Source organism: Stegostoma tigrinum, chromosome 44 (assembly GCF_030684315.1).
Source record: "Stegostoma tigrinum isolate sSteTig4 chromosome 44, sSteTig4.hap1, whole genome shotgun sequence".
Classification (NCBI taxonomy): Eukaryota; Metazoa; Chordata; class Chondrichthyes; order Orectolobiformes; family Stegostomatidae; genus Stegostoma; species Stegostoma tigrinum.
The window spans coordinates 8,863,442-8,935,136 of record NC_081397.1 but is presented as its reverse complement, the minus strand read 5'-3'; the positions used below and the strand labels follow the sequence as shown (position 1 = coordinate 8,935,136).

The window sequence follows — 71,695 nt, the reverse complement described above, 5'->3', positions numbered from 1 at the left end:
ATTTCTGTGACCATATGCATGTCCAGCAGTCTCTTAAATGACCCCAATGACCTTGCTTCCACAACTGCTGCTGGCAACGCATTCCATGCTCTCACAACTCTCTGCGTAAAGAACCTGCCTCTGACATCCCCTCTATACTTTCCACCAACCAGCTTAAAACTATGACCCCTCGTGCTAGCCATTTCTGCCCTGGGAAATAGTCTCTGGCTATCGACTCTATCTATGCCTCTCATTATCTTGTATACCTCAATTAGGTCCCCTCTCCTCCTCCTTTTCTCCAATGAAAAGAGACCGAGCTCAGTCAACCTCTCTTCATAAGATAAGCCCTCCAGTCCAGGCAGCATCCTGGTAAACCTCCTCTGAACCCTCTCCAAAGCATCCACATCTTTCCTATAATAGGGCGCCCAGAACTGGACGCGGTATTCCAAGTGCGGTCTAACCAAAGTTTTATAGAGCTGCAACAAGATCTCACGACTCTTAAACTCAATCCCCCTGTTAATGAAAGCCAAAACACCATATGCTTTCTTAACAACCCTGTCCACTTGGGTGGCCATTTTAAGGGATCTATGTATCTGCACACCAAGATCCCTCTGTTCCTCCACGCTGCCAAGAATCCTATCCTTAATCCTGTACTCAGCTTTCAAATTCGACCTTCCAAAATGCATCACCTCGCATTTATCCAGGTTGAACTCCATCTGCCACCTCTCAGCCCATCTCTGCATCCTGTCAATGTCCCGCTGCAGCCTACAACAGCCCTCTACACTGTCAACGACACCTCCGACCTTTGTGTCGTCTGCAAACTTGCTGACCCATCCTTCAATTCCCTCGTCCAAGTCATTAATAAAAATTACAAACAGTAGAGGCCCAAGGACAGAGCCCTGTGGAACCCCACTCACCACTGACTTCCAGGCAGAATATTTTCCTTCTACTACCACTCGCTGTCTTCTGTTGGCCAGCCAATTCTGTATCCAAGCAGCTAAGTTCCCCTGTATCCCATTCCTCCTGACCTTCTGAATGAGCCTTCCATGGGGAACCTTATCAAATGCCTTACTGAAGTCCATATACACCACATCCACAGCTTGACCCTCATCAACCTTACTAGTCACATCCTCAAAAAACTCGATAAGGTTTGTAAGGCATGACCTACCCCTCACAAAGCCGTGTTGACTGTATTTGATCAAGCCATGCTCTTCCAGATGGTCATAAATCTTATCCCTCAGAATCCTTTCTAACACCTTGCAGACGACAGACGTGAGACTTACCGGTCTATAATTGCCGGGGATTTCCCTATTTCCTTTCTTGAAGAGAGGAATTACATTTGCCTCTCTCCAGTCCTCAGGTACGACTCCAGTGGAGAGCGAGGATGCAAAGATCTTCGCAAGTGGCGAAGCAATTGCATTTCTCGCTTCCCAAAGCAGCCGAGGACAAATCTGATCCGGGCCTGGCGACTTGTCAATCTTAATGTTTGACAAAATTTTCAGTACATCAGCTTCCTCTATCTCTATCCATTCCAGCATGCACACCTGCTCTTCAAAGGTTTCATTCACTACACAGGTCGTTTCTTTCGTAAAGACAGAAGCAAAAAACTCATTTAGGGCTTCCCCTACCTCCTCAGGCTCCACACACAAGTTCCCTATGCTATCCCTGATCGGCCCTACTCTTTCTTTGACCATTCTCTTATTCCTCACGTAAGTGTAAAATGCCTTTGTGTTTTCCCGGATTCCTTCTGCCAAGCCTTTCTCGTGCCCCCTCCTGGCTCTCCTCAGACCATTTTTGAGCTCCTTCCTTGCCTGCATGTAATCCTCTCTAGCTGAACTTGACCCTAGCTTCCTCCACCTTATGTAAGCTACCTTCTTCCTTTTCACTAGAAGCTCCACCGCTCTCGTCATCCAAGGTTCCTTTATCTTACCCCGTCTTGCCTGTCTCAGAGGGACATATTTACTCATCACTCCCAACAACTGTTCCTTAAACCATCTCCACATGTCTATAGTTCCCTTACCATGGAACAACTGCTCCCAGTCCATGCTTCCTAACTCGTGTCTAATCGCATCATAGTTTCCTCTTCCCCAATTAAATATCCTCCCATTCTGCCTAATCCTCTCCTTCTCCATAGCTATGTAGAATGAGAGAGTGTTATGGTCACTATCACCAAAATGCTCTCCCACCACAAGATCTGATACCTGCCCCGGCTCGTTTCCGAGCACCAAGTCTAGAATGGCCTCTCCCCTCGTCGGCCTGTCAACGTACTGCGTTAGGAAACCCTCCTGAACACACCTTACAAAAACAGCTCCATTCAAATCTTCTGCTCGAAGGAGGTTCCAATCAATATTAGGAAAGTTAAAGTCACCCATTACAACAACCCTACTGCGTCCACACTTTTCCAAAATCTGTCGACCTATGCTTTCTACAATCTCCCTGCTGCTATTGGGGGGCCTGTAGTAAACCCCTAACGAGGTGACTACTCCCTTGCTGTTCCTAATTTCCACCCATACTGACTCAGTAGGCAGATCTTCCTCGACAATGGAAGCTTCTGTAGCTGTGATACCCTCTCTGATTAGTAGTGCTACACCCCCCCCTCTTTTTGCCCCCTCCCTATTCTTTTTAAATGTTCTAAACCCTGGAATATCCAGCAACCATTCCAGCCCATGAGAAACCCATGTCTCTGTTATGGCCACAACATCATAGCACCAGGTACTGATCCATGCTCTAAGTTCATCACTTTTATTCCTGATACTCCTTGCATTAAAGCAAACACACTTTAACCGATCCCTTGGTTCCTTCCCAGGAAAATCCTTCCCACTAGCTGGTCTACCTCTTGCTACTGCCTCACCTGCATCAACGCTCACCTCTGGTATACAGCTCAGGTTCCCACCCCCCTGCCATACTAGTTTAAACCCTCTCGAACTACTCGAGCAAACCTTCCACCCAGGACATTGGTCTCCTTCCAGTTCAGATGCAACCCGTCCTTCTTGTACAGGTCCCACCTTCCCCAGAAGGCATCCCAATTATCAACATATCTGAAACCCTCCCTCCTACACCAGCTGCGTAGCCACGTGTTCAGCTGCGCCCGCTCCCTGTTCCTCACCTCGCTATCTCGTGGCACCGGTAGTAAACCAGAGAACACTACTCTGTTCGTCCTGCTCTGCAGCTTCCATCCTAACTCCCTGAAATCACTTTTTATATCCTCAAACCTATTTCTGGCTATATCATTTGTGCCAATATGTAACACGATTTCTGGCTGTTCACCCTCCCCTTTCAGAACTTTATACACCCGATCGGAGACGTCCCGGACCCTGGCACCAGGGAGGCAACATACCTTCCGGGAATCCCGATCTTGCCCACAAAATCTCCTGTCGATTCCCCTAACTATCGAGTCCCCTACCACGAGTACTTTTCTATTCTGCCCCCTTCCCTTCTTTGCCACAGTGTCAGGCTCAGTGCCAGAGAACTGACTACTATGGCTTTCCTCTGGTAGGTCAACCCCCCCAGCAGTATCCAAAACGGTATACTTATTGCTGAGGGGAATGCCCACAGGGGATCTCTGCACTGTCTGTCTGTCCCCTTTCCTCCCCCTAACTGTAACCCATCTATCCTCGTCCTGAGCCTTAGGAGTGACCAACTCCCGATAACTCCTCTCAATTACCCCCTCTGCCTCCCGAATGATCCGTAGTTCATCCAGCTCCAGCTCCATTTCCCTAACACGGTTTTCAAGGAGCTGTAGCTGGGTGCACTTCCCGCAGATGTAGCCAGCGGAGACGTGTGCCACATCTCCCAACTGCCACATTTTGCAGGAGGAGCAAGCAACTGCCCTAGCATCCATACCCCACTTATCTGAACACCCACTCAATACTAAAGCAGAAAGCTCACTTCAAGTAATAATAACAAATTAATAACAAACTTATGTTCAATAGAGAAAGTTTAGAATGAACCTTACCTTATTAACTAGGTTAGAGGAGGAGGGCGGGTGGGAGACACTACAGTTGTAGAGTCTCGGGTTAAGCCGCCTTGCTGATATATATGGTCACTGCTTTCCTTCCCGGCTGCCCCTCTGGTCCTCGTCACTTCCTCTGATGCTCCCGCTCCTTCTCTGAAAGAGGAAAAAAAAACACCGCTGCCCGCTACCGGTAAGTAATTTTAAAAATAAACTGCTTTACCTTAGCTGCAGTCTTCCGGGTCCGTCTTGCCTCCGCTGCTGCTCGCACTCAAAAAGGCCGTTGGCGTCGAAGGGTGAGTATTTATACTCACTGCTTTCCTTCCCGGCTGCCCCTCTGGTCCTCGTCACTTCCTCTGATGCTCCCGCTCCTTCTCTGAAAGAGGAAAAAAAAACACCGCTGCCCGCTACCGGTAAGTAATTTTAAAAATAAACTGCTTTACCTTAGCTGCAGTCTTCCGGGTCCGTCTTGCCTCCGCTGCTGCTCGCACTCAAAAAGGCCGTTGGCGTCGAAGGGTGAGTATTTATACTCACTGCTTTCCTTCCCGGCTGCCCCTCTGGTCCTCGTCACTTCCTCTGATGCTCCCGCTCCTTCTCTGAAAGAGGAAAAAAAAACACCGCTGCCCGCTACCGGTAAGTAATTTTAAAAATAAACTGCTTTACCTTAGCTGCAGTCTTCCGGGTCCGTCTTGCCTCCGCTGCTGCTCGCACTCAAAAAGGCCGTTGGCGTCGAAGGGTGAGTATTTATACTCACTGCTTTCCTTCCCGGCTGCCCCTCTGGTCCTCGTCACTTCCTCTGATGCTCCCGCTCCTTCTCTGAAAGAGGAAAAAAAAACACCGCTGCCCGCTACCGGTAAGTAATTTTAAAAATAAACTGCTTTACCTTAGCTGCAGTCTTCCGGGTCCGTCTTGCCTCCGCTGCTGCTCGCACTCAAAAAGGCCGTTGGCGTCGAAGGGTGAGTATTTATACTCACTGCTTTCCTTCCCGGCTGCCCCTCTGGTCCTCGTCACTTCCTCTGATGCTCCCGCTCCTTCTCTGAAAGAGGAAAAAAAAAACACCGCTGCCCGCTACCGGTAAGTAATTTTAAAAATAAACTGCTTTACCTTAGCTGCAGTCTTCCGGGTCCGTCTTGCCTCCGCTGCTGCTCGCACTCCACGTTGCGAGCATTAATGTGCGCAGCGTCAAGTCCACCGCAAGATGTGTGTCCATGTTGGCCTACCTGACTACAGTCAAGGCGGACCTCCTGTTTCTGCAGGACTGTGGGATACTGCACCTCAGCAGGCACAGGGAAAAGGTCCAGCGCCTGGACCTGTGGGCCTTTGATCTGGTCGGGTGGTAACGACTGTCGCTCCTTGGGCCTGGCTATTCTGCTGCAGGGGCGCAACTTCGCCATCTCTCAAGTTCAGGAGGTGGTGGGGGGTCGCCACCTAGTGGTTGATGTCACCTACAGGAACGCTCTCCGGAGGCTGATCAATGTGTACGCCCCAGCGGTACGGAGTGAGCGGTTGGCCGTCCTGCAGCGGCTTCCACCCCTGCTGGCTACATCCAGGCCGGTCATCCTAGGCGGAGACTTCAACTGCATCATTGATGCAGATGGAAGATCCGGCGTGGGGATAGCGGGTGGAGGGAGTCAACTGGTCGTCATGTCCAGATTCCTGATGGGCACGATGAATGACGCCAATCTGCTCGACGTCTTCTGCACCCCTGCTGACGGAGCCCAGCGGAGATGCACCTGGTCACGGCCAGACGGCTCTATCCGCTCAAGGATAGACTTCCTGTTTGTGTCACGGGCGTTCTCGCTCAGGTCCACCGGCGTCGAGCCGGTGTTCTTCTCTGACCACTGCCTCCTGCTGGCCGACTGTCACTTACAGGATGACCAGCAGGCCGGCAAGGGAACGTGGAAGCTCAACACGACTCTGTTGACCCCAGAGAATGTCAAGGAGCTTAGGAGGGAGTACGCCAGTTGGAGAACCGTGAAACCCCTCTTTGAGACTCCGGGCAACTGGTGGGAGACAGTGAAGGAGAACATCAAGAGGTTCTTTGTCCTCAAGGGTGTTCGGAAGGCGAGAGAGAGGCGGGGAAAGCTGTCGCTACTCCAGAAAAGGGTGCAGAACTTGCTCCTTCTGCAGTCGATGGCAGTCGAAGTCACGGAGGACCTCCGAGGTGAGGGGCCAGCAAGTCTCGCTCTTCGCCGCGGAGGCCTCCAGGATAATCTTCCGGTCCAGGGTCTGCTCCGTGGAGCAGGACGAGACGTGCTCGCATTTCTTCTTTCAGAAGGTGCACCAGGAAAGCTCTGTGCTCAGCCGGCTGAAGGAGGATGATGGCTCGGTGACGTCGTTCTCGGCCCGACATTTTGAGGATCAGCAGATCCTTCTATGCCGGACTGCACGACGTGAAGCCGACAGACAGCACGGCCTCCAAGTCGTTCCTGTGATCTATCGCAGAGGCCTTAGACAACGGCACGACGGAGTGGCTGGACCAGCCGATATCCCTGGATGAGCTGACTAGAGTCCTCAATTCCTTGTTGTGGAATAAGACTCCTGGGAGCAACGGCTTACCGATCGAGCTGTATTCCGCTCTGTGGGACCTGGTCGGCCAGGACCTGCTGGAGGTGTACGATAGTGCGCTTCGGGCAGGGGAAATGTGCCAGTCCATGATGAAGGGCATCATCACCCTCATTTACAAGAGGAAGGGGGAGAGGGAAGAAATTAAGAATTGGCGTCCCATTTCATTATTGAACGTGGACTACAAAATCCTGGCCAAGGTCATAGCCAACCGGGTTAGGTCTGTCCTGGAGTCGGCGATTCACCCTGACCAAACCTGTGCTGTGCCGGGCAGGAAGATCGCTGAAAGCGTCGCGCTGATCAGGGATATGATCGCCTATGTGCAGGACAGGAGGGTGGACACCTGCCTTGTCAGCCTGGACCAGGAGAAGGCCTTCGACAGGGTCTCTCATGCTTACATGAGGGACATGCTCTCCAAATTGAGGTTCGGGGAGGGCATCCGCAATTGGATCCGGCTGCTCTACACCAACATCTTTAGCCTAGTCTTGATCAATGGGTGGGAATCAGACAGTTTTCCCGTCAGATCTGGAGTCAGGCAGGGCTGCCCGCTCTCTCCTGCCTTTTTTGTGCGCAGTATTGGGCCCTTGGCCACATCAGGGAGGACGTGAGCCTGAAGGGCGTGACTATCCCAGGCAGCGGAGGCCTTCAGGTCAAAACCTCCCTGTACATGGACGATGTCGCCGTCTTCTGCACCGATCTTCGGTCGGTGAGTACGCTGTTGGACATCAGCGACCAGTTTGAACTGGCCTCGGGTGCCAAAGTCAATAGGGGTAAGAGCGTGGCCATGTTCTTCCGGAACTGGGACGACTGCTCCTTCGTCCCCTTCACCGTCAGGACAGACTACTTGAAGGTGCTGGGTGTTTGGTTCGGTGGAGGTGAGGTGTGCACTAAGACTTGGGAGGAGCATATCACCAAACTGAAGCAGAAGCTGGACAGGTGGACGCTCCGGTCCCCCTCCATCACGGGTAAGAACCTGTTTGTCAGGTGAGAGGGGCTTTGGGTACTGTTCTATGTGGCGCAGGCCTGGCCTATTCTCTGGACCTGCGCCGCTGCAGTCACCCGGGCCATCTTCCACTTCATTTGGGGGTCGAGGCTGGATGGACCAGGTCCGCAGGGACACCATGTACAAAGACCTGGAAAACAGGGGAAAGGGTGTACCGAACGCCACCCTCGCCCTGATGGCTACCTTTGTGTGTAGCTGCATCAAGCTGTGCGTAGATCCTCAGTACGCAAACACCAAGTGTCACTGCATACCAAGGTTCTACCTGTCCCCTGTGTTGCGATGGATGGGCCTGGCTTCGTTGCCGCAGAACGCTCTGCGTAGTTGGACCGTCCCGTACCACCTGTCCTTCGTGGAGAAATTTTTGAAACACCTTTGACCACAAGGCCGCCAGGCAGTGGTCAGCACGTAATATCCTCGAGACCCTTCGGGAAAAGGAGAATGTGGATCCCGTCGTGTCGTTGCCCACGCAGACTGCCAAAGTCGTTCAGCAGAATGCGTCATCACCAGAATTTTAAAAACAAGCACAAGGACATTGCTTGGCTGGCGGTGAGAGGGGCTCTGCCGTGCAGGACCTTGTCAAAGGCCTTACTAAAGTCCATACAGAGTACATCCACTGCCCTCCACTTGGTTCCCTCTTTGAAAAGCTCAAAAATTTGTCAGATGTACCTTCCCGCACACAAATCCGTGATGACTATCCATAATCATGCCTTGACTGTGTTCATTGATCCTGTCAATCGGTATCCTCTCCAATAACTTGCTTACTGCTGATGTTAGGCTCACTGGCTGGAAGTTCCCTGGCTTGTCTTAGCTCCATCTCTTAAACAATGGAAAACATTAGCCACCCTCCAGTATCCAGAACTTCAGCAGTGGCTAAAAATGAGGCTAAAATCTCAGCAAGGGAAGGGCCTCTGCAATTTCTTTCTGAGCTTCCCACAAAATCTGAGGATGGACTTTATCAGGCCTTGGGAATTCATCCATCTTAAATATGATCTAAGGCTGCAAACACTCACTCTCTGGTCATATATGTGCGGTACAAAATATCTCCACTTCCTTCCCTTATTTCCTCAGTATCCATGATTCTCTCCTCAGCAAACACTGAGGAGAAATATTCGTTAAAAATCCTCCCCTTCTGCTGTGGCTTCACACATGGACTACCAACCTGATCTTTAAGGGGACCTCCTTTCCCCAGCCAAGCTTTTAGTCTTAATATAGCCATGGAGCCTCTATAACCTTTTCTGCCAGATCCATTTCATGCCATCTTTTGCTCTTCTGATTTCCCTCTGATGTGTGCTTCTCCACTCTTTATAGTTATCTAGAGATTCACTTGAGCCTGATAGTTTAAACCCAATGTATGCCTTCTTCCCTTTCCTGACCAGATCCTCAATGTCCCTTGATATTTCAGCTCATCTGCCTCTATCATTTCTGTTGTCTGAAAGTGTGACATTATTAGTCTGTTCCTTTCAATCTGTGCTCTGTGAAAGTGTGGGTGTAGTTCTCAATCCATGCCTGACAGTTTCTCCAAGAAAATGCATGAGTGTTGTTACTCGTACCTAAATGTCCATTCGGTGGTATCAATGTAAGAGTGCAGGCAGTACTCTGGACCTGCCAATTTCTGCTCTGTCAATACGTGAGTTTAGTTTCCGTTCGGCAGATGTGAGAATGTAGTTATCACACTGTACCTGGGAGACTTTGTTCTGTGACTATTTGAGTTCAGGTGTCACGCAGTACCTGCCAGTTTTTGTAGTTTGTGAAAACGAGAGTGTGGTTTTAAATCTGTGACTGTCAGTTTCTCCTAAGTCAGTTTGTTTGTACAATTATCAGCACATTCCTGAAAGATTCTGCTGCATGAACGTGTAATTGTAGTTATCATTCTGTCCATATCTGTCTTTGCCTCGTGAATGTATGAGTGTATGTACTAATTTTTCCCCATCAGTCTCCTGTCACGTGAAAATGGGTGTTTAGTTATCAATTTGTTTATTTTCATATGTGCTCTGCGAATGTTTGGCAGCAGTCATCACTCTGTATCTGTCAGGTTCTGCTTGATGAATAAATTTTAAGTCTATCCATGAGTTTCTGTTATAAGAATGTGAGAGTTTAGTTGTCACTCTATTTCTGCCAGGGTCTGCGATGTGAATGTCTGAATGCTTTTATCAGTTCTTTCCCTGTCAGTTTCTGTGACTGTGGATGCGAGAGTGTGGTTGTCAATTTGTACCTGCCATTTTCTGGTATGTGATTATGAGAGTTTGGATATTAAACAGTGCTGGTCAGCTTCTGATGTGTCAACATTTGAGTGCAGTTATCAATCTGTTCCTGACAGTTTCTGCTATGCAATAGGTGGGATTGAAGCTATCTGTTTGTCATTGTCAGTATTTACAGTGTGAATGTATGAGTGTAGTTATCTATCTGTACATGTTAGATGCAGCTGACAAGATAATGTGAATGCAGTTTCCAATCTATGCCAGTCAGTTTCTGCTATGTTAAAATATGAGTTTAGTTATCAATCTGTGCCTGTGAGTTCCTGTTCTGTGAATGTATGACTGTAATTATCAGTCTCTTGCTCAAAGATTTCTCAATGTGAAGATGTGAGTTTAGTTATCGATCTGTACACTGGACCTGAAATGTTAACTATATTTTCTCCCTCACAGATGCTGCCAGACCTGCTGAGCTTTTCCAGCAGCTTGGTTTTTGTTCCCGATTTACAGCATCCGCAAATAACAAGGTGTGGGGCTGGATGAACACAGCAGGCCAAGCAGCATCTTAGGAGCATGAAAGCTGACATCTCGGGCCTAGACCCTTCATCAGAAAAAGGGGGAGAGGGAGAAGGATTCTGAAAGAGATAGGGAGACAGAGGGGGAGGTGGACTGAAGATGGACAGAGGAGAAGATAGGTGGAGAGGAGAGTATGGGTGGGGAGGTAGGGAGGGGATAGGTCAGTCTGAGGAGGACGGACATGTCAAGGGGGTGGGATGAGGTTAGGAGGTAGGAAATGGAGGTTCGGCATGAGGTAGGAGGAGGGAATAGGTGAGAGGAAGAACAGGTTCGGCAGGCGGGGATGAGCTGGGCTGGTTTCGGATATAGTGGGGGGGAGGGGAGATTTTGCAGCTGGTGAAATCCACATTGATACCATTAGGCTGCAGGGTTCCCAAGCGGAGTATGAGTTGCTGTTCCTGCAACCTACGCATCGTTATGGCACTGCAGGATGCCCAGGATGGACGTGTTGTCTAAGGATTGGGATGGGGAGTTGAAATGGTTTGCGACTGGGAGGTCCAGTTGTTATTGGCAAACCGAGTGTAGGTGTTCTGCAAAGCGGCCACCAAGCCTCCGCTTGGTTTCCCCAATGTGGAGGTAGCCACAACGGGTACAGCGGATGCAGTATACCACATTGACGGATGGGCAGGTGAACATCTGCTTGATGCGGAAGGTCATCTTGGGGCCTGTGATGCGGGTGAGGGAGGATGTGTGGGGGCAAGTGTAGCACTTCCTGCTGTTGCAGGGGAAAGCGCCAGGTCTGGTGGGGTTGGAGGAGAGTGTGGAGCAGACAAGGGAGTCGCGCAGAGTGGTCTCTCCGGATGGCAGACAAGGGTGGGGAAGGAAAAATGTCTTTGGTGGTGGGGTCGAATCGTAGATGGTGCAAGTGTCAGTGGATGATGTATTGTATCCAGACATTGGTGGGGTGGTAAGTGAGGACGAAGGGGGATTCTCTTTTGGCAGTTATTGCGGGGGCAGGGTGAGGCTATGAGGTCATTCTCGACCACTGCGGGGGGAGCATCCGTAGTTCTTTCCATTTTTATTTTGTCCATTTAAGCTGTGTGAAACGGAGAGTGAGGGTATCTAAATGGGCCTTTCAGTTTCTGCTTTGTGAATGTCTGAGAGCAGATTTACTTTGCAGCTGTCAGTTTCTGCTCTGTGAATGTGAGAGTGTATGTTGTCAACCTCGTCCTCACAATTTGTGCTGCGTGAATGAATGCAGTTATCTGTCTGTCTCTGCCACTTTCTGTTGCGTGAATGTGAGAGTGCAGGAATCAATCTGTACCACTCAGTTAATGCAATTGGAATGAGAGAGTGTAGGGATCACCCTATACATGTCAGTGTTATCATCAACCTGTTCCTGTCAGTTTCTGCTCTCTGGGTACCTGAGTATAGATGTCATTCTCTTTCAGTCAGTTTCTACTCAGTGAATATGTGTCTGAAATTATCAGTCTATCCACGACACTGTTTTGCTGTGTGAATGTTTAGACAATAGACGATAGGTGCAGGAGTAGGCCATTCGGCCCTTCAAGCTAATACCACCATTCATTATGATCATGGCTGATCATCCACAATCAGTATGCTGTTCCTGCCTTATCCCCATAATCCTTAATTCCACTATCTTTAAGAGCTCTATCTGTCCCTTTCATGAAACTATCCAGAGACTTGGCCTCCACTGCCTTCTGGGGCAGAGCATTCCATACATCCACCACTTTCTGGGTGAAGACATTTCTCCTCAACTCTGTTCTAAATGGCCTACCTCTTATTTTTAAACTGTGTCCTCTGGTTCTGGACTCCCCCATCAACGGAAACATGTTTCCTGCCTCCAGAGTGTCCAAACCCTTAATAATTTTATACATCTCACTCAGATTCCCTCTCATCCTCCTCAACTCAAGTGTACACAAGCCCAGTCACTCCAATCTTTCAACATATGATAGTCCTGCCATTCTGGGAATTAACCTTGTGAACCTACGCTGCACTCCCTCAATAGCCAGAATGTCCTTCCTCAAATTTGGAGACCAAAACGGCACACAATACTCCAGGTGCGGTCTCACCAGGGCCCTGTACAGCTGCAGAAGGACCTCTTTGCTTCTATACTCAATTCCTCTTGTTATGAAGGCCAGCATGCTATTAGCTTTCTTCACTGCCTGCTGCACCTGCATGCTTGCTTTCATTGACTGATGTACAAGAACACCCAGATCTCGTTGAACTTCCCCTTTACCTAACTTGACTCCATTTAGATCGTAATCTGCCTTTCTGTTCTTGCCACCAAAGTGGATAACCACACATTTATCCACATAAAACTGCATCTGCCATGCATCCGTCCACTCACCTAGCCTGTCCAAGTCACCTGTATTCTCATAACATCTTCCTCACATTTCATCCTGCCACCCAGCTTTGTGTCATCAGCAAATTTGCTAATATTACTTTTAATGCCTTCATCTGTATCATTAATGTATATTGTAAACCGCTGCGGTCCCAGCACCGAACCTTGTGGAACGCCGCTGGTCACTGCCTGTCATTCTGAAAGGGACACGTTTATCACTACTCTTTGCTTCCTGTCAGCCAGCCAATTTTCAATCCAAGCCAGTATTTTGCCCCCAATACCATGTGCCCGAATTCTGCTCATTAATCTCCTATGTGGGACTTTATCAAAGGCCTTCTGAAAGTCCAGGTACACTACATCCACTGGCTCTCCCTTGTCCATCTTCATAGTTACATCCTCAAAAAAGTCCAGAAGATTAGTCAAGCACGATTTCCCCCTTTGTAAATCCATGCTGACTCTGCCCTATCCTGTTACTGCTATCCATATAGTTCGTAATTTCTTCCTTAATGATTGACGTCAGCATCTTTCCCACCACTGACTTCAGGCTAACGGTCTATAATTCCCTATTTTCTCTTTCCCTCCTTTCTTGAAAAGTGGGACAACATTAGCCACCCTCCAATCCGCAGGAACTGATCCTGAATCTATAGAATATTAGAAAATAATTACCAATGCGTCCACGATTTGTGGAGCCACCACCTTAAGTACCCTGGGACGCAGACCATCAGGTCTCAGGGACATATCAGCCTTCAGACCGAACAATAAATCCAACACCATTTCCTGCCTAATATAAATTCCCTTCAGTTCATCCATTACCTTAGGTCCTTCAGCCACTATAACATCTGGGAGATTCGATCTGTCTTCACGAGGGAAGACACAAGGAAAGTACCTACTCAACTTCTGCCGTTTCCTTGTTCCCCATAATAAATACACCCGTTTCTGACTTCAAGGGCCCAATTTTAGTCTGAACCATTTTTTTTCTTTTCACATTCCTAAAAAAACATTTACTATCCTCTGTATTAAGATAATAAAATGTGAGGCTGGGTAAACACAGCAGGCCAAGCAGCATCTCAGGAGCACAAAAGCTGACGTTTCGGGCCTCGACCCTTCATCAGAGAGGGGGATGGGGTGAGGGTTCTGGAATAAATAGGGAGAGAGGGGGAGGCGGACCGAAGATGGAGAGAAAAGAAGATAGGTGGAGAGAGTATAGGTGGGGAGGTAGGGAGGGGAGAGGTCAGTCCAGGGAAGATGGACAGGTCAAGGAGGTGGGATGAGGTTAGTAGATGGGGGTGCGGCTTGGGGTGGGAGGAAGGGATGGGTGAGAGGAAGAACAGGTTAGGGAGGCAGAGACTGGTTGGACTGGTTTTGGGATGCAGTGGGTGGAGGGGAAGAGCTGGGCTGGTTGTGTGGTGCAGTGGGGGGAGGGGACGAACTGGGCTGGTTTAGGGATGTGGTGGGGGAAGGGGAGATTTTGAAACTAGTGAAGTCCACAATGATACCGTTAGGCTGCAGGGTTCCCAGGCGGAATATGAGTTGCTGTTCCTGCAACCTTTGGGTGGCATCATTGTGGCTCTGCAGGAGGCCCATGATGGACATGTCATCGAAAGAATGGGAGGGGGAGTGGAAATGGTTTGCGACTGGGAGGTGCAGTTGTTTGTTGCGAACTGAGCGGAGGTGTTCTGCAAAGCGGTCCCCAAGCCTCCGCTTGGTTTCCCCAATGTAGAGGGAGCCACACCGGGTACAGTGGATGCAGTATACCACATTGGCAGATGTCCTTTACTATCCTCTTATATTTTTGGCCAGTGTGCCTTCGTACCTCATTTTTTTCTCCATGTATTGCCTTTTTTGTTACCCTCTGTTGGTGTTTAAAACTGTCCCAGTCCTCCGGCTTCCCGCTCATCTTTGCTATGTTATACTACTTCTTTTTTATCTTCATACAGTCCTTAACTTCCCTTGTCAGCCACGGCCGGCCCTGCCTCCCCATAGGATCTTTCTTCCTCTTTGGAATGAATGGATCCTGCACCTTCTGCATTATATCCAGAAATACCTGCCATTGTTGTTCCACTGCCATCCCTGCGAGGGTATTGAACCATTGAACTTTGGCCAGCTCCTCCCTCATAGCTCCATAGTTCCCTTTGTTCAACGCCAATACTGACACTTCCGATTCTCCCTTCTCCCTCTCAAATTGCAGATTAAAACTTATCATATTATGGTCACTACTTCCTCATGGCTCCTCTACTTTGAAGTCCCTCATCAAATCTGGTTCATTGCACAACACCAGACCCAGAATTGCCTTCTCCCTGGTAGGTTCCAGTACCAGCTGTTCCAAGAATCCATCTCCGAGGCACTCCACATCAATCTGTATCTGTCAGTTTCAGTTACAAGAGTCTTGACAGTGCAGTTATTACAGTTTTTAATACATACTGATCAGGTACTCAACTACAACAGCAATCACCCCAATCCCCACTAATGGAGCTGCATCAAAACACTGTTCAAGTGAGCCATAACACACTGCAGCATCCAGAGCTGCGTAAAGCCGAGGAAGCACATTGGCACCAACGACATAGGTAGGAAGAGAGATGGGGATTTAAGGCAGAAATTCAGGGAGCTAGGATGGAAGCTGAGAGCTAGGACGAACAGAGTTGTCGTCTCTGGTTTGTTGCCCGTGCCATGTGCTAGTGAGGCGAGGAATAGGGAGAGAGAGGAGTTGAACACGTGGCTACAGGGATGGTGCAGGAGGGTGGGTTTTGGATTCTTGGATAATTGGGGCTCTTTCTGGGGTAGGTGGGACCTCTACAAGGAAGATGGTCTTCACCTGAACCAGAGGGGTACCAATCTCCTGGGGGCAAAATTTGCTCAGCCTATTCGGGTGGGTTTAAGCTAATTCAGCAGGGGGATGGGAACCAAAATTGTAGGTTGAGGATAGAAAAGGTTGAGAGTAGGGAGGTCAGAAATAAAGTTTCAGGGATGCAAGATGGCACCGGCAAGCAAGAAGTTGCTTTGAAGTGTGTCTACTTCAACGCCAGGAGCGTCCGGAATAAGGTGGGTGAACTTGCAGCATAGGTTAGTACCTGGGACTTCAATGTTGTGGCCATTTCAGAGACATGGATAGAGCAGGGACAGGAATGGTTGTTGCAGGTTCCGGGATTTAGATGTTTCAGTAAGAACAGAGAAGATGGTAAAATGAGGGAGGTGTGGCATTGTTGGTCAAGGATTACAGTTGCAGAAAGCATGTTTGGGGACTCATCAACTGAGGTACTATGGGCTGAGGTTAGAAACAGGAAAGGAGAGGTCACCCTGTTGGGAGTTTCCTATAGGCCTCCGAATAGTTCCAGAGATGTAGAGGAAAGGATAGCAAAGATGATTCTCGATAGGAGTGAGAGAGACTGGGTCATTGTCATGGGGGACTTCAACTTTCCAAATATTGACTGGGAACACTATAGTTCAAGTACTATAGATGGGTCAGTTTTTGTCCAGTGTGTGCAGGAGGGCTTCCTGACACAGTATGTAGATAGGCCAACAAGGGGCGAAGCCACATTAGATTTGGTACTGGGCAAGAGCCCGACCAGGTGTTGGATTTGGAAGTAGGTGAGCACTTCAGTGATAGCGATCACAATTCTGTTATGTTTACTTTAGTGATGGAAAAGGATATGTGTATACCACTGGGCAAGAGTTATAGCTGGGGGAAAGGCAATTACGATGAGATAAGGCAAGATTTAGGGAGCATAGGATGGGGAAGGAAACTGCAGGGGATGGGCACATTAGAAATGTGGAGTTTATTCAAGGAAAACCTCCTGTGTGTCCTACATAAGGATGTACCTGTCAGTCAGGGAGGAAGCTGTACGGCGCGGGAGCCGTGGTTTATGAAGGAGGTGGAATCTCTGGTAAAGAGGAAGAAGAAGACTTATGTTAGGATAAGATGTGAAGGCTCAGTTAGAGTGCTTGAGGGCTACGGGGTAGCCAGGAAAGACTTAAAGAGAGAGCTCAGAAGAGCCAGGAGGAGACATGAGAAGTTGTTGGCGGATAGGATCAGGGTAAACCCTAAGGCTTTCTATAGGTATTTAAGGAATAAAAGAATGACAAAAGTAAGATGAGGGCCAATCAAGGATAGTAGCGGTAGATTGTGTGGGGAGTCAGAGGAGATAGGGGAAGCACTCAATGCATATTTTTCAACAGTATTCACTCCTGAAAACAGCAATGTTGTCGAGGAGAATACTGAGATACAGGCTATTAGACTGGGTGGGATTGAGGTTCACAAGGAAGAGGTATTAGAAATCCTACAGAGGGTGACAATAGATAAGTCCTCTGGGCCGGATGGCATTTATCTGAGGATCCTCTGGGAAGCCAGGGAGGAGATTGCCGAGCCTTTAACGTTGATCTTTAACTCGTCATTGTCTGCAGGAATAGGGCCAGATGACTGGAGGATAGCAAATGTGGTTCCCCTGTTCAAGAAGGGGAGTAGAGACAACCCTGATAATTATAGATCAGTGAGCCTTACCTCAGGTATTGGCAACGTGTTAGAAAGATTATAAGGGATAGGATTTATAATCATCTAGAAAAGAATAAATTGATTAGGGATAGTCAGCACGGTTTTGTGAAGGGAAAGGCGTGCCTCACAAATCTTATTGAGTTCTTTGAGAAGGTGACCAAACAGGTAGATGAGAGTAAACCTGTTGATGTGTTGGATTTCAGCAAGGCATTCGATAAGGTTCCCCACAGTAGGCTATTGTACAAAATGCGGAGGAATGGAATTGTGGGAGATATAGCAGTTTGGATCGGAAATTGGCCTGCTGAAAGAAGACAGAGGGTGGTAGTTGATGGGAAATGTTCATCCTGGAGAGCAGTTACTAGAGGTGTACCGCAAGGGTCGGTGTTGGGTCCACTGCTGTTTGTCATTTTTATAAATGACCTGGATGACGGCGTAGAAGGATGTGTTAGTAAATTTGCGGACGACACCAAGGTCGGCGGAGTTGAAGATAGTGACGAAGGATGCTGTAGGTTGCAGAGAGACATAGATAAGCTGCAGAGCTGGGCTGAGAGGTGGCAAATGGAGTTTAATGCAGACAAGTGTGAGGTGATGCACTTTGGTAGGAGTAACCAGAAGGCAAAGTACTGGGGTAAGATTCTTGTTAGTGGCGATGAGCAGAACGATCTCGGTGTCCACGTACACAGATCCTTGAAAGTTGCCACCCAGGTTGACAGGGCTGTTAAGAAGGCATACAGTGTTTTAGCTTTTATTAATAGAGGGATCGAGTTCTGGAACGAAGAGGTTATGCTGCAGCTGCACAAAACTCTGGTGCAGCCGCACTTGGAGTACTGCGTACAGTTCTGGTCACCGCATTATAAGAAGGATGTGGAAGGTTTGGAAAGGGTGCAGAGCAGATTTACTGGGATGTTGCCTGGTATGGAGGGAAGGTCTTACGAGGAAAGGCTGAGAGACCTGAGGCTGTTTTCATTGGAGAGAAGAAGGTTGAGAGGTGACTTAATTGAAACACATAAAATAATCAGAGGGTTAGATAGAGTGGATAGGGACAGCCGTTTTCCTAGGATGGTGACAGCGAGCATGAGGGGGCATAGTTTTAAATTGAGGGGTGAAAGATACAGGACAGATGTCAGAGGTAGTTTCTTTACTCAGAGAGTGGTAAGGGAATGGAACGCTTTGCCTGCAACGGTAGTAGATTCGCCAACTTTAGGTACATTTAAGTCATCATTGGATAAGCATATGGACGTGCATGGAATATTGTAGGTTAGATGGGCTTCAGATCGGTATGACAGGTTGGCACAACATCGAGGGCTGATGGGCCTGTACTGTGCAGTAATGTTCTATGTAAGAACACTGATACAGTGTCTACAGAAATGACGGGGTTACCTGAAAAGCGTAGTCCTTCAACACCTGCACAACAGACGACAAATGGATAACACAACACATCCAGAGACACTGGTCTCCCCACCATACATGAAAAACATTATCAGAAATGACCACCATATTACCCCGATCCAACAACCATAACTGACAGAACCAACGTTATTTGCGAGATATCGTGGACAGATGCCAAAAACATTACAAAGGCCAAACTGGTAGGAAGCTAGACATCACAATTCATAAACACCATCTAGCTACCAAGAGACATGGCCAACTATCACTCATCTCAATACACATGGACGAAGTGGGACACCGATTTGACTGGGACAACGTAGTCATCTGAGGACAAGTCAACCAAAGACATGCATGAGAATTCCTGGAGGCCTGATATTCAAACTGGAATGCCATTAACAAATGCATAGAGCAGGATCCCATATACCAACCACTGAGAAACAAATCCGGAAGTGATGTCAGCCACCCCAGCAAACTGCGGCACATAAACAGCCAGCAGGACACAACAGCAATGCATCACCAGAGGTGCACTGAAGGTATTATGTCGTATGGTGACAAAATGTCTGTAAACAAGCAACAACAAGCTTGTCAAGCAATTCAACAACAGCATGGTTATTAATCTGACCCCAACGGTTCCTGCAATGCAAGTGTAACAGCAGTTATCAATGGGTAGCCGCCAGTTTCTGCAATTTCAATGTCACTGTTATCAATCTCTGAGTTTCTGCTTGGTGACCATGTGTGCAGCTATCAATAACAGCCTGTCGGCTTCTACTCTGTGAATATGAGAGTAGTTACCAAACCGTACCTGTCAGCTAATGCTTTGTAAAACTGGGAAGGCTGACTCCAGTATCTGCAGCTCTTGCTATCTCTAAGGTTATCGTCAATCAGTTCCTATCAATTTCTTACGTATGGATATGTGCATGTCGAGCACCTGTACCTGTCAGTACCTCATAATTTGCCAGTAAAGTTATCAATGTGTACCTGTGGGAATATACGTTGTGAATATTTGAGTATAGTCATCAAACTGTAACAGTCAGTATTTTTTTAATCTGTGGATATGTGATTGCAGTTACAAATCTGTACCTGTCACTTTGTGGTCTATGAAATTGGGAGTTGTCATCAATATGGAGCTGCCAGTTTCTGCTATGTGGATATGTGAAAGTAGCTACCGTTCAGTTGCTGTCAGTTTGCTATGTGAATGTGAGTGTTGTTTACGAACGTGTGCATACCAGTTGCTATGATGTGAATGTGTGAATATCTTTATTAATCTTTAGCTGTCCGTTTCTGCAATGTCAATGTGAGTCTCGTCATCATTTTTTTTTCATAAGCATTTGCAATACAAATGAGTGAGGTTAGGTATCAATCCATACCGGTCATTTTCTACTTGTAAAACTGGCTTAATTGTCAGCAGCCTGGAATATTATCGGTGGAGGTGTGACTCATTATGTGATAGTTGCTATGAGAGTAATTTTACGTGGATTTCATTCAGATACTGAGTGTATAATTTCAGTCTATCCATCTTCAAAATGGTGTAAAAGTCAATGGGTGATGAATTCTGAAATTTGTTGGAACTGTGCATTTGGAATGGAGAGATAAGAAAAATAAAGTTTCATTTCCTCAACGTCGTTTTACTGTTTGTTTGAACATATCTGTTGGAAATTAAGCTCACTGTGTGTCTGACTCAATCTGCTCTGTGACTGTGGAAAGGATGTTCTGACAGTGGGAACATACCTGCTGTTTGTCAGAAGGATCTGGTCACACTTGCCATTGTACTGAAGAAATCTTACTTTGTCTTGGTCCTTCAAGTGTTTTTCTGCAGGAAAACAGAAGAGATAGTTCGTGTAAACCAGCATCAGTTGGGTTTGACAATGTTTAACTGATCAACACAACATTTAGTTAATAATCATTTGGATATTTTAATATCACTAGGAATTCTGACATAACTATGGGTCTTGGTCCAATCTAGCCCTGAGCTGCTCCTTGTCTGATCATTTCTAAAAACTTCAACACCATTTGAATGAGGTCCTCAAAGTAAATGATACCTGTACAGCTCCATGACTGGAACTCCCCAGTGGAAGCTTGTCAGTGGATATGAGTTTAGTTATTGATCTATTCATGTTAGTTCCTACTTAGTGAATGTGTGACTGTAGTTATCAATGTGTCCCTCTAAGTCTTTGGTAATTACTCATGAATTACACAGCAGAGAATGGCAGGGACAGAATGATAAGGAACTATTGATCAATTTAAATTATACAGCACAGAAGGTGGCCATTGAGCTCATCATCTCCATGCTGACCCAAACACCCCAAAATGGCCATCATAATCCGATCTTCTTGCATACATCCCATAGCCCTGCAGCTTACAGAGTTAATGTGGAGGTCCAGGTATGTTCTTACAAGAGTTGAGAATCTCTGCTATCAGCAACTCAGGTAGCATATTTGAGATAAGCACCCTCTCATAAAAATGGTTTTTCTCCCATCATTTCTCATCCTCTTGCCACTTCACTTAATCAACTCCCGATGGTTTTAAACTCTATGCCAAGGGAAACAGATTCCCCCTGTTGATTCTATCTCTGCCCATCCCAATTGCCTCAAACATGGCACTCCCAGCTTTCACTGTTCAAAATAATACAGCTTCAACCTCTACAATTATTCCTCATAGCTACAACTCTCCAGCCCTGGCAACATTCCAGTAAATCTTCTCTGCAATATACCCAGAGCAATAACATCTTGCTGTAATGTGGTGACCATAGCAGCACACAATACATCAGTTCCAGCCTCACCAGTGTCTTATATAGTTTCATCGTTCTGGCCCTACTTGCGTGCTTCATACCTCTGTCAAAGAAGGACAGCATTCTATATACCTAGTTTAACAACCTTATCCACCTGTACTGCTATTGTCACACTCCAGTACACTTGCACACCAAGACCACTCACTTTATCTACAATTTCCACACCACCTCATGTATTCCCATTTCATGTCCTTTCACCTCTTGAAATGCATTACCTCACATTTATCAGAGTTGAACTCCATGTGCCACTCATCTGCCCCTTCCACCAAACCTTCTCTATCATTTTGGAGCTGACAGTTATCCTCTGCACTACCAGTACACTGATAAATTTTTGTGTTGGCTGAAAATTTCCCAATCGTAACCCACACGTTCAAGTCCAAGTTGTTACCATATAAAACAAACAGCAGCGGTCCCAACACTGAGCTGTGCGAAACACCACCTGAAACAGCTTTCCATTTACAAGGGCAGCCATTGACCATTTGATTCCTGTTGCTGAGCCAACTTTGCTTCCAATTTAACACATTGCTCTGTATCCCATGAGCCTTTCTATTTCTGATTCATCTGCTGCATGGTACTTTATCAAATGTCTTACTAAAATCCATGTAGTTAACATGCATTACACTACCCTCACATTCACGTGGCAGTCACTGACAGGTATCGATTGACAACTAAAATCACACATCCACATTGTGAAAACTGGCAGGGACTGATTGAAAAATACAACTGCATCTTCACACAGCAATCAGTATCTGTTTCTGTTATTTAGATGTGAGTTTTCTTATTAATCTGTTGATAATGATGTGTGAACATGCAACGTGAACATTTGGGTGCAAATTTCAATCCGTACCTGTCCACGTCTGCTCTGGGAACCTGAGAATGTAGTTATTCATCTGCAACTATCAGTTTCTGTGATGTGAATATATAAATGTAGTTATGAATTTATAACTCAGTTTCCTCTACGCGAATACGAGAATACAGTTATCTATTTCTACCGATCATTCTTGGCTATGTGCATATACGGATATTGTGATCAATCTGTCCCTGTCATTACCTGCTGTGTGAATGTTGAAGTGCAATTGAAAACCTTTTCCACTCAGTTTCTGTGATGTGAATATGGAAATATAATTATTATTTCCCCCTGTCAGATTCCGCTCTGTGAATACAAGTGCCTCGTTATGCCACATGAGGCTTGGGAGTGTTACTGCAAGTTTCTTCCGATCGGTTTCTGCTTTGTGAATTTGAGGGTAGTAATATTGTCAAAGAGTCATACAGCTGCGAAACAGACCTTTGGTCCAACAGTCCATGATGACCACAGGCATCAATTTCATTCCTTTCCTTTCAGCATCTGTTTGTTGTATGAGAGAGAGTTTTCTAATGAGCTGCCAATCTGAATTAAAGATAGGTATTGGTCTAAGTCACACTGTCCTTTAAATGTCTGTTTGGGTTTCTAGCTCGGCATGTATGATCTGATACCCTTGGTGAGGTGTATTATAAAATCATCATAGCACTAACTTATAACACATTAATCATAAAGAGAGTGTAAGAATTCTCTGAAATAGTCAGTCTCCCACTGAGATTGCAAGTGTGGTTATTGTTAGTTTCATCAGCATCGGGCTGACGTTCACCATGGGATCAATTCAGTGTCTGGCACTGTGTGTCAATGTGTTCCTCATGCTTTGTCATCATATTTCACATGGATAACGAATGGGTAATGTTGTGGGTAATGTTCAAATGGGTAATGTTGCATTGAACATGTTACTTGTAGGAACTGCTGACATCCTTCTGTTGTTCAAATCTCTGCTGCTCAACATGAATGAGATTTTACCCAATGCCCTATGAATCAGATCATGTAAATGAAACTGTTTTAATACCTTTGTCAGTCTCTGACTCTGTAGATGCAGTTTGGTTAATGTCCACAAATATTGAGTCTCTGTACAGGTTATGATAGTAAGTTTGGTTCTGGATTGGGCAGTCACTCATCTGACTGTGTATTTCAAATTTATTCCTCCTGTAACAAGATCATTATGTGAGCGTTTCTTCAATCCATTGCCAATAATCTCCAGTTATCTGTTTGCATCTGTATCTGTTCACGACCCTATTTGCTTTCTTCTTTGGTCCATTTAATAACACCTTTATGCAGTACTTCTGTACGAGATGAGAGCTGCTTTTTAATTTGTACCTCTTTGGAGGCAAATTACATTGTAATGTTTATTTCATTTTAGACTTGGCCTACTATAGTTCAGTTCCAACAAAGGAAATTGATACATTAGTTACATGTCCAAATCTAAGACATGGTGCGATATTTGGAGGCATATTTAATCTGGCTTTCAATTTACTTCTTGAGCTGTTTCAGTAGAATTCATCATTGATCATGCAATAGCTTCAGTATTTTCTAATGTAGTGAACATGACTAATTTACTTTATGCCAAGCTGATACCTCATACTTAATCCTAAAGGAGAGCATTCACATACCGGGATTGAAGTACTTCACTCTTACCCTGTCCTATGAATGCTGAATGAAAGAGGAGCTCTCCCACCCAGGTGATATTTAAGAGAAATGGCATTTTCTTTTGTTTTTGCCTGGGTATCTACTAACCTGGCAGCATCTCCGTGCTTTGTAAGTTATTCTGTACCCACCGTGCATTGGCACAGGAGCTGCTGTTATGAAACAAGACAGACAGATACACTCAATTGATCCTATTTCCATCTTCCTGTATTGCGTTACTGAGCAGATTAAGTATTTCTTGGAAAGTGGGCAGCCAATTACCACCATGGCAGAGGACAGAGTTTTCAGTTCATCTGTCCTTTCGCATATGGGAAACAGCCTATGTTCTTCAGTTGTTTGTGCCTACAACATTTATAAGCAAGTGAAAATGCAAGACATTGCAACTGAAATGCGTCTGTGCTTTTCCTCAAGAGTTGAGGACAGAAAATAAATGGATCTTTGTAAAGGATACATTGCAGAGACTAATCGCTGTGGTGATATCAAAGGATATTTTCAGGATGATATTAATATCATTCAACATTGCATAGTGGCACAAGTCTTGGAATGCTGCTAAACTAAAGATGTTAATTTAGTATGTTATTGCCAAAGATGAAGTGCAATGAACAAATGAACTGCATTGTGGCTGACTGACCACAATGTTGCTTGTGCAGGAAAGAAAATTAGCTTTTTCACTTCGATTTTGTTTTATGGCGCAGACATTAACATGCTCGGTGTTGAACTTTTGTTTTCTGTCATGTAGTGGGTAAAACTGGGGCCGTTAAACTGAATTTACTGAAGAATAAACACTGTTGAACCCTCTTTGCAAAATATAAATGAGGACGGTTATGTAGTTATATTGCTTGTTTGAAAAAAATGGCATGAAGCGTCCTTGTGTTTGATGTAAAAATTCAGATGGAATGTCAAGAGGAACACAGGGCTATTTGAACAAAATTTAAGCTAATTTGAAAACAAAAGGTCTATGATTATAAAGTCCTCTTGCTTAAGATAGAATAAAAGATATTCTAATCATGCCAGGTGAAGCAATTGACAACTGATAAAGGTGAGGATGATACTTCATCTGCCAACATGACACATTTATGGAATTTGAATACTGGCTGAATTGATGTAGAATTGTCGGCTGGTTGTTTCTAAACAGTGCAGGTTCAATGAGAGAAAGGTCTGTTTGCTGTGCTGCAGACATCTATGAATATATGGGTGTGAGTGATAAGCATTGATCCGTACTTGTTGGTAGCTGTCACGTGAAGATATAAGCGTAACCATCCAACTGTCCCTCTCAGTTTCTGCTGTGAAATATGAGAGTTTAGTTATCAATCTATATCCATCAATTCCTCTCTCATGAATGCAAAAGTGTTACAAATATGTCCTAGTCAAAATCTTCTGTGAATATGCAAATGTTGTTATCAATCTACATATGCTTATGCTTTTGCTTTCCTGTCATGTGTGGATGTATTTATCAGCCTGTACCTGTCAGTTTTTGCAGTCTGAATGTGTGTGTAATTATCTTACTGTCCCTGTCACTTTCTGATGTGTGAATGAGTGTACTGTTATCAATATGTGCCTGTCAGTTTCTTCTCTATGGCTGTGCAAGTGTATTTACCCATTTGGCCCTGTCAAATCCTGTCCTGTAAATCTGACAGATGAGTTATTAGGCTATGCCTGAAGCTATCTGGTTTGTGAATGTGTGAATGCATTTATCATTCTCTCCCTGTATAATTTCTAGGGTCGGGTTTATGTCTTATTCCGGCTTGGTCTGTCTCTGGTCTGGACACATTTAGAGTTTAATGTTCATTTCTTGTTGCAAGCTCACTGTATGAGACATTATTAATTGTATAGTCAACAATCTAGGTTATCTGCCTGAATGTAGGTTATTTTCTGTATCATTTCAGGTCAATATTTGATTTCCTTCTGGTCTATTTAAATAGCAAAGTTTATATACAGTAGAAGTGTTTCAGATGGTTTTCACTATTCAGTTTGTAGTTTTATGCAAACAAATGCAATGTCAATGTCAATTTCAATCTGAAACCTGTCCTGATATGCAATTTCTCCAGTTTGTAGAAAAGGAAATGACACATTAATTACCTCTAAGTCGATGAGATGGTAACACGTAGAGAGGTGAAATTAATCTCTTGCTCGATATATTTCTTGGACTACTTCTTGGGAATTCAGTGTGTCAAAGAACAAAAAAAAAATTCCAGCAAAGGAACAGGCCCTTTGGCCCTCCAAGCCTGCGCCGATCCATATCCTCTGCCGAAACCTGTCGCCTATATTCCAAGGATCTGTATCCCTCTGCTCCCTGTCCAGTCTTGTGTCTGTCTCGATACATCTTAAAGTGACACTATCACGCACATCTCTACCACCTCCGCTGGCAAAGTTTTCCAGGCACCCACCGCCCTCGGTGTAAAGAATTTTCCATGCATATCATCCTTATACTTGTCCCCCCTCACCTTGAAATCATTACCCCTAGTCATCGAGTTCCACACTCGAGGAAAAAGCTTCTTGCTATCCACCCTGTTGTTGCAACTCATGACTCTGTAGGCCTCAATCAAGTCCCCCCTCAACCTCCATCTTTCTAATGTAAATAATCCTCATGTACTCAAACTCTATTCAGAGCTAGCACCCTCCATACCAGGCAACATCTTTGTTAACTTCCTCTGCAACCTTCTCCAAAGCATCAAGATCCTTTTGGTAATGTGGCGACCTGAACTGTATACAGGATTCTAAGTGTGTACAAACCAAAGTCCGATACAACTGTAACATGACCTGCCAACTCTTGCACTAAACGACCCATCTGATGAAGCAAAGAATGCAACATGTCTTCTTGGCCATTCTATCGAACTGTGTTGCCACCTTCGGGTACAATGGACCTGAACACCCAGATCTCTGAGCATCAATTTTTGCCAGGGCTTGTCCATTTTCCGTATAGTTCACTTTTGAATTGGATCTTCCAAAATGCATCACCTCGCATTTGCCTGAACTGAACTCCACAAAATTTGTCCAATTTTTTTTCCCCCCCATATAATGAATGAGTGATATTCACATTATGAACACGGGAGTGCATGTACACATGAGGATTGAAGTATTTAGCTCACATTCTGTTCTATTTGTCTCTTATCATGAAAGGCTACCTCTCTGACCTGAAATCCGTGAGTGGAAGTCATCTTCAATATTACACATTCTGAGGTTTGCAATATACATGATCTTCATGGCTGTTAGATGGTGTAACACATGTGATGGGGATAGTGTATATATTTACAACTCAGCGGAGTGCGTGTGTGCCAGAAAGTGTGCACACACACACTGCTGGCATTCTACGTTAGGCTTTGGGACAGGATGTGCATTTTGAAGGCACATTATTTAATTGTTCTGGCTGTGCCTGGGACATCTATTTGACAAAAGATTAATGCTGTCCTGCTCTGTTACTGATAATAATGTCAATGTTTTCCTCCATATCTGTCCTCATTATCTGCTAGATGTATGGTTGGTGTAACTATGTAGCAGCATGAACTATTTCTTCACCTTGACAGTAACTTTGAAAACATAGTTACTAAATGCAGATTTACTGCAGTTCTTTTGTGTCTATTTCAGATGAAAATTCAGTCTATTCATTTTCAAAAATGTTGTAAATGCCAATAGGCTACAAATGATGAATTTTTTTGAAATGGGGTGGTGTGTGTTGAGAAAACAGAGGGAGAGAAAGAACTATTTGTATTTTGTTGGTTGTGTTTGACTGTTGTCTTGAAAGCATGTCACCAGAAATTGAGTTTAATGTATCTCTGACTCAATTTGTTCTGTGCCTGTGGAAAGGATGTTCTCTGCTCGGACATGGTAACATACCTGTTGTTTGTTAGAAGCAGCTGGTCACCCTTAGCTTTGTATTGGCCAAGTATTACATTGTCTTGTTCCTGCAAGTATTTTCCTGGGGGAAGACAGAAGAGTTTACTCCTGTGAATCAACATCAACTAAGTTTTACAATGTCAAAAAGATTAATGTAATATTCAGTTAGTAATTATTAGGATGATTCTTTTCCTTAACTTCTTCTGATGAAGACCAGTGCTCCAAAAGCCTATCATTTTAAAATAACCTGTCGGATGATGACAGTGTCATGAGACTTCTGCCTTTACTTTAAAGTCATCAATTCAAACACAGCTCTGATTCCATTTTAACCTTGAGCTGCTCCTTGTCTAAGGATAATTTCTGTTTTAAATATATATGCTTCGATACCAATTGAGTAAAATCCAGAAGTGGAACGATAATTGGACAGCTCTACGTAAGGTGCTACCCAAAGCCACTGCGATGTCTGCGCCGTAACCAAATCCCAAATCACTAACTGTCGAATACATTGACTCTGATCAATGTCCGTTACAGGGTTCTTATACTTCCATAGTCTTATCTGTGTTTCGACTTAGACTGCACAATGTTAACAAACAGCATGAAACAGAAGCCAAACAATGAATTTCCAGCAGTGTTTAGAAGACTAAAAGCTACAAGACTGACCCCCAGCAGCAGCTTCTTGCCGCTGTGTCTCCCTCCGCAGGCCCACACACAGCCCGAGAAAGGCCTCTCTCTTCAAGTTCCGGGACCAGTTCCTGCTCCGCTCGGCCTCTTACCTACAGCCCCCGGTTCTCCCTGAACTGAGCCCGAATCAATGCCGGTCTCGGAGCCCCCTCTGTGTCCCAGACTCACATCTCGATGCGCTGCTGGAAGGAGCCTGCTGTTCCCTCGCTTCCCTGCGCGCTGGTCTCTCCATTGCGGCCTGTTTCAAACAAACCTCTTCTACTCACTGAGTCAATGCCCCTCAATGGCAGCGCTGGGGCAAGGCCTTACGCATGCGCTCCTCTAAACAAACAAATGCTCTTTTTCGAGGGGGTGGGGGAAATCGCGCATGCGCTACTTTTCCGAATAATTCCCAGAAACAAATATCAATTGATCATTTCCCCGATTCACTTTTCTCCCAGTTTCAGCAAAGCAACTGAGGGCTGTGGGGGAAAGAGCAGAGAACGTTTGTATGTAATGACTTTTCTTTCCCACGATTCAATTCCAATTCGCAAAAACAAGAGCGTGAAACAGAAGCTGAACGATGAACTTCGATCGTTTCCCGGAACATGTCAGTAACTGCCTCCCTGCGGCTGTCTCACAATCTGATGGGCAAGTGGAGTAGCTGCCGGCCATTCGACCCTTTAGATGTGCTCCCTAATTCAAAACATCACGTCTAATCTTATGACAACACAGTGTCGAGCTGGATGAATACAGCAGGCAAAGCAGCATCTGAGGAGCACAAAAGCTGACGTTTCGGGCCTAAACCCTTCATTAGAAAAGGGGGATGGGCAGAGGATTCTGAAATAAATGGGAAGAGAGGGGAGGTGGACTGATGATGGACAGAGGAGAAGATAGGTGGAGAGGAGAGTATGGATGGGGAGTTAGGGAGGGGATCGGTCAGCCCGGGGAGGACAGATAGGTCAAGGGGGCAAGATGAGGTTAGCAGGGTGGAAATGGAGGTGCGGCTTGAGGTGGGAGGAGGGGATAGGTGAGAGGAAGAACAGGTTAGGCAGGCTGGGACGAGCTGGGCTGGTTTTGGGACGCAGTGTGTGGAGGAGAGATTTTAAAGCTGGTGAAATCCACATTGATTCCATTGGGCTGCAGGGTTCCCTAGCGGAATACGAGTTGTTTTTCCTGCAAACTAAGGGTACTGCAGGACGCCCAGGATGGAAATGTCGTCTGAGGAATGGGCCCAAGCTACGCCTGTCTCTTTGTAGGTAATGTGGAACAGTCCCTCTTCCGCACCTACACTGGCCCCAAACCCCACCTCTTCCTCAGTTACATTGATGAATGTATTGGTGCTGCCTCATGCTCCAAAGAGGAGCTCGAACAGTTCATCCATTTCATCAAAACCTTCCACCCCAACCTCAAGTTCACCTGGACCATCTCTAACACATCCCTCACCCTCCTGGACCTTTCTGTCGCGATCTCAGGCGACCACCTATAAACCAATACAACAAAATGTGAGGCTGGATGAACACAGCAGGCCAAGCAGCATCTCAGGAGCACAAAAGCTGACGTTTTGGGCCTAGACCCTTCATCAGAGAGCTCTCTGATGAAGGGTCTAGGCCCGAAACGTCAGTTTTTGTGCTCCTGAGATGCTGCTTGGCCTGCTGTGTTCATCCAGCCTCACATTTTGTTGTCTTGGATTCTCCAGCATCTGCAGTTCCCATTATCTCTGACCTATAAACCAATGCCCATTTCAAGCCCACCGACTCCCACAGCTACCATGAATACACCTCCTCCCAACCACCTTCCTGCAAAAATTCCATCCCCTATTCCCAATTCCGTCACCGCTGCCGCATCTGCTCCCAGGATGAGGCATTCCACTCCTGCACAACCCAGATGTCCTCGTTCTTCAAGGGCCGCAACATTCCACCCCACCCTCCCCCGACAGTGGTCAAGAACACCCTCGGCCGTGTCTCCCGCATTTCCTGTACCTCATCCCTCACACCCCACCCTCTCAATAACTGCCCCAATAGAATCCCCCTCGTTCTCACATACCACCCCACCAACCTCCGGAAACAACACATCATCCTCCGACACTTCTGCCATCTACAATCCGACCCCACCACCAAAGGTATTTTTCCATCCCCACCCTTGCCTGCCTTCCAGAGAGACCACTCTCTCCGCGACTGCCTCATCCACTCAACACTCCCCTACAACCCCACCACACCCGGCACTTTCCCCTGCAACTGCAAGAAGTGCTACACCTGCCCCCACACCACCTCCTTCACCCCCATCCCAGGCCCCAAGATGACTTTCCATATCAAGCAGATAGTCACCTGCACATCTGCCAATGTGTTATACTGCATCCGCTGTACATGGTGTGGCCTTCTGTGCATTGGGGAAACCAAGTGGAGGCTTACAGACTGCTTTGCAGAACACCTACACTCGCAGTAAATAACCGCACCTCCCAGTTGCGAACCAGTTCAACTCCCCCTCCCATCAATGTGTCCTCAATTTGACCCAGGAATGCACTGTATAATATAAGGTTATACACGTTGGTAGCAAAATAAAAGGAAGGCACTTTATTTTCTGGATGTCGATAGTTGGACACAGTGGAATTTGCAATGAGATCTGGGTGTCCTCACAAACCAATCACTGAAATTAAGCATGTAGGTGTAGCAGACAGTGAGGAAGGTAACTGGCATGTTTTCCTTCATGGAGAGGTAATTAGAGTACAGGAGAAAAGTAGAAATTGTGGCAATTTAACAGGGTATCTGTGAGACAACATCTCGAATACTGACAGCAGGTGTGGCCTCCTTATCTGAGGAAGGATGGTGTTACTATAAAGGTAGTTTTAGTGGGCAGATTGCTGGGATGGAAGGAGAGATTGAACTGTTTGTGAACTTCTGTGCTAAAGTTCAGAAAAATGAGGGATTTTTGTAAAAACCTGTTAGCCACTGGCAGACTTAAACAATATAAATGCTGGAAAAATATTCCTGATGGTAGGAATTACATGTTTCGGAAATAGGATAGGACATTTAGGGCTGAGAAAGTGAGAGCTTTCTTCATTCAGAGAACGGTATGCCTCTGGAATTCTCGACCGCAGAAATCAGCTCCATCCAACACACTATATGATTTCAAAATGTTATTGTGTGCAGCAATTGTGAAGAAATAGAATCAAGGTATAATTGGCTTAATGGCAATAGAGAGAGAGTGAAAGTGGAGGGCTGTTTTGTTTTCAGTCTGGGGGCCTGTCACCAGTGGTTTCCACAGGGATTTGTACTGGCTCTGTTTTTGTTTGTCATTTATAAAAATGATGTGGATCAGAATATAGAAGGCATGGTAAGCATGTTTGTGAATGCTCGCAAAGTTATTATCATAGTGAATGGAGAAGGTTTTCTGAGATTACAAAGGGATCATAACCCAATCGGTTGGGCTGCAAAATGGAGTTCAACTGGATAACTGTGAGGTGTTGCATTTTGGTGCAACAATCAAGGGTAGGCCCTGTACAATTAATGGGTAGTGTTGTAGAAGAGAAGGACCGAGAATTCTTTTCAGTCTGCATCACACCTCAACAGGATGGTTAAGAAGGTGTTTGGCACGCTTTCCTTCGCTGCTCAGTCCTTTGTGTTTAGGAGGTGGCATTCACATTGACGTTACACAGGGCATTGGGTGAGGCCACTTCTGAAATACTGCCAACAGTTCTGGTCGGCCAGTTAGAGGAAGGACAGGATTAAGGTGGAGACGGTTCAGATTAAGTTCACCAATATTTCGAGTATGTCAGGTTCGAGTTATAAGGAAAGGATGGATAGACTGCGAGTCTTTTTTTTCACTCGAGTGTAGCATGTTGAAAGTCAGCTTATAGAAGTTCATAAAATAATGAGAACTGCAGATGCTGGAGAATCCAAGAAAACAAAGTGTTGAGCTAAATGAACACAGCAGGCCAAGCAGCCTCTGAGGAGTACAAAAGCTGACATTTCGGGCCTAGACACAATGGTAGCTGTCCTTTGCCTGGGAAGGGGGGAATTGAAGAGCGGCATGAACATTTTTAAACTGACAGGAGAAAGATCAAAAAAATATACGCGAGGGTTTTATTATCACAGAGCCTGATGCAAGTCGAATGAACTTCCTGACGAAATGGTCGATGTGGCTACAATTACAACATTAAAACGGCATTTGGATTAGTACGTGAACATGACAGGTTTGAAAGGAAACAGGCCAGGGTCAGGTGGGTGGAACTAGTTCAGTTCGGCATTAAATTCGGCATGTTATGGCTGGACTGAAGATATGCTGAATGATTCGATATGAGAGAGAAACGGACACAGGCTATTGAGTTGGATGACCTGCCATTTTCATGAGGACTGGGAGGAGAGGTTTGAAGGGCTGATTTGTTAGTTTCAGTTGCTATTATTTGTGTTTCTCTGCCTGTTTATTCCCAGAAAAATATTGACCTGGGTGATCAATGTAACTTCAAACCAGATGATTGGCTCTTGCAGCTGAATCAGGAGAAGAGCGAATCTCCGGCGCTCCGTCCTCAGAGAGTTTAACAGTGACTGAGGAGAGAGAAAAAAACTACAACGAACTCCCTGGGTATCGGAGCAAAGGCTGAAAGGAAAATAAATTATATCCGCCCACATTTATATTTCGCGATATTTCTGGCCTGCGACTGTATGGATGTGAATATTGAGTCAGAGAGACTGTAGGTAAAGGGCGGTCGGGAGAGTTTAACGTAACTGTGTTTGTGTGTCCGCTCATATCATGATATTTCCCAGTCTGTCTTGAGCAAATTAAAAAGATTTTCGATTCAACTTATCCCCCTGCTCCCTCACTAAACCCCAAAGCTAGAATTCAAGGCAACGTGTTTGTTGCTTTCTAGATTTCAGCCCAAAAGTGATGATAATGCCAGCGCTCAGCTCAGAGAGAGCGATCAGTGCAGCAGCAAAATGCGTTTAACTCGACAACGGAGCCGTCAATTCGAGTGAAAACGCTTCGGCCGCAAACCTTCCCGAGTCAGGGTCAGGAACGATCGAGCCTGGCTCTCTGGAGATGCGGAATTGCAGAGGAATTGGAGAGTTTGTGCCGAGAGAGAAACACAGACAGGCAGCAGGAGCAGGGAGCTGAGGGCAGGTTGTCTCCGCGCCGTCCGCTCGCTGCCTTTAAGTTGCTCAGTGCCGCCACCAGCAGCTTCATTGCTGACCCAGTTCAGTCTGACAGAGAGAGATTCAGCGCAGAGTTCCCGACATGAGCGACAGTGCAGCCGCCGAAACCGCTCCTCCAGCCTCCGCCAGCACCAAACCCAAGTCTCCCAAGAAGAAGAAGGCGACAGCTCCCAGGAAGAAACCAGCCGGTCCCGGGTTGGGCGAGCGGATTGTGAAGATTGTCGGGGAGAACAGCGATCGGAAGGGAACGTCTCTGGTCGCTATAAAGAAGGCGCTGCAGAGAAGCGGGGTCAATGTGGAGAAGCAAAATGCACAGATCAGGATGGCTGCCAAGAGGTGCCTGGCGAAAGGCTCCCTGGTTCTGGTGAAGGGCCAGGGCGTCTCCGGCTCCTTCAAACTCGCAAAGAATCCAGTCAAGACAAAAGTGGGAAAGAAGGCGAGACCAGCAGCAGCCGCCAAGAAAGCAGCCGTGAAGAAAACAACGAGCAAGAAGGTGGCAGCGAAGAAAGCGACAGGCAAGAAAGCGGGCGGCAAGAAGGCAGCAACGCCGAAGAAACCGGCGAAGAAAGCAACGCCGAAGAAAAAGACTCCCGTGAAGAAAGTGAAAAAGACCAAGAGCCCCAAGGCCGCAAAGCCGGCCCCGAAATCGGCGAAGGCAAAGGCCAAGCCCAAAGCGAAAGTGACCAAGAAAGCAGCAAAGAAATGATGCAGTCGGTGTAACATGTAACAACCTGAACCCAAAGGCTCTTCTCAGAGCCACCACATCTTTCAGGAGAGAGCTGAGCCCGGATCAAATGATCCCTGTCCTAGCTCCGAGTGCAGGAATAATTTAGACACTGATTTATGTGAATAACCGTTCCGTATTTACCTATCGGATTTACACTCAGCCCCTCTTCCATACTCTACAATATGTGAGTGTGAGGTCCTGCTCACATAGACCATAGGCTCTAGTGCTTTGTCAGTTCATGTCAGTCTGCTTGTCACACATGCAGGGAGAGAGTCTCAAAGAGTCAAACACAGGCTCTGAAACCCCTCTTCACCACACAATCCTCAAGAAATGATTTTGTCTCATTCAGCTGGGGGAATAGAAACTGACGTAGAAATGGAAGAAACCGTGTTGTCTTGTTAAGAAAGGCCTGATCATGGGCGTTTAATTGTATCACAACTGCTTTGAAAAAAAGTCCCTGTTTTTATCTGCTTCGAACATGAAGCTCGAGATCGCAGTTCTTTTGCCGAAAATTGTGTTCACTGCATTGTGGAGAATAGTTTTATTTACAGATCCAGTTGGGGGCTGGAGTTAGCATATATTGCTGTATTTGTATTTCATTAACCGTTACAGGAATGATATTTCTTTCAGTTTTGATTCTGGGACAACTGTGAAAGTTTTAATTTACTTTCCATCAGCCTGTTGCAGGAAGCAACGCCAAATTATCTTGGGACTAATTATAACCTAGGCGAAAGGTAGAAATGCCGCTAAATTGAGTTTGTGTAACTTTATTCGTTACACTGTGTTGCACCATATTAGCTTTTAAAATGCTTTATTCGGCGGTATTTAGATGCATTAACGGCAGTTATACGTTCCGTTCATCATGTTTGTCCGGCTGTATTACACGCCCTCCCCCTTTCCTCACGCCTGTTACAGACAGATGAGGCAGTCCTGTCGTCCTGTCTCCGCTGATGTAGAGTTTGTTCAAAAAACTTAGTTTGCAAAGTACACGATTTGATCGGAGGCGGACTTTATTATCCTTTGAAATATTTACTTTAAACTCAGGATCGCGAGGGTAAAATCGGCGGGCTTTTTGAAAGAGGCCAACTGTCATTTCACGTTAACCAATCAGCCTCCAAAAAATATTATTCGGCCTTTTCTGTCCCTTCCGGAGCTGTTTCTCAGGGGATTGAGGGACGGGACTGTATCCAATCCCAGCTCTAGGGCGGGCTCTCCATTCCCTTAAATAGGCAGCGCAGCAGCGGCGTCGGCATTGACAGCAGCAGCTTGTGTGTGTGTTGTAGAGAGTTGAAGAGGAATGGCTAGAACCAAGCAGACAGCGCGCAAATCCACTGGAGGGAAAGCTCCCCGCAAGCAGCTGGCGACCAAAGCGGCCCGCAAGAGCGCTCCGGCCACGGGCGGAGTGAAGAAGCCTCATCGCTACAGGCCCGGCACGGTGGCTCTGCGGGAGATCCGCCGCTACCAGAAATCCACCGAGCTGCTGATCCGCAAACTGCCGTTCCAGCGCCTGGTGCGGGAGATCGCTCAGGACTTCAAGACCGACCTGCGCTTCCAGAGCTCGGCCGTAATGGCCTTGCAGGAGGCCAGCGAGGCTTACCTGGTGGGGCTGTTTGAGGACACCAACCTGTGTGCCATCCACGCCAAGCGGGTCACCATTATGCCCAAAGACATCCAGCTGGCGCGGCGGATCCGCGGGGAGCGCGCCTAAACGGAGCGTGCCCGGCCCTGCACATTCACCCCGAGAAACGCAACGGCTCTTTTCAGAGCCACTAAACTGTCCCGAGAGAGCAGCAATCGATTGGCAATGTTGGTTACTTTATTATGCGCCCAGTTTTTTTCTGCTGTTGTATTGTGTCGTTTCGTCTGTTTATTAAACAATTTCAATCTGGCCGAGAAGTGGATTTGTCACGTTAATTAGAAGACAAAACGGACATTGCTGTGGGGAAGATATAAATTGATGGCAGTACATAATTGAAGCCTCCCAGTGTGCTGGAGATTTGAGTGACAGGAAAGCACCTCCCTGCCTATGCTTCCCTTGGTGTTACCCCACTCGAACTGAACACGGCTGGGAAGGTGGGCGGGAGAAATAATTGGCGCCAAATCATCAACCGCTTTTATTTCAAATCTGAAAAGCCCGCCAATATGTAGGGGGTTCAGACCAGACATCACACTTTCCCTCAGGCCCCAGCCTGTTTCGGTTGATGCTTGTCGCAGCAAAACCAGAAGTTGCTGAAACAGCTCAGCAGGTCTGGCAACATCTCTGAAGAAGAAAAAAAATCAGAGCTAAGTTTTCGGGTCCCGTGAGCTTTCCTCAGAACTGCAAGGGTGGCGGGAGCTGAAACGTCAACTCTGGATTTTATTTTCTTCACGACTGCCAGACCTGTTGAGCTTTTTCAGCTACTTCTGGTCTTGTTCCTGATTTATAGCATCAGCTGTTCTTTCCATGTTCTTCGGAGGATCGATCAGGCTCGAAAGGCCATTTCCTGCTGTGTCGAGATTCCACGAAAGTTCATCCCTGTCAATGTATCAATGGGGCACCAATGGAGAATGAGTTGCTGTTCCTGAAACCTATGGGTGACATCACTATGGCATTGCAGGAGGCCCAGGTTGGACATGTCGTCTGAGGAATGGGAGTGGGAGTTAAAATAGTTCATGAGTGGGAGGTGAACTCTGACACTTCCACCATCTACAATCCGACCCCACCACAAGACATTTTTTCCATCCCCACTCTGATCTACCTTTCGGAGAGACCACTCTGTCTGCGACTCCCTTGTCCACTCCACACTCCCCTCCACCCCCACCACACCTGGCACTTTCACCTGCCACTGCAGGAAGTGCTCCACTTGCCCCCCACCCCTCCTCCCTCAGCTACATCCCAGGCCCCAAGATGATCCACATCTAGCAGATGTTCACCTGCACATCTGCCAATGTGTTATTCTGTATCCACTGTACCCGTTGTGGCTCCCTCTACATTGGGGAAACCAAGTGGAGGCTTAGGGACAGCTTTGCAGAACACCTACACTCGGTTTGCTATAAACAACTGCACCTCCCAGTCGTGAACCATTTTAACTCACCCTCCCACTTCTTAGGCAAATGTCCCTCCTGGGCCTCCTGCAGTGCAATAATGATGCCACTCGAAGGTTGCAGGAACAGCAACTCATGTTCCACTTGGGAACCCTGCAGCCTAGTGCTATCGATTTCACCAGCTTCAAAATCTCCCCTCTCCCCACTGCATCCCAAAACCAGCCCAGCTCGCCCCCACCCTGTCTCCCTAACCCTTTCTTCCTCTCACCTATCCCCTCCTCCCACCCACATCTCCATTTCTTACCTACTGACCTTATCTCCCCCCCTTGACCTGTCCATCCTCCCCAGGCTGATCTATCCCCTCTCTAACTCCTCACCTATACTCGCTACTCCACCTATCTTCTCCTTCATCCATCTTCAGTCTGCCTCCCACTCTCTCCCTATTTATTTCAGAATTGCCTCCCCAGCCCCCATTTTCTGATGAAGGGGCTAGGCCCAAAACATCAGCTTTTGTGCTCCTAAGATGCTGCTTGGCCTGCTGTGTTCATCCAGCCCCACACTTTGTTATCTCAGATTCTCCAGCATCTGCAGTTCCCATTTTCTCTGACTGAAATAGATGGTAATTGCTTTGTTTGCCAGGGGTGAAGCACATGATCCATACCCCACTAAGGCTTGTCACCCTGGAAATGGAGTCAAAAAAAGCAACTTGAGCAAATGGAAGTGGCTGAACAATGAGTTACTGGAGTTTATTATGTTCTCTCTCCCTTTTAGGTGTGACTCCACACTCCCATCACTGATATTGACTTATATATAATGGCTCTATGGCAATTACAGGTGGTTTAGCCGAGCCAGTGATGCTAATAATCTGATGAACAAATTCAAACCGCTTTAACCTCTGTATTTATAATAAATGTAACATGCATGCAGGCTTCAGGGCTTTGATGATTAGGGTTGAATATGTTTCTAGTGCTGACACCTGCTCACAAGCTACTGGAGGCATGAGGGGTTGACAGTAAATATGCCAGTTTCCCACATTTTGAACAAATGGGTGAAGGTAAATTCAGCAATGTGTCTTGTTTTTAAGGACGTGCTCTTTTCATATAATTGAGGCAGAGACAGATGTTCAACGTGAAATGATTGCCTTTTAAAACTGCTTGGAAAGAATGTGTGAATTGACAATATCTTGGCCACACACCTTCTCTTCACAAAAAGAAAAATCAGTTGTGAAACTGGAACCTGATCAGAAGTTGCCGTTTTTGTTTTTGTTTCATGATATTTGAACACGTACAATTTAGCTGCATTAACCACCACTGAACTGAAACCTCCAACTGGCCCATTATCACATTATCACATCTTGTACAAAACTTCTTTCAGGGGGCACTGGGGTGGCTTTTTCAGCCTTTTGAAAATAAGGTTGTATCTTGTTTAACTTCTGTTTCAACATTTGTTGCTGATGGTATCCTTCGGAAAATTTGGCCAGTATATTGAGAACAGTAGTTGGGAGGACAAGTTGCAGCTTTACAGGACATGGATTAGAACACTTGGAATAATGCATTCAATTCTGGTCTCTCTGCTACAGGAATTTAGTTAGATTTATTGTGACATGTTCCTAAATAGTGAATGGTTTTGTTGGCGAGCAGTATAGCCAGATCATAGTCAGTAAGCACATACAGGTCATAATGTGAAAAATGGAAATGATAAGGCATACAAGTTACACTCCACAGGATGTATGCAGGCAAGATCAACACTTTTGAAATTTAAGATTCCATTCGTCAGTCTGACAATGACAGGGAAGAATCTGTTCTTGAACCTGCTGGTGTGGGTGTTCGAGCTTCTGTATCTTCTGCCTGATGCAAGAGGTTGTAGGAGGGCACCATTGGGGTTGGATGGATTTTGATGTCTCAGGCTTTGCACAGCAATGAGAGCCCATGGTTGGGAAGTTGGGTGCCGTGACGGTGTGGGGTGTGAACACAACCTTCCATAGTTGCTCGTGGAACAGGACAGAGCAGGTTCCATATCAGGCCTTGATGAACCCAGACAGTATGCTTTCTATGGTGCATGAGTAACATGCCAAATACATGAGCAGCCTCAGGAAGACGAGGCCTTTTTGTGCCTTCATTACCATTGCATCTATGTGGGAAGTCCCATGAAGGTTGTTGGTTATTGTAACTCTTGGGAAATTGACACTCTCAGCACCCTGCTCTGTTGATGGACCTGAGGGTGTGTTCTGCTCTTTTCCTTCTGAAACCAATTATAAGTTCTTTTGTTTTGTGACCATTCAGTTTTCTTTTTATAATTGCACCACGTCACCAAACCCTCCATCTCCTTCCTGTCATCTGAATCATCATTATTTATTATCCATCCCATCATAGTGTTGTCAACAGCAAACTTATAGGTGGCATTCATTCAGAATTTGACAACAATTGTGAGTATACAAGGAGTACAGTAGGGACCTGAGAATGCATTCTTGAGGGTTGCAGTGTTTGAATGTCCTCGCAGAGGAGATTCAGTTGCCTATCTTCTTGATTTGTGGTCTGTGTTTCAGGAAGCTGAGGAGTCAGTTGCACAGGGAGGAGCCAAGCCTGAGGTGTTAGTTTTGAGTTCCGTCTTGCAGGGATAATGGTGTTGAAGACTGAGCTGTAGTTGATGAGCAGAAGCCTGATTGTAGGTGGCCTTGTTGCCCAGATGTTCCAGGGATGATTGCAGGGCTGGGAAAAGGGCATCTGCTGTGGGCCTGTTGCATTAGTGGGAAAATTGCAAGGGATTGAGGCAGGCTGAAAGTCGAGAGTTCAAGTGGGCCATGACCAGCATCTCTGAGCACTTCATGATTTTGGATGCCAGAGCCACTGGGCAGTACAGATGAAGTCATATTGCATGTAGATTTTAGGACTGGGATAATGGTGGTCTTCTCAAGCAGGTGCAGAGTACAGCTTGTCAGAGGGAGACAAAGATGTCAGAGAGTACCTCCCCACAGGAATTACATGCAGAGTTGGTGCTTCAGTCCAGGTCTGTTACTTTCCTTGGGTGTTCTCACCAGGAAGACGGATCTGACAACTGCAGTGACCGATAGAACAGGTGCGTTGAGGCCTGGCGGGGCAGTGGACACCACGCTGCTGGCATTCTGTGTCAACCAAGCATGGACAGCATCAGGGTGGGAACTGTCTTTGTCCACTATCTTGCTTTGCTCAGTTTGGATGGTTGGGGCCACTAAACTGTTCCAGTCCTGCCCCTTGGTATCTTTGATGGATTTGCTGAAGCCTTCTCCGCTGAATTTTCTGAAACAGCCCTGGTCGTCCCCTTTTGATGCTGCACTCCTGGTCTGCTGTAGGGAATGGATTAGACAGTTCATCCAAGGTTTCAAGATGATGAACAGCCAGATTGACGAGAAGCTTTTGTTTTTAACTTTAAGCTTAAACATTCATAAAAGATTTGTAAGGGGCTCAGCTTCAGGGAGAAGCTGTACAGGCCAGGGCTACTTCTCCCAGGATAAAAGGTAGGCTGGTGGGTGGCCTTCGTGTCTTTGAGGATTTCCTCTAGGTGCTCTGGTTTCCTCCATAGTCCAAAGATGTGCACTTTATGTGGCATGGCTATGCTATGGGCCCAGTGTGTCCAGAGAAAGACAGAGTGACAGGGATATGGAAGGGCACTTTGTGAGAGATGCTCTTCAGAGGGTCAGTCGGGCCTCGATGGGCCGAATGGCCTGCTTCCACACTGTGAGGACTCGATAATATCAAAGGCAGGAAAATGAGCTGCACCTGAGATTAATGCGCAGAGGGTCAGCGGCCGTTCATTATCAGAAGCAAATGACCCTGCAACGTGCTGTCCCGGGTCACTTTCGCTTTCTCTAATGCGATGAAGGGAGATGTGAAATTGGCAGTGAACAACAAGCAGTGGGACTGGAAAACGTATTTGCAAAACGATTATTCTGTTCTCCAATTATGTCATACATTGTAATTTATAATAAGCTCATCATAACTTCTTCCTGCTCATCGGCTGCCAGCTCTGAATGGAAATATTACCGAAATCAGGAGCAGCAGGATGGATTTCATTTTCTATCGAACTGTGACAACTACAGGATCAATGAATGATGTGATTGAAATTTGACGTTGCGAAGTTCCAGGCTCTGTATATTTAAAATTAAATCAATCGAACAAAAACGAGGTCTGAGACTCTTTCACTGATGTTGTGGGTGGCTCTGAAAAGAGCCTTTGGATTGTCAAGTTACAGAACGGTCTCTTCACTTTTTAGTGGCGCCCCCAGCGGCGGTTTTCTTGGGCAGCAGCACGGCCTGGATATTAGGCAGCACCCCACCCTGAGCGATGGTCACACCTCCCAGCAGCTTGTTGAGCTCCTCGTCGTTGCGCACGGCCAGCTGGAGGTGCCTGGGGATGATCCGGGTCTTCTTGTTGTCCCGGGCCGCGTTACCGGCCAGCTCGAGGATTTCAGCCGTCAGGTACTCGAGCACCGCAGCCAGATAAACCGGCGCTCCGGCACCCACACGCTCAGCATAGTTACCCTTTCTCAGGAGCCTGTGAACACGGCCCACCGGGAACTGCAGCCCAGCCCGGGACGACCGGGACTTCGCCTTCGACCGAGCTTTACCGCCACCGCCCTTTCCTCTTCCAGACATCGCCACAAACTCACAAACACTTTCACAGAGAATGCCGGAAAGCGGCCACATCCCGTCCTCTTATACCTTCGGGAGGAATGGGGGTGCGGCCATTGCTGATTGGTCACATTGTTCAGTATCTCCTCATGTCGTTTCAATGCCCAATCAGATATCTGCTTCCCTCACCAATCCGGAGGGGGCCCGGGCAGGAGGCCGGAAAATCCCGGCGCCAAATCATCAGCCGCTTTCTTTCAAACTCGAAAAGCCCGCCAATATTTAACGAAAACTCGGACGTTGAACAGAACAGAATGCGCGAATACATTTACTTTTAGATTATGAATGTATATTTGACTTCATCTCCCTTTCCCGCATTCCCGAACCGAGTGGAATATCCATTTCTGACCTTGAATCGAATTTTCAAAAACTTAAATGCAAGCGGCAAAAAGGGGCCGAAATCTGCACTCTGCACCTGCATATTCATTTCACATTTCAAAAACACCTCGATATGTTAATAAACCAAACGATAACTTTTTTTTTCCCTGAAAGAGAGCATTAATCGTGCGCACCATCTTTAGACACTATTTTAAATTGCCTGTTCCGTCAAGACCCTTTACTTTTTGTTTCCTCGAAAGGTTTGACGTCCTTCTTCAAATCTCCAATATATCGAGGCCCAAACTATTCGTACATTCCTCAGACACCTGCCAGCGTGTCTTGGTATCGGATTACCTTGGTCACTGACGAGTGCTGACGTGCTGTGACCAGTGCTTTTTGCTTTCTGTTGATTTGACAAATTTTACTCTCTCTCCCACTTCGGCTCTCCAATCAGTGTCACTATCAGTTTCTGCTGCAAGATATGAGTGTAGTTATCCATGTCGCCTGTCAATTTCTGCAATGTCAATATGTCTGTTTAGTTATCCATTTATATTTCTCATTTTCTGCTCCGTGAGAGTGTGTGTGTGAGAGTGTGTATGTGTGTAGTTACCAATACATAGGTGTCAGATACTGCACTGTTGATATGCATATAGTTATCAAAGTGTACCTGTCAGTTCAAGCTGTATGACATTGGGAGGGTTATTACCAAGCTGTTCCTGTCCATTTCTGCTTCATGGATACGTGAAGTTCATGATCAGTACGTACCTATGAGAATCTGCTTGTGAAAATTGGAGTGTAGTTACATTGAACATTACAGCACAGTACAGGCCCTTCAGCCCTCAATAGTATGCCAACCTGTCATACCGATCTGAAGTCCATCTAACCTACACTATTCCATGTATGTCCACATGCTAATCCAATGACAACTTAAATGTACCTCAAGTTGGTGAATCTACTGCCATTATCACACTGCACCTAAAAAAAACTGTTAAGTCTGTGGATATTTAAATGCATTTATAAAATTGGACCTGTGAAGTTATGCTGTGAAACTGGAGTGTTAGCAACAGAGAAGAACGGATTGTTGATATGCTGTGGATATATAAGCGTAGTTATCATTTGGGTACATGTAGTTTGATATGTGAGCATAAATATTAATTTGTACATATCATTTTTCAAATGTGAATTTGAGAATGGTATAGCAAACTTTTTTTCCATATATGAGAGAGTGTCAACCTGTTTTTTGCCTGTTTCTACAGGGTGAATGATTGAGCAGAGGAATCAACACATGCTTGTCAGTTTCTATTTGACAACACGGCTGAACTTTGGCAGCCAGTAATATTCTCTGTGACGATGCAATTTGTTATGTGGTAGCTGTTATCAGAGTCATTTAATGCAGATTATATTCAGTTTGAGTGTGTATTTTGGACAAGTATTCAGTCTGTCCATCTTCAAAAACGGTGTAAATGTCAATGGGCTGTGAATGCAGAAATGTGATGTTGTTGACTTGGTCAGTGAGCTGTCATGTTTTTGTTCGGACGTTTTGCCACCATGCTAGGTGACATCATCAGTGGAGCCTCTGCTGATGCAATGTGATTCTCCTCTGCTTGGAATTTGCACTGTCAGGTCTGTTATGCTGAGTACTGTCATTTCAGTTTTGATCTATATGGGTTTATACATGGGGTCCAATTCTATGTTTGTGTGGAGAACAATGTCTCTAGGAATTCCTTAACATGTCTATGTTTGGCTTAGGCTGCTATGGTTACCTTACACAACAAAAATAAAAGGTGCTGGAAAAAGCTCAGGTCAGGCAGCATCGGTGAAGGGAAAAACAGAGAGTTAGCCTTGCGGGTCCAGTAACCTTTCCTCAGAACCAGTTACTGCTGAGCTGCAGAGCTTGTCCAGCAAGTCTGTCTTTTGTTCCTGATTTACAGCATCCACAGTTCTTTCTTTTTAATATGGTAACTTTGTCCCATTTCAACTGATGGCCTTGGTTGTCTGAATGTATCACATATTCAGACAATAAAGGCCATCAGGTTAACATGGGACAAAGTAACCATGGTAGCCCAAGCCAAACACAGACACACAGCAATTCCGAGAGGCATGGTTTTCCATGCATACTTCAATCAACAAGATTATAGAATCGGACCCCAAAAATGAAAACTCAGACAGATCAAAACCAGAAGTGATAGTAGTCACCATAATGGACCATACAGTATAAATTCCACAGGACGTGGAATAACTGACTCATTGGAGGCTCCACTGATGATACCACTGAGCATGGTGATGGACTGTATGAAGAAAAGCAAGCCAGCTCAACATTATCCGCTATCCGAGCTGCAGATCTCGCAAAACACTTGAAATGCTGAAATTTGTTCGAACTGGGCAGGTGTGCATTGTGAATGGTGGAAAAAAACAAAACTTCTATTTCCTCTGTGTTGTTGGAACAAATCTCACTGGAAATTGACCTCAATGTGTGTCTGACTCAATCTGGTCTGTGACTGTGGAAAGGATGCTCTCTGCTCTGACAGCGGTAACATACCTTCCGTTTGTTAGAAGCAGCTGGTCACACTTGGCTTTGTGCCGAGGGAATATTACTTTCTCTTAGTCCCTCACGTATTTGCCTGGAGGAAGACAGAAGAAAATCCTCCTGCAAGTCAACATCAGCCAAGTTCAGTGATATTTCATTATTGGATGCAATGTTCAGTTAATAATCATTACAATATTTAATTTCAAGCCAGGAATCTGAACAGAATTAGGTGTTTGATTCCACTCTTGATCTGAGCTGCTTCTTTGTCTTGTGATTTTTCTTTTTGTTAATTCCATACCAATTGAGTGAAGTCCAGAAACAAACTAAGTGTCCAGATCCATGAATGGGACTACACAATGTGAGTGGGTCTGTGGATATGAGTTTATTTGTTGATCTATTCATGTCTCACACATTGGTGAGCCTTTGTTAAATTACTTATGTATTCACACAGCAGAGACTGACGGGGACCTGTGAGATTCTGCCCTGTGTTTATTTGAGAAGTTATCAAATTGGACTTGACTGTGATTATTTTTTTTCCCCCCTTTGTGAATATGAGAATGCCGTTGTAAGTCTTTACCTGATTGTTGGTGATGTGGGAATGTTCGTGTCAGTGTCTGCAAGGTGAGTATACTTATCCATCTGTGCCAGTCGTTTTCTGCTATCTGAATGTCGGAGAGCAGGCTTCAGACTGTGCTTCTCAGTTTCTGCTATGTCAACACGTGAGCTTGGCTTTTCATCTTTACCTGTCAGTTCCGAGCTTTGAATGTGTGGGTGCAGTTGTTAGCGTAACCTTGAATGTTTCTGCTTGTAAAAATGCACCATATTCATTCAATCCTAACAGTCATTTTCAGACATGTGAATATGAAAATGTAGTTATCCGTCTGTGATTGTCAGTTTCTGTTCTGTAATTATGAGACTGTGCTTTTCAGTGCGTACCAACCAATTTCTGTTGTATGAATGAGATTGTCATTATCAATCTGAACCTTGTCAGTGTCTCCCCAGTGAATATTCTTGTGTAATTATCAGGATTATACCTCTAGGTTTCTGCTGTGAATTATTAATTAATTAGTTCTCTTGCTTTCTTGTAACATTTTGCAGGAAGGATTATCCCATCCCTGTCACATATTGCAAAGCAAATGTGTGCCTATGGTTATCAAATCTGTACACTCAGTTTTTGCCATGTGAATGAGAGGGTGCAGTTATAAATCTCAGTTTCTGCAATGATAATGGAAGTGCAATTATCAGTCTCCGTCAGTTTCTGCTGTATCCATAGATGGGTTTAGTTATTATCAGTACATGTCAGTTTCTGTCACATAAATGTGTGAGTGTTATCAACCTGCCCCTGACAGTTACTGTAATGCAGGTGGGTGACTGTAGTTATTAAGCTGTAGCTCTCTGTTACTGCCATGTGAATGAGTGTAGCTGTGCACCTACACATCAGTTGCTGGTGGTCAATGCATGAGTGTAGTTGTCACGTCTATACCTGTTTTGTATTTGCTTGTCAATCTGAGTTTAGTAATCGATCAGTTATTGTCAGATTCTGCTGTGAAAATCTGATAGTTATCAAACTGTACCTGTCAGTTTAAACAAATATGAAACTGGGAGTTTTATTATTAATCTGTTTCTGTCAGTTTTTGCTGTGTAGATATGATAGATTTGTTATCAAAAGTTCAGGAATAGTGCCAGATGACTGGAGGGTAGCAAATGTGGTTTCCCTGTTCAAGAAGGGGAGTAGAGACAACCCTGGTAATTATAGACCAGTGAGCCTTACCACAGTTGTTGGTAAAGTGTTGGAAAAGGTTATAAGGGATCGGATTTATATTCTAGAAAAGAATAAAATTGATTAGGGATAGTCAGCATGGTTTTGTGAAGGCAAGGTCGTGCCTCACAAACCTTAGAGTTCTTTGAGAAGGTGACCAAACAGGTAGATGAGAGTAAACCGGTTGATGTGGTGTTTATCGATTTCAGCAAGGCATTTGATAAGATTCCCCACAAGACGCTATTGTGCAAAATGCGGAGGAATGGAATTGTGGGAGATATAGCAGTTTAGATTGGAAATTGGCCTGCTGAAAGAAGACAGAGGGTGGTAGTTGATGGGAAATGTTCATCCTGGAGAGCAGTTACTAATGGTGTACCGCAAGGGTCGCTGTTGGGTCCACTGCTGTTTGTCATTTTTATAAATGACCTGGATGAGGGCGTAGAAGGATGGGTTAGTACATTTGCAGACGACACCAAAGGTCGGTGGAGCTGTGGATAGTGACGAAGGATGCTGTAGGTTGCAGAGAGTCATCGATAAGCTGCAGAGCTGGGCTGAGAGGTGGGAAATAGATTTTAATGCAGACAAGTATGAGGTGATGCACTTTGGTAGGAGTAACCAGAAGGCAAAGTACAGGGCTAATGGTAAGATTCTTAGTAGTGTAGATGAGCAGAGAGATCTCGGCGTCCATGTACACAGATCCTTGAAAGTTGCCACCCAGGTTGACAGGGGTGTTAAGGTGGCATACAGTGTTTCAGCTTTTATTCATCGAGTTCTGGAACCAAGAGGTTATGGTGAAGCCATACAAAACTCTGGTGCGGCTGCACTTGGAGCATTGTGTACAGTTCTGGTCACCGCATTATAAGAAGGATGTGGAAGCTTTGGAAATGGTGCAGAGGAGATTTACTAGGATGTTGCCTGATATGGAGGGAAGGTCTTGAGGAAAGGCTGAGGGACTTACATTACAGAGAAGGTGGTTGAGAGGTGACTTGAAACATATAAAATAATCAGAGGGTTAGATAGGGTGGATAGGGAGAACCGTTTTCCTCGGATGGTGACGGTGAGCACAAGGGGGCATAGCTTTAAATTGAGGGGTGAAAGATATAGAACAGATGTCTGAGGTAATTTCTTGACTCAGTAGTAAGGGAATGGAACACTTTGCCTGCAACGGTAGTAGATTCGCCAACTTTGGGTACATTTAAGGCGTCATTGGATAAGTATATGGATGTACATGGAATAGCGTAGGTTAGATGGGCTTGAGATCGGTATGACAGGTCGGCACAACAACATCGAGGGCCAAAGGGCCTGTACTGTGCTGTAATGTTCTACGTTCTATGTTTTGTCATTAACTACCAGACGAATGTCCGAGTCCATTTACCGGTCAGTCCCTGTCAGTTTCAGCTGTGTGTCTGAGTGTGCAGTTATAAATCTGTAACTGGTAGTCTCTGTTACATGACTATTTCAGGACATTTATCAATCGTTCCCTATCAGCCAGTGAGTGTGCTGTGAATGTGCTTAGCAATTTGGATTTGCCAGTCCTGGTATTGAAATATAAATAATTTCTCCTTGTCAGTTTCTGCTCGGTGTGTCAATGAGTGGAGTTAGAAATCTGTACCTATAATGTTTATACCACATGAATAAGAGTACAGATGTCAATCTTTCTCTGTCTGTTTCTGCTCTGTGAATATCGAAGTATATAGTTATCAATCTGTACATGCCAGCTGCTGCTTTGTGAACCTCCGAGTTTAGTTATCAGCCCAAGCCTGTCAGTTTCTGCTTTAAGAACGCAGGAGTGCAGTTATCAGCCTGTGCCTGTCAGTTATTGCTCCATGCATTTGTTTTGTGCAATGGATTGTGTGATGTAAAAGCAAAAAGGTTTTGTAACTCCAAGAGAGCAGAGTCTAACTGACAGAAATTGTATCAAGGGCTGTTCTTCAAGGTGACATCAGCTTTTCTGTGTACACAGGAACAGAATTTTGTGAATAATGCTGAGGGAATAGATTGATGTGGCATTCCTTTCTTTGAGTCTAAAGAAAAGGGCAATGAACAAATCAACTGTATTCAGCTGAATGACCACGAGGTTCCTTCTACAGGGAAGGGTATCGGCTAATTCACTTAAATTATACTACCATGGATATAACAGAACCCTGCTCTGTTGTGCAATGGCACATGGCATCGGCAATACACTGACAATGCGCTGTCGTGGGGATGAAGAAAGAAAAAGGAATTGTATTTTCTGTCTTACAGTGGAGAAGATTTAACCTTATTGAATATGGTCAAACTGTGAGAAAGTAAAATTTGACAATTACAAGATTTAGTTAAATGGATCATTCTTCGTTGCTTTAAATGATGATTACATCACTAACGTGAAGAAACAGCATTCTGTTTTCTTGCGTGTTTCTGGAATATTTCATTGGGAGGGACAAGTGACACTAGAAAACTGTTTAACTTAGTTGCCAAATTCACTTCAATGCTTCACCCCACACAAAAAGAAGAAATTTTGCAAGACAGACGGAAAATATGGTTTCTATTCCTGAAGGTGAACACATTGAGAATCACGCTGTGATAAGGTAGATTGGCAAATCGTATACTGCCATGGCACACTTATTGAAATGGAATGCTGGCTGAACGGGATCAGAAATGTCAGGTGCTTGTTTTTGTCTACTATCAACCCCATGGGCTGAAAGGTATTTTTTTCTGTCTGGTAGACTCTCTTGCTTTTCTTAAAACAGAGCTGTAAACATTTTCTATGTATTTGCTTCTGTTCCCTGCAGTGTGTATGACAACAATGTATACCCAGTCTTTGTATGTTATGTGTTGATACAATGAGCATATTTGGGACTCAGTCAGCAGCTTTGTCTATGTGTTTGCATGTGCTCAGTAGTGATTTGCTACTTGTCAGACGTGGTTGTTCAAACTATGTAACATGATGTCTTCCTTTGAGGGGGTAACAAGGTGTAGAGCTGGATGAACACAGCAGGTCAGGCAGCAGAGGAGCAGGAGAGCTGACATTTTTGGACTGGACCCTTCTGTCAGAAATGGGGGGGGGGGGGGGGAAGGGAAGAGAAGAGAAAGGGACTCTGCAATAAATAGAGAGAAGTGAGGAGATGATGACGAAAGGTGGATAAAGGACCAGATAGGTGGAGAAAAGATGGCCAGTCAAGGAGGCAGGGCTGGAGCCAGTAACGGTAAGTGTAGGGAGGGAGGTCAGATGTGGGTTGAGGGAAGGCTGACAGGTCAAGGAGGCAGGGCTAAGGTTAGTAGGCCAAAGTGCCGGTGGGGGTTGATCAGTGAGGTGGGAGAACCAGATTGGTTGGAGAAAAGATGGACAGGTCAAGGAGGCAGGGATGGGTTTGGGGTGGACAGATTTTGACGCCCTTGTTGAGAACATTGTGCTGCAGGGCTCCCAAGTGAAATACGAGCTGCTGCTCGTGCACCCTACCGGTGGCAATGTTGTGGCACTGGAGGCGGCCTGGGATGGACATGTCGTCCAACGAGTGGGAGGGGGTGTTGAAGTGGTTCATGACTGGGGAGGTGCAGTCGTTTGTCACGATGTGAGCGTAGGTGTTCAAAGTGGTTTCCAAGCCTCCGCTTGGTTTCCCCAATGTAGAGGGGGCCACATCGGGAACAGTGGACACAACACAATGTATTACTGGACATACAGATGAACATCTGTTTAACATGGAAGGTTTTCTTGGGACCTGGGATGGAGATAAGGGGAGAGAGATATTGGGGCAGGTGTAGCACTTCCTGTGGTTCCAGTGAAATGTGCCAGGGGCGGTGGGGCTATGGGGAGTGTGGAGTGGACGAGGGAGTCAGAGAGAGCGGTCCCTCTGGAAGGTTGATAGGGTTGGGGAGGGAAAAGTGTCCTTGGGAGTGGGGTGAGATTGAAGGTGGCAGAAGTGGCGGAGGAAGATGCGTTGAATCCTGAGTTTGTTGGAGTGATCCGTGATGACAAAGGAGATTCTGTCTTTTTTGTTATTGTGAAGAGGTTGTCTAAGGGGCAAGTTGCAGAAATGAGAGCGATGAGGTCAAGGGCATATTCAGCCACTGTGGAGTGGAAATGGCAGTCCTTGAAAAACAAGGACGTCTGCAATGACCGGGATTGGAATGCCTCATCTCGGGAGCAGATGAAACAGAGGAAGGAATTGGGAATAGGGGATGGCATTCTTGCAGGAAGGTAGGGGAGGGGAGGTGTATTCTAGGTAGCTGTGACAGTCGGTTGGCTTGAATTAGTTACCAGTTTCCAGAAATGCAAACAAACAGAGTTGTCCAGGAAGGAGAGAGATGTACTTAAGATGGTCCAGGTGAAGTTAAACTTGGGGTGGAAGCTGTTAGTAAAGTGGATGAACTGTGAGTTCCTTGAGGGAGTACGAGGTGGCACCGATACAGTCATCGAAATAACAGAGGAAGAGGTGGGGGTGGGGACAGTGTAGCTGCAGAAGAGGGGCTGGTCCATGTATCCTACAAGAAGCAGGAATAGCTTGGGCCCATGCGGGTACCCGTGGCCACCCAATTTGACTGCAGAAAGTGGGAGCGTGAGAGACAGTGTGCATCAACGGGGCAGTCGGGTATGTGGATTTTGGGGATAAGGCAGAAACAGTTAACATGGCGTTGGGGAAAGATGAGGTCAGAGGCTGTTGGCAGGACAGCACCTGAGGTGCTGAGGTTGTGGATGGTCTGGGAGTTGATATTGTTTTGGCGATTGGGGCAGGGTCATGATCAAAGGGGGTGGTAGGAGGAGTCTCTCTATCCGGTTTGAGATATTATAAAATACCTTTCCTAAATGCAAACTTGATTCAGTTCCTGTTTTCAGTACTTTCAACAAGGAGTTAGCTGTTAACATTTCAAACATGATGTGAATGTTAATGGGTGACAAATGATATTAATTGGAACGAGCATGATGTCAATTGACAATGAAAACAAAAAAAATAAACTTGCCTTTCCTCAGTTGTGCTTGGTTAGTTGTTTCCTTGGACAAGTTTCTGGAAATTGAGCTCAAAACAAGTCTGATCCAATCCACTCTGACTCTGGAAAAGATATTCTCCATTCTGATCGCAGGAACATGCCTGGTGTTAGTTAGAAGCAACTGCTCACACTTGGCTTTGTAACAAGGAAATATTGTTTCTTCGAGTACTTTCCTGGAGGAAGACAGAAGAGTTATCTCCTGTAAATCAACATCAGCCAAATTTGACAATATCAATCAGATTAACATATATTCAGTGAACAGTTTTTAGGGTGTTTCGTTTCTTGAACTTCACCTCCCAAAGCAACAGAACTCCAAAATAAACCTGTTGGACCACAGCATAGAATTCTCTTGACACAGTCTTTTCTTTAAAGGGCATCAATTCAAACACAAGTCTGATTCCATTCTTACATCGAGCTGCTCCTTGTCTGAGGAATTGTTTTTCAAATATGTAATTCGATACCAACGGAGTGAGATTCAGAAACTGAGCAATAATTGCAAAGCTCCATCTGAGGTGCGACCTGAAGATGCTACACTGTTGACACAGCTCATGTTACCAGATCCCAACACACTGTTGAAAAGAACAGCAGCCGCTGTTTCAAATGTGTTTTTTCCCCCCCGAGACGTATAATCTGTTAACTCCAATCTACGTCCTTTATCGGAAGCCCCACAACTGGCAACTAACAGCGTGAAACAGCAGCCAAACAATGAATTTCCATCAGTGTTTAGAAGACTAAAAGCTACAAGACTGATCCCCAGCAGCAGCTTCTTGCCGCTGTGTCTCCCTCCGCAGGCCCACACACAGCCCGAGAAAGGCCTCTCTCTCCCCGCCCCCAGGCCGCTCACTCCAAGTTCCGAGACCAGTTCCTGCTCCGCTCCGCCTCTTACCAACAGCCCACGGTTCTCCCTGAACGGAGCCCGAATCAATGCCGGTCTCGGAGCCCCCTCTGTGTCCCAGACTCACATCTCGATGCGCTGCTGGAAGGAGCCTGCTGTTCCCTCGCTTCCCTGGGCGCTGGTCTCTCCATTGCGGCCTGTTTCAAACAAACCTCTTCCATTCACTGAGTCAACACTCCTCAATGCCATCACTGGGGGAGGGTCTCACGCATGCGCTCCTTTCATCGGCTGCCGGCGTCTTGGTGGTTTGGGAGTAAGGAACACCCCTGCGCTGCTTACACACCAATTTGCTTGAAACCGACCTTGCCCACAGCGCGGACAGGACACGGGATCATTGCCTGATCTGTCTGCAACAGGCAGGAGGGAAGCGCGGATATTGATACAGCCCAGGCAAACTGATCAACCAGCCGTGTAACCGTGGGTAATCAATCTTATCAAACACGCCGAATTAAACATCTTCAAAGAGATTAATTGCAAAATCCCTTTTTTTCGGGACATGTTTATTTCTCCCAGATTGTAAGCATTCCGAACACAATTTGTAATTACTGCCTGAAATGTCTTTCGCAGGTAAATGGGAGGAATACACCGTTAAAACATCGCCAGAGGTCCTATCATCAAAATTAAACAAATTAACATTCCTGGAAGGGTTAATGAGATGCATGTACTGCATTATGTAAGATTTGTGTCTGGGCAGAATTACAAGTCGCGGTATGAAATAGCCAGATGCAGTTCCAGTGACTCTCCCCATGTGATACCATCCCCATTCTCAGTTTCTGCTCTCGGAAATGTGATATTTAAGTTACTCGAATCAATTCAAGTTTATGCTGTGTCTGCACTCGGATCCGGGACAGGGATCATTTGAGAGATAGACGGAATTGCAGATGCTGGACAATCTGAAATAACAAGGTGTAGAGTCGGATGGACAGAGCAAGCCAAGCAGCACCAGAGAAGCAGGAAGAAGGATCTGGGCCTGAAACGTCAGCTTTCCTGCTCCTCTGATGCTGCTTGGCCTGTTATGGTCATCCAGCTCTGCACCATGTTATTTCAGGGATCATTCGATCCAGGCTCAGCTCTCTCCTGAAAGATGTGGCGGCTCTGAGAAGAGCCTTTGGGTTCAGTTTGTTACATGTTACACGGACTGCTTCATTTCTTTGCTGCTTTCTTGGTCACTTTCGCTTTGGGCTTGGCCTTCGGTTTCCTCGATTTCGGGGCCGGCTTTGCGGCCTTGGGGCTCTTGGTCTTTATCACCTTCTTCACGGGAGTCTTTTTCTTCGGCGCTGCTTTCTTCGCCGGTTTCTTCGGCGTTGCTGCCTTCTTGCCGCCCGCTTTCTTGCCGGTTGCTTTCTTGGCTGGGGACTTCTTCGCTGCCACCTTCTTGGCCGTTGTTTTCTTCACGGCTGCTTTCTTGGCGGCTGCTGCTGGTCTCGCCTTCTTTCCCACTTTTGCCTTGACTGGATTCTTTGCGAGTTTGAAGGAGCCGGAGACGCCCTGGCCCTTCACCAGAACCAGGGAGCCTTTCGCCAGGCACCTCTTGGTCGCCATCCTGATCTGTGAATTTTGCTTCTCCACATTGACCCCGCTTCTCTGCAGCGCCTTCTTTATAGTGACCAGAGACGTCCCCTTCCGATCGCTGTTCTCCCCGACAATCTTCACAATCCGCTCGCCCAACCCGGGACCGGCTGGTTTCTTCCTGGGAGCCGCCGCCTTCTTCTTCTTTGGAGACTTGGGTTTGGTGCTGCCGGAGGCTGGAGGAGCCGTTTCGGCGGCTGCACTGTCGCTCATGTCGGGAACTCTGCGCTGAATCTCTCTCTGTCAGACTGAACTGGGTCAGCAATGAAGCTGCTGGTGGCGGCACTGAGCAACTTAAAGGCAGCGAGCGGACGGCGCGGAGACAACCTGCCCTCAGCTCCCTGCTCCTGCTGCCTGCCTGTCTCTCGGCACAAACTCTCCAATTCCTCTGCCATTCCGCATCTCCAGAGAGCCAGGCTCGATCGTTCCTGACCCTGACACAGGAAGGTTTGCGGCTGAAAGGTTTTCACTCGAATTGACGGCTCCGTTTGTCGATTTTACCGCATTTTGCTGCTGCACTGATCGCGCTGTCTGAGCTGAGCGCTGGCATTATCATCATTTTTAGACTGAAATCTTGAAATCAACAAATATATTGCCTTGAATTCTATCTTTAGGGTTTAGTGGAGGAGCAGGGGGATGATTTGAAATGAATATCTTTTTGATTTGAACAAGAGAGACGTGGAAATATCATGATATGAGCGGACACACAAGCACATTTCCGTGTGACTATCCCGCCCGCCCTTTTCCTACAGTCTCTCTGACTCAATATTCACATCCATACAGTCACAGGCCAGAAATCTCTCTAAATGTACCTGTGGGAGGATGTACTTTCTCCCCCTTTCAGCCTGTGCTCCGGTACCCAGGGAATTAGTTGTAGTTTTTCTCCTCAGTAATTGTGAAACTCTCCGAGGTTTGTGCGCCGGAGATTCGTTCTGCTGCATATTCAGCTGCAAGAGCCAATCATCTGGTTTGAAGTTACATTGATCACCGAGATCAGTTTTTTTTTCAATTGCAGTGACAATACTCAACATCGTTTCTGGGAATCACACTCATATAAACGTAAAGAATAGCAACTGGGCAAATAACACCCATCAGCCCTTCAAACCTCTCCTCCCACTCACCATGAAAATGGCAGATCATCCAACTCAATGGCTTGTCTCTGTTTTTTTTTCTCCCACAGAGTCATACAGTGAGGATACAGACCGTTCAGTCCAATCAGTAGAGGCCGAGTATAATACCAAATTGAATTCGTTCCATCTACCTGTCCCTGACCTATTTCTTTTCAAAACTGTCGTGTTTATGCACTTCTCCAAATGTCGTTTTAATGTCATTATAGCCACGTCGACCATTTCGACAGGTAGTTTATTCCACATCCTTCCGTGTTCTATGTTTAAAAAACGCCCCTCGTGTCTTTTTTTTTCAATCTCTCGCCTGTAACATTAAAATGTCCGCCCTGGTTTTCTATTCCCTCCATCCCAAACAAAGTTCAACGACCATTAACTCTGTCTCACCCCATCAGTATTTTACAAACTGTGAGAAGGTGACTTCTCAACATCCTACTCTGCAGTGAAAAAAAGCCCCAGCCTATCCATGAAAACACGGTGTGGAACTGAATGAACCCAACAGGTCAAGCAGCATCTTAGGGACAGGAAACGTTATGGATCTTGACCCCTATCCATCCTTTCTATATGACTCGAGCCTTACATACTCTGCAAATACTAGTGAATCTCTTCTCAAATTTCAAAAACGGTGTTAAATAGCCCTCTAAAATGACAGTTTTGTAGACTGTAAAAAGACCACCATCCATACTCACGAATATATCCATTTGAAAGGGCTTGGGCAGTTGATGTGGAGGAACACCACCTTGATACTAGCCACGTTCCCCTCCAATCACCCACTATCCTAACTTGGAAATACGTCCCCTTGCCTTCACTGTCTCTGAATCAAGACCCTGGATCTACCTGCGAACTGCAATGTGGGCAGCACATGGACCAGAACTATTTTAGAAGGTGGCTCAGCACCAACTTCTCAACGGGGGAAACTAGGGACGCGCAATAAATGCTGGACCAAGCCAGAGACGTCCTCTTCCCAGGAATGCGCAAACCAGAAAAAACAGGTGGGTCATTCGTTGCGGTAACCCATTCATCACAAGGTTTCTGCCTGCAGCATACTGAGAATAAAATCAGTCATCAATTCCAAACTGGTATTTGCATCGGGCCCAGGGATATTATTACACTCCTCTGGTCCGGGTGTGGCTTTAGGACGGCCCACCTGACCCAGAAATAGGGAAACTACCTCTGCGCTGCAAGACTCCCCACAGCAGTTACATTCTGCCTTCGTCATAATGTCGCATTTATTCCATCGCTCTGTGAGTCAATATGGGACGAAGGCCAGCAGAATTAAATATCACAGTTAACATGAGATCAGACGTGATTTTATTGAATAGTAGAGAATATTAAATGGGCCGAACGGCTGCCAGCTTCTCCGCTTCCCCACCAGATTGTGAGCAAGCCGGGGGGAGGCAGATATTAACACTACCCGGGAATGAGCTCCATTGGAGCTTCACAAAGGGCCAATGCCCCAGTTTGAAACACTTTATGCCATTTCCCCCACAGCCTCCATTCGCTTTGCTTAAACTGGGAGGATAGGGAATTGGGGAAGTAACCAATTGATGTTTGTTTCTGGGACACAGCGGGGAAAGCAGCGCATGCGTGATCCTTGCTATGCCCACCCCGAAAAAGCTGCTTGTTGCTGACCAGAGGAGCGCATGCGTGAAGCTTTCCGCTGAGCCGCTATTGAGGGGCATTGAGTCAGTGAGTGGAAGAGGTTTGTTTGAAACAGGCCGCAATGGAGAGACCAGCGCCCAGGGAAGCGAGGGAACAGCAGGCTCCTTCCAGCAGCGCATCGAGATGTGAGTCTGGGACACAGAGTGGGCTCCGAGACCGGCATTGATTCGGGCTCAGTTCAGGGAGACCCGGGGACTGTTGGTAAGAGGCCGAGCGGAGCAGGATAATAAAATGTGAGGCTGGATGAGCACAGCAGGCCAAGCAGCATCTCAGGAGCACAAAAGCTGACGTTTCGGGCCGAGACCCTTTATCAGAGAGCGGAGCAGGAACTGGTCCCGGAACTTGGAGTGAGCGGCCTGGGGGCGGGGAGAGAGAGGCCTTTCTCGGGCTGTGTGTGGGCCTGCTGAGGGAGACGCAGCGGCAAGAAGCTGCTGCTGGGGGTCAGGCTTGTAGCTTTTAGTCTTCTAAACACTGATGGAAATTCATTGTTTGGCTGCTGTTTCACGCTGTTAGTTGCGAGTTTGCATTGAACCGTGAATAAAACAAAGCAGTGTGTGCAAACGGGCTCATCCCGCGAAGGAGAAACATAGCAGTCACCGGATTAAGAGTTTCCAGCAAAATATTTGAAATCGTGCCTGTTGTGCTTCCCTTCAATAGTTCGTGTATTGGGAGCTGGATATTGAACCGTGTAAGCATTCCATTCGTGGATCTGGTTAGCTTTTGTATCTTAGTAAATTGTTTTAGAATTTCGCTAAAAGATAGAGGAGGAACCCGGGTTAGTTGTGTAACCGGACCCTTTTCTGTTCGACTCGTTGGCTTTAAAACAAGGAATTATCATGAGTATTCACGAAATTTTCTATTGATGAGCTTTGATATTTTGAAACTCGGTAGATGTCGATTTACGGGAGAATTCTCTTTTGTCTTTCTCCAGGCAATTATCTGATGTGTCAAGACAATGTCACGTTTCCGTGGTGCAACACCAAGTGTGACTAGCTGCTCCTACTAACAGCAGGTATGTTCCCACTGTCAGAGCGGAGACTGTGCTTTCCACAGTCGCGGTTTAAGTAAGACTCGCATTGAACGCAATTTCCAGAAAGAAACAATTAAACCAGCGAACAAATGCCACCAACAAAATACAAAATGTAACCTTTTTTTTCCTCTTCTCAATATAAACTAACCCAGTTCCAGTAAAGTTTATCTTTGACAGCCCATTGTCATTCACAGCATTTGAAGAGAATAGATTGAATTTATGTCACAAATATACTCTCAATAACTACATTGAATTCACATTAAGCGAGGGTATTTTTATAGTTATAATCCAGGTATACAACCTGATCACAAGGTTTAGAGCTGGATGAACACAACAGGCCAAGCAGCATCATAGGAGCAGGAAAGCTGATGTTTCTGATGAAAAGTTTAGGCCCAAAATGTCAGCTTTCCTGCCCCTGAGATGCTGCTTGGCCTGCTGTCTTCATCCAGCTCCACACCTTGTTATCTCGGATTCTCCAGCATCTGCAGTTCCATTTAAGTCTGATACAAACAGATCAAGTTGTTACAATGACCATTATATGGAGTAGGTATTGAGTACAAATATGGAAGGAAACTTTTGATGTTTGTCAGTGACTGAGGACAGAAATAGTAAACAAAAACAGAATTTTCTGGAAAAGCTCAGCAGGCCTGGCAGCATGCGTGAAGAGAAATCAGAATTAATGTTTCGGATCCAGTGACCTTTGCGCAGAACTGAGGAAGTGTTTGAAAAGTTAACCATGATTTCTCTTCACGTGCTGCCAGACCTGCTTTGCGTTTCCAGCAAATTCCATGTTTGTTTCTGACTTGCAGCACCTGAAGTTTTTTGAGTTTTTATTTAGGACTAAAATTATCTTTTGATGAATGATGTCCCATACAAAGACACAGAAATTAAATAATGTGAAATGCAAATGCACTTTCTCTGCCAAAGCCTGACAAGTAGAGAATGCAGCGTGGTCTGTCAGATACAGAATAAAATTCTCCAAATAAATAAATGAAAAAAAACTCAATATCCCAGTACAAAGTGAAACTAAGTATCTCAGTAAAACTGGAAACAGCCTACACTGACTCACAGGGCCAGCTTTTTTTAAAAGAAAAATAAGCTTGTCTGTCCATTTCTACATGATATCTTTACACTGACGCACTATCCAACACTTGGATTCATGAAAATGCCTCAGAAATACAGACCAAGTACATGTCAGAAGCAGGCCATTCAGCCCATTGTGCTTGCTCTAGAACATTTGTACTCTTCAACTGTTTCCACAAATTGTTGGGAATATAATCTGCTCTCCACCTCCTTACCCCCTCAGACTGACAGAAAGCTCATAAACTGCAAATGGAAATGGGGTTAAGGCTCACTCTCTACGCCCTCATAACTATTCTCTCAGATTGAAGCACAGTCACAGAATATCACTGGTAGCCAGAGAATAAAACTATTTTGATGCACAAGAGTAGAAATTGATTATTTTGGATTGAGAACTTCACTCTCACAGTCACACAGCAAAAACTGGTGTTTGCAACAATTACTAAACTCACAAATGGACATAACAGAAACGGAAAGGCATACATTAATAGTTGCTCTTGTTCACGTTGCAGTAACTGACAAGAAAAGAATGATAATAACTCTCACATTCTCATTGTTCAAAACAGGAGAGGGGTTTGACAGTTAATAGGAGGGCCGTGGGAAGTGTTCCCCAACAAAGACGCCAAGGTGTTTGTGTGCGTAGTTCATTGAAAGTGGAGTCGCAAGTAGATAAGGTGGTGAAGCAAGTGTTTGCCTTCATTGGTCAGTGCATTGAGAATAGGAGTTGAGATGTCATGTTGTGGCTGTACAGGAAATGTTTTGGGTCCACTTTTACTGCTTAAAGTTCTGGCCAAACTGCTGTCGGAAGGAAGTTGTTGAACTGGAGAGGGCGCAGCAAATATTTACAGAGATGTTAGCTGGACCAGATGGTGTGAACTGTTTGGAGAGGGTGAACAGGCTCGGGCTTTCTCCCCTGCAGCGTCAGAGACCGAGGGGTGACCTTGTAGAGGTTTATAAAGTCATGAGGGGCATGGATAGGGTGAATAGCCATGGTCTCTTTTTCTCGGGTGGTGGAGCCGAAACCTTAAGGGCATAGGTTTACAGTGAGAGGGTCAATGTTAAAAGAGACCTGAGGGAGATTTCTTTAGTGCAGAGTGTGGGGCATGTCTGGAACAAGCTGACAGAGGTACGCCTTGTGGAGGGTACAATGATAAGTTTTAAACACCATTGGACGGGTAGATGAACAGGTCGACATGAGAGGGATATGTGCAAAATGCTGGCAAATGGGACGAGGTCAGATTGGGATGTTAATCTATTGCAGACCAGTTGGATGAAAGGGTCTGTTCCCATTCTGTTTCACTCATGGACGCTGTGATGCTCGAACTGATTCTGTACATAAATACAGATACTGCAAGGACAAGTCAGAGTCTGGGTATCCTGCAGTGAGTGTCTGGTCTCCTGCTTCCCCAAATCCTGTCCAACATCTCATGTGATCAAGTCAGGAATGTGATGGTTTAGCCCCACTTACCCGGATGAGTGCAGCTCCACAAACACACCAGAAGCAAGATACCATCCAGGAGAGAAACACTTGATTGGCTCCACATCCGCAAACGTCCATTCCCTCAGACACCAATACTCAAGCAGCAATGTGTACCTTCCAGAAGATGCACAGCTGGAATTCACCAATGCTCCATAGACAGTGCCTTCCAAGCCCACGACCACTTCCACCTAGATACCACTGTGACACAGGGTGTCATCCAATACTTATGTGTTGCTTCAGTGAGAATGTCCCATTTCTTTCATTTCTCTGTATGTTCTTTCAACATTGAATTAATATTTATGGGACGAAGGTCAAGGTGAATTAATACTACAGATAACGGCTCACTTGGATCAGATATTGTCATTGAACAGTGGAGCAAATTGAATGGGCCAAATTTTCAATCCACTTCTTTGATTCCCTGCAGGAGTGAAACTCCAGACCGAGGACAAAGACTCGGGGCAGGCGGAATTCAGGCCCGTGGCAGTATTTCGTCAACCAGTCACGAGATCATGCGGGGAGAGGGCCATAGCCACCCCTCTTGAAGATGCAGTTACATCATTAATTTTTAGCTCAGATTGGAAAGCGATTGATGACTCTGATTCTCACAGTGGAATACAGTATTATACATTTTGTTGCAGTGATTCAATGCAATGGGATCACTGTGCCTTTCCCCTTATTCTATACAACGAATCCTTTGAAACTCCTAATTGAAGATGGGCCCTCTATTAGCCAGGCCAAGAGTCGCCACAATCTGATAATGTTTAACAGACAATGTAATCACCAGGCCATGGGATCTTTCCATGCATCTATTAATTCGCTTTTCAAAGTTACTGGCCGTACACCTTCAGTCATGCCCCAGAATCGCTTACCTATCAGGCTAGCTTGAATTCTGCTGTCAATTGTATTAATTTTGTGTCTCTATTAAATTCTGTTACTCCTCTTATTTTCCCACTGTCTGAATTATAATAAAACAGACAGTTGACTCCTACTAGGAGGCCAGGCAGCATCAGAGTATCAGGAAAGTTGATGCTCCTGAAGAAGAGTCCTGACCCACAACTTAAACTTTCCTGCACCTCTGATGCTGCCTGGCCTGCTGTGTTCCTCCAGCTCCACATTGTGTTATCTCCAACTGCAGCATTGGCAGGGCTTACTATTGCTGAGTTGATTCTTACGACTTGCTGTGAGATTCATGATATTAATTGTATTATAAAGTGAGTTTTATTTAAAGCATTATGCTTACCCTACTCTTAGCTCTGTTGGAGCTAATGAATTGTGAGCCATTTGCTTCTTATTGGATGCACCAGGCATTCCTTTAGTGACATAGGAAACCTTCTGGTGACTAATTAACTTTCATACCCATGTTTGAATCTTCTCCCCTAATGCTTATATATAGATTTAGAATTACATTGAAATCCATCTGAAGGATCTTTAACTGGAACCAATTTCTTAATAGCGTGAATATTGCTGCAAGATGGAGTTATCTGCTGTTTTCATGATTAGCTAGGCCAGCTGTCTTTGGGATGATTGACACCCCTTGTCCTAACTAACTATATTCATCTAATGGGACAACATCCTTTCATTAAAGGGACTGAAGTCAATTGCTTATCAATTTTAATGAACTTGTTTGATTCTGTAGATTTTTTTATGAGCCATAATCCCATGAGTTCAACTGTTTGTTTCTTGCAGAATTTACTGTCCCCTTCAATCTTTGTTGCAAACCTTCAAACTGTCTCCAACAAATCTTGCAGCTGTTGTTTGTGCAATGCTCCCTTTTGCCTCGGAATAACCTCTTCTCCAAAGTACCATTGTGTCTTTGTTAAATGCTGGAGCAGGCTTTCTTCATTCGTTCTGTTTAACCACGTGTCAGTCATAGGCAGCAGGGCTAGAGGAACAGCTTAGCTGCCAGCCATTCGGTGTCTCTTAGACTTGGGCAGCCCGAACATTGCTCATTCAATTCTGAGAGAGCTGGAGGCAGGGAGTTATTAACATGACCTGGGGAAGAGCTCTATTATTGCTCCACAAAGGGCCGACGCCTCAGGTTGAAGCATTCTCTGCCCTTTTCCCCACAGCCCCAGTTGCTTTCTTCACAGTGGGAGAGAAGGGAGTTAGGGAATGACCCATTGATGTTTGTTGTTGGGAATTATTGGGAAAAGCAGTCCATGCCATTGGTGGCCCTGCCCCAAATGCTGCTTGTTTGGCTACTGTTTCACACTGTTTATCGTCATTGTGCAAAGAATAGTGGAAACACAGACAAGATGGTGGAAATATAAGAATCCTGTAAAGGACGCAGATTGGAGTCAATGGATTATATGTCTCGAGCAAAAACATTTGAAATAGTGTCTGTTGTGCTTCTTTACAACAGTTAGTGTGTTGGGATCTGGTAACACAAACTGTGTCAATATTACAGCATCCTCAGGTAGCACCTTTAGATGCAGCTGTGCAATTGTTCAGTTTCTGGACCTCGCTGAGTTAGACCTGTGTTTGAATTGATGGCTTCAAAGAAAAGGCAGAAGTCTCATGATTTGTGTTATAGTCCAATAGGTTTATTTTAAAATCTCAAGCTTTTGGAGCTCTGCTGCATTGTCAGGTGAAGTTGAAGAAAAGAAACATCCTAATAATTATCAACTGAATGTACGTTAATCTGTTTGAGATTGTCAAACCTGGCTGATGCTGATTTACAGAATGTTTCTCTTCTGTTTTCATCCAGGCAAATACATGAAGGACCAAGACAGTGTATCATTTCCTTGGTGCAAAGCCAAGTGTGAGCAGCTGCTTCTCACAAACAGCAGGTATGTTACCGCTGTCAGAATGGATCATTTCCACAGGCGTAGAGCAGTTTGAGTCAGAGACACGGTGATCTCAATTTCCAGAGAAATGCATTCAAGCCAACAGTCAAATACAAGCAACAAAATACAAGTAGTTTGTTTTCTCTCTTCCCAATGCACCCCTCCTCGGTTGCTATAATTTTCTTCATTCATAGCCTACTGATATTTACAACATTTTTGAAAAGTCACAGACTGAATCTTCATCTGAGACGGACACCGAGGAACTGCACTAAATCTGCATTTAGTAAGCATGTTTTTCAAGTTACTGTCAAGGTGAAGAAATAGTTCATGCAGTTACATAGTTACTTCGCACAGTGTGAGTACAGATATGGAAGAAAACATTCACGTTATCAGTAACTGAGCAGGACGGTGTCTATGTTTTGACAAATTGATGTCCCATGCATAGAGAGAAGAATTAAATAATGTGACTTCCAAATGTGTGACATAAAATGGTTACTGAGAGCACATAACATAAACTGCACATGCGCGCGCGCACACACGCACCGACTTACTGAGTGATTTACAATGTATTCCAAATACATACATGCACCGTTCCAACACACATTCCTCAACATCTAATAGCCATGAAGACCATGTACACTTCAAGCCTCAGCACATGTAACACTAAAAATGATTTCTACTCTCAGATTTCAGGTCAGAGAGCTAGCCTTCTATGAAAGAGACAAACAGAACAAAAAGTGAGCTCAGTTCTCCAATCTCCATGCACTCCCTGTAGGATTTAACTACATGGTAATGGCCATGGTCATAAATTAAGTATCAATTGTTTGCGACATCATCAAAAAAAATTGTGTGAATTTTTTGACATACTGAATTCCCATGAAGTAGTCCAAGTAGTAGATTGAACAAGAGATTCATTGTACCTCCAAATATCGAACGGTGTCTTAGACTGAGAGAGGTAACTAAAGTTTTTTTTTCCTTTTGTACAAACTGGAGGAATTGCATATCAGGACAAGTGACAGATTGAAACCTATATTGCCATTGAATTTGTTTACCCCACAAACTGAATAGCAGAACCCACTGCCGAATATAAAGTTTTAAATCTACCTGAAGGAAATTAAATATTGACCTGAAAACAGGCAGAAAATAACATATGTTCAAGCAGATACCAAGTTTTTTGACTTACAATTAAGAATGATTCGTACAGTGAACTTGCAACAAAAATGTGCACATTAAACTCAACACATTCAAACCAGAGACTGACCAATATTAGAATAAAACTTAAACTGTACCATAGAATGAATATTGTGGAACATACTCAAACTTCAGCCGCACTGCTAGAGTTAGCGAATGGTATAAACGCTGACGGTTTCACTTACAGCACCTTACATAGCTGCAGATAAAATCTTATTCATGTTAATGAGCAGATATTTGAACATCAAAGAAAACCTGCAGATGTTGAAAGAGCAATATTCAGCTGAAACTGACAGTCACAGATCGATAACTTCACTTGCACATTTACACAGCAGAAACTTGACAGGGAGAGAATGATAAATGCATTTACAAATCAGATAGCGACAGGTATAGCTTAATAATTAGTTTCTCAGATTTACAGGGCAGGATCTGACTGGCAGAAATGAGAGAAAATACTCTCTCAGCCAGAGAGAAGAAAGTGACAATCACATATCATTGAGGCAGAGAGTAGCAGTAGAAGGGAGTTTCTCAAATTGGAGACCTGTGACCGGTCGTGTTCCACAGGGATCTGTGCTGGGACCACTGTTGTTTGTGATATACATAAATGATCTGGAGGAAGGTGTAGGTGGTCTGTGCAGCAAGTTTGCAGATGACATTAAGATTGGTGGAGTAGCAGATAGTGAAGGGGACTGTCAGAGATGACAGCAGAATATAAATAGACTGGAGAGTTGGGCAGATGGAGTTCAATCCGTGCAAATGCGAGGTGATGCATTTTGGAAGATTTAATTCAAGGGTGTACTATACAGTAAATGGAAGAGTCCTAGGGAAAATTGATGAACAGAGAGATCTGGGTGTTCAGGTCCTTTGTTCCCTGAAGGTGGCAACGCAGGTCAATAGTGTGGTCAAGAAGGCATATGGCATGCTTTCCTTCATCGGACGGGGTATTGAGTACAAGAGTTGGCAGGTCATGTTACAGTTGTATCAGACATTAGTTCGGCCACATTTAGAATACTGTGTACAGTTCTGGTCGCCACATCACCAACAGGATGTGGACTGTTTGGAGAGGGTGCAGGGGAGGTTTACCAGGATGTTGCCTGGTATGGAGGGTGCTGGCTATGAAGAGAGGTTGAGTAGATTAGGATTATTTTCATTAGAAAGACGGAGAGTGAGGCGGGGATCTGAATGAGGTCTACAAAATCATGAGGGATATAGACAGGGTGGATAGCAAGAAGCTTTTTCCCAGTGTGGGGGACTCAATTACTATGGGTCCTGAGTTCAAAGTGAGAGGATGAAAGGTTAAGGGAGATATGTGTGGAAAGTTCTTTATACAGAGGGTGACGGGTGCCTCGAATGCGTTGCCAGTGGAGGTAGTAGATGCAGACACATTAGCATTTTTTGAGATCTATTTGGACAGGTATCTGGATGGGCAGGGAGCAAAGGGACACAGACCCTTAGAAAATAGATGACAGGTTAGACAGAGGATCTCGATCGGCATAGGCTTGGAGGGCGGAAGGGTATTTTCCTGTGCTGTAATTTTCTTTGTTCTCTTTATTCTTTGTATATCGATAACTACACTCTTGTCTTCACGTATCAGAAAACGACAGGGACAATGACAATTATGCACACATTCAGAATGCAAAATAACTGACAGGTACAGATTGATAAATATATGCACACATTATGAAAATGTAGAGATTGTGATCTATATTTGCACATTCACAGAAATTTGACATTTTTTTTGCAATGCACTCCCACATTCATGACGCAGGAATGGATGGGTATTGATTGACAACTAAACTCACATATGACACAGCAGAAACTGAGAGGGACAGTTTGATAATTACAATCACATCTTCACGAGCAGCTACTGACAAATACAGATCAATAGCTACACCCAGTTCTTCACAAATCCAAAGTTAACAGGTACAGATTAATAACTAAATTCCTGTCTTGATGATACAGAAACTGCTAGGTACAGGTTTATAAAAATGCTCACACATTCCCCAAGCAGAAACTGACAGGAATATATTGAAAACAAAACCTCAGTTTCTGCTCCATGAATGTATCAGGGATAGACTGACAATTACACAAACACATTTGAATATTCTGATTTCAGATACTGACAGGGACAGATTGACAACTTCATTCATTGACACACACACACACACACCCCTGAAACTGACGGGCAAACTATGATAAGTGTATTCACACCTCTACAACTTTCTGAAGAAGGGCCCAGGCCCGAAACATCAGCTTTCCTGTTCCTCTGATGCTGCTTAGCATGCTGTGTTCATCCAGCTCTGTGCCTTGTTATAACAGATTTATAACTACACTGTCAGATACACACGGGAGAAACTGAAAGTTACAGATTGGTAAATATGCTCATGCTGGCATGCAGCAAAAACTGACACAAAAAAAAACAGCTCCTGTAAACCGTCATCAGATGGGTTTGAAAACATTTAACTGATCAATTCAACATCTAGCTAATAAGCATTCAGATATTTAGATTATCACCAGGAATTCTAACAGAACTGTGGGTCTGATTGCACTCTTGCCCTGAGCTGCACTACATTTGATCAATTTTAAAAACTTCAACTCTAATTGAGTGATGCACAGAAAGTAACCAACACCCGTACAGCTCCATGACTGGAACTACCTAATGCAAGCTTGTCTGTGCATATGTGTTTAGTTACTGATCCATGCATGTCAGTTGCTACCTGTTGAATGTGTGTGTGTAGTTATCAATGTGTCCCTCTAAATCTTTGGCAAATTACTTCTGTATTACACAGCAGAGACTGACAGGGAAACATTGGTCTAGACCAATCAATCATTGTAAAAATGGTACAGAACAGAAGGAGGTCATTTGGTGCATCATGTCCATGCTGACCCAAACACCCCCAGATGGCCATCACAATCACACCTTCCTGCACACATCCCATAGCCCTGCAGGTTTCATTCTATTATCCTTCAGAACTTGGTCCATATGTGACAGACCATCAAAAGAGGAGAGCCAAATTATTTTGTGAAGAATTTGGAAACTAAAATTTAATACTGAGGACCATTGGGTGAGTACCCAGGTTTTAGATAATGAGATTTTTTTTTGAAAAGAACCGTTGTTATGGAACAAGACGGACAGCCACACTCCATTGATCCTTCAATCTTCCTGCATTCGAAAACTGAGCATTTTAAATGTTTCATGTGAAGTGGAGAGCCAGTTATGATTTAAATTATTATTTTTTTAAATAAATGTCCATGATTATAAAATCTTCTAGCGTACAACAGAACAAAAAAATTCTAGTTCCACAAGATGAAGAATTTGAGAACAATCCTGCGATAAAGGTGGAGATGGTAGTTCCCCTGCCACCGTGATACATTTATGGAAATTGAATGCTGGCTGAATGGATGTAATTATTGGCTTGTTGTTTCTATCATTGCTGGCTTGGAGAGACAGGACTGTTTGCTGTGCTGTTGTTGTCTATGACTAGATATGTGTGAGTGATAATAATTTTGTATAGATCATGTATCTGTTGCTGGAGTTTAAATGGAACTCCATAGCTGTTAGTCCTTGGATCACATCTTTAGTTATGATGTCTGTATTTTGAACTAGTTCTGAGTCAGTCAGTACCTGTACCTGTCAGTCCATCCACGTGGAAACAAAGCAAGTAATAATACAGGTCCCGTCACACTTCCTCAGAACAGAGGTTCAACTTCAGAACATTCATTTCCATACTCATATGCTGATAGACTTGCTGAGATTTTGCAGCAATTTCTACTTTTGTTGCTGATTTCCAGCATCTGCAGTTCCTTGGTTTTTCTCATTTGTCAGGCATGTGTGTTTGAAGTTGTCATGATTTGATAAATGTATGCACACATTATAAAAATGTAGAGATTGAGATGAATGAAATGACATGAATGGATCAGTAACTAAACTCATATGCACAGACAAGCTTGCATTAGGTAGTTCCAGTCATGGAGCTGTACGGGGGTTGGTTACTTTCTGTGCATCACTCAGAGTTGAATTTTTCAAAATTGATCAAATGTAGTGCAGCTCAGGGCAAGAGTGCAATCAGGCCCACAGTTCTGTTCGAATTCCTGGTGATAATTTAAATATCTGAATGTTTATTAGCGAAATGTTGAATTGATCAGTTAAATGTTTTCAAACCCATCTGATGACGGTTTACAGGAGCTATCTGTTTTTTCCTTCCTGCAGACAAACGCTTGAAGGAACAAGGCAATGTATCATTTCTTCAGTACAAAGCCAATTGTGACCAGCTCGTCCTAACAAACAGCAGGTATGTTCCCACTGTCACAGCAGAGAACATCCTTTCCACAGTCACGGAGCAGATTGAGTCAGACACCGTTGAACTTTAATTTCCAGTCAGACACGTTCAAACCGACAATAAAACAACACGGAGGAATGCCACTTTATTTTGCTTCTCTCTCCATTCAAAATACCCAGTTCAAACAGATTTCACCTAACATAACCCATTGACATTTACACCATTTTTGAAGATGGGTAGACTGAATCCTTATCCAAAGTATACCCTCAGGACTTGAAGAAAATCTGCATAGAATTACTCTGATATCAACTCCACATAATGAATCACGCTTCCACGGATAATATTTTTGGCTGCCTGAAACCTAATCCACTTTAAGGAGTAGAAAGTGACCAGTACGCATGGATACCTAACCTCACACATTCGTATTGTAGGGTCAGACGAAAAAAATAGTATTTGACCATATTGATACTTCAGAAACTGCAAGTAAAAGGTTGATTAAAAATGTTCACATCGTCACATAATAGAAACTATCATGCATATATTCATTGATGTACTCGCTTTCACAGAGACTGAAACTGGCAGGAATATATTGATGATAACACTCCCAATTTCACAGAGCATCAAGTGACAGCTACAAACTTAGAACTGCAATCACAAATCCACAGAGAGACAGGCACGGATTGCTGACTGTACTCAAATATTCAGAGTAGGTTCTCACAGGTACATCTTGGTAACTGGACGCTCAAATTGACAGAGAAGCAAATGATAGGTGCATGTTGCTTTCATGCACATATCCAAATGGACGAACTTGACAGGAACAGATTGATAACAACCTTGAACATAGCGAGAACTGCAGATGCTGGAATCAGCCTTCCCAGTTACACACAGCATAAACTGACTGACATGTACAGTTTGATAATTACTCTCATTCACAGAGCGGAATCTGAAACGTCCTTATTGATAACTGTACTCACATGGCCACCAAGCGGAAACTGACAGAGTTTGATCACAGTGACAGTTAAATTGCGGAAATTGACAGATACATGTTGATAATTACTTTCACACTTGCCTTGCAGGTAATGTCAGGGTCAGTTCATTAAATACGATGCTGTTGACTTGCTCACTGAGCTTGTAAGTTTGTTCACAGACATTTCATCACCATACGACATAACATCATCAGTGCACCGTGAATGAAACGTTGGTATTCTGTCCTTCTTGCTATTTATGTGCCTCACTTTGCTGGGGTGGTGAGCAACACTTCCAGATTGGTTTCTTAGTGGTTGGTGTGTGGTGTCCAGCTGGCCATGTTTGTTAATGGAGCTCTAGTTTGAACTCTCGTGCATGTCTTTGGTTGGGATGTCTTCTGATGGCTACCTTGTCCCAGTCAAACAGGTGTCCCTCTTTATCCATGCGCATTAAGGTGAGTGATAGTTGGCCATGACTTTTGGCAGCGAGTTGATGTCCATGAATCCTGATGGCGGGTTTTCTCCCGGTTTGCCTTGGGTAAGATTTATGGCAGTATTTGCATGGTATCTTGTAAATCGCATTGGTTCTGCTAATTGTGAATGTTGGATCCTTCATTCTCAACAGCGGCTGTCAGTTCGTGGGCTATCATGATTCTTACGTGGTAGTGTAACCTGGTGGTTATTTCACACCCTCAGTGCATAGTCTGGTGACTACTATCACTGGATGTGTTGTGTCTTCCTGTTGCCATCAGTTGTGTAGCATCTGCGAACAATGCATTTTGAGTAACTGTCATTTCTAAAGACACCATCAGTGTTCTTCCTTGGCTTTATGAAACTCCGGGATGCTGCAGTGTGTTGTGGCTCACTTGAACAGGGAAAGCTAGCTCATTGGATTCAAAATTGGCTTGATGGTACAAAGCAGAGGGTGACAGTTGAAGATTCTTTCTCGGACTGGAGGCCTGTGACTTGTGGTGTGCCACAGGGATTGGTGCTGGGACCTTTGTTATTTGTTATTGACATAAATGATCTGGATGTGAATGTGCAAAGCATGATTAGTAAGTTTACAGATGATGCAATGTTAGGCAGTATCGTTCATAGTGGGGAAGGTTATCGAAAATTACAGAGGGATCTTAATCAGATGGGGAAGTGGGCTAAGGATGGGAAAATGCAATTCAATGGAGATAAGTGTGAGGTGTTGTACTTTGGAATGTCAAACTACAGTAAGCCTTTTACAGCAAATGGTAACGTCCTGAGTAGTGATGTGGTACAGAGGGTCCAAGGAGTACAGGTACGTAGTATGTTTAAAGCAGTGTCACAGGTGGATAGGGTGCTGAAGAAGGAATTCAGCATGCTGGCCTTCATTGATCGAGGCATTTTGAATAGACATGGAGTATTGTGTACAGTTTTGGTCACCCTGTTGTAAAAAAGACCGAGTTCAACTAGAAAGCGTTCAAAGAAAATTTATGCAGGACTAGTGGTCCTGGGTTATGGTGAGATGTTGGCCAGGGTAGGACTTTATTTCTTGGACCGTAGGAGAATGAAGTGTGACCTTATTCAGATGTATAAAATCATGAGCACCATAGGTCGGATAAATGCATATCATGTTTGTTTTTTTTCCCCCACAGATGAGGAATTGAAAACTAGAGGGCACAGGTTTCAGGTGAGAGGGGGCAAGAATTTAGGAAGGACCTGAGGGGTGCCAACTTCACAGAGAGAGTGGAGCACGTGTGGAATCAGCTGCCAGAGAAAGTTGTTGAGGCAGGCACAATATCAACACTTAAAAAAAAATGAACATGTACATGGATGGGAAGGATGTAGAGGGATATAATGTGGGCAGTTGGATCCAGCTGAGTGGGCACCACGGTCATCATGAACCAGTTTGGGTGGAAGGGCCTGTGTCCGTACTGTATTACTATATGACCATAAGACGTAGGAGCCGAAATCAGGCTATTTGGCCCATCAAGTCTGCTCCGCCATTCAATCATGACTGAGATGTTCCTTTAGCCAATTCTCCTGCCTTCTTCCCATAACCTTGATCCCCTTGATAATCAAAAACCTATCTATCTCACCCTTAAATGTACACAATAACCCGGCCTCCACAGCCTTCTGTGGCAGTGAATTCCATTGATTCAGCACTCTCTGGCTGAAGAAGTTTCTCCTTATCTCTGTTCTAAAATGTCTTCCGTTTACTTGAAGGCTGTGCCCTTGGGTCCTAGTCTCTCCTACCAATGGAAGGATCTTCCCAACATCCACTCTGTCCAGGCA

General features: G+C 45.1%; 4 protein-coding genes and 1 long non-coding RNA gene across 6 annotated transcripts; 3 read left to right on the top strand and 2 right to left on the bottom strand.

Moving 5' to 3' along the window:
- The first annotated feature begins 33,467 nt into the window (after positions 1-33,467).
- Positions 33,468-35,001, top strand: LOC132206906 (histone H1-like). The gene has a single exon (XM_059642004.1). It carries the CDS (start codon positions 33,468-33,470, stop codon positions 34,089-34,091), a length of 624 nt encoding a protein of 207 aa, XP_059497987.1. The 3' UTR covers positions 34,092-35,001.
- Positions 35,002-35,244: 243 nt separating this feature from the next.
- On the top strand, positions 35,245-35,964 carry LOC132206997 (histone H3). The gene has a single exon (XM_059642170.1). The coding sequence runs from the start codon at positions 35,410-35,412 to the stop codon at positions 35,818-35,820; it is 411 nt and encodes a 136-aa protein (XP_059498153.1). The 5' UTR covers positions 35,245-35,409; the 3' UTR covers positions 35,821-35,964.
- A 2,746-nt stretch (positions 35,965-38,710) lies between these two features.
- On the bottom strand, positions 38,711-42,430 carry LOC132207091 (late histone H2A.2.2-like). The gene has a single exon (XM_059642257.1). It carries the CDS (start codon positions 41,815-41,817, stop codon positions 41,374-41,376), a length of 444 nt encoding a protein of 147 aa, XP_059498240.1. The 5' UTR covers positions 41,818-42,430; the 3' UTR covers positions 38,711-41,373.
- Positions 42,431-52,775: 10,345 nt separating this feature from the next.
- LOC132207101 (histone H1-like) lies at positions 52,776-54,084 on the bottom strand. Its single transcript, XM_059642270.1, has one exon. It carries the CDS (start codon positions 54,043-54,045, stop codon positions 53,407-53,409), a length of 639 nt encoding a protein of 212 aa, XP_059498253.1. The 5' UTR covers positions 54,046-54,084; the 3' UTR covers positions 52,776-53,406.
- A 2,500-nt stretch (positions 54,085-56,584) lies between these two features.
- On the top strand, positions 56,585-69,580 carry LOC132207089 (uncharacterized). 2 transcript variants are annotated; one of them, XR_009443324.1, is made up of 4 exons: positions 56,585-56,819; positions 57,550-57,630; positions 62,916-62,997; positions 68,396-69,580. It is a non-coding gene; the product is annotated as an uncharacterized LOC132207089 (long non-coding RNA). The 2 variants fall into 2 exon arrangements; XR_009443323.1 differs by lacking the exon at positions 68,396-69,580 and having other exon boundaries at positions 62,916-64,141.
- The last annotated feature ends 2,115 nt before the right edge of the window (positions 69,581-71,695 follow it).

Bases quoted from the DNA above. Each gene is read 5' to 3' on its own strand.
- LOC132206906 (XM_059642004.1), top strand. From the start codon at position 33,468: ATGAGCGACAGTGCAGCCGCCGAAACCGCTCCTCCAGCCTCCGCCAGC.
- LOC132206997 (XM_059642170.1), top strand. From the start codon at position 35,410: ATGGCTAGAACCAAGCAGACAGCGCGCAAATCCACTGGAGGGAAAGCT.
- LOC132207091 (XM_059642257.1), bottom strand. From the start codon at position 41,817: ATGTGGCCGCTTTCCGGCATTCTCTGTGAAAGTGTTTGTGAGTTTGTG.
- LOC132207101 (XM_059642270.1), bottom strand. From the start codon at position 54,045: ATGAGCGACAGTGCAGCCGCCGAAACGGCTCCTCCAGCCTCCGGCAGC.